Source organism: Vigna umbellata, chromosome 10 (genome assembly GCF_029865625.1).
Source record: "Vigna umbellata cultivar VRB3 chromosome 10, Vumbellata_1.0, whole genome shotgun sequence".
Lineage (NCBI taxonomy): Eukaryota > Viridiplantae > Streptophyta > Magnoliopsida > Fabales > Fabaceae > Vigna > Vigna umbellata.
This window is the reverse complement of record NC_142174.1, coordinates 16,463,151-16,535,239: the sequence shown is the minus strand read 5'-3', so window position 1 is coordinate 16,535,239 and position 72,089 is coordinate 16,463,151. Positions and strand designations below refer to the sequence as shown.

The window sequence follows — 72,089 nt, the reverse complement described above, 5'->3', positions numbered from 1 at the left end:
TATCAACTATAAAACATAATATCTTTTTATTGGGTATAGATTATCATCAAATACTTAATTTAGAACATTATTTAGACATACAGTGGTGGATTGTAAATGTCATTTTATATTTATTTTGCCATGTGTTACACAATGTTTTTTTCTTTAGTTGAATTCTCTCTCATATACAACTTCTTTACAAATAAAATCAATTCATACATTTTGGATAATTTAAACGAAATCAACTTACACACCTAATTTCCTATTGCATGTAAATATAAAATTTGATATTTGTTTGATATTTACATTAGGTGAGATAAAATTTATGAACTCTTTTATTTAAGAGCCTAAAGAAAAGGCATCAATCTAGCCAACAATAGAATCAACATTAATGACCAATTAACAAAGTGTTAATCAAATGATACATTATTACATAGCATTAGACTAGCTAACACTTATTTTGGTTACAATTTTAATAACACACCTAGCATTGATGCTAAAAGTAGCTTAATGGTTTTCCTAGTAGTTCATTTTAGGAGATTGATATATTCTCCAATGTTATTTCATAATTTTTTTTTTCTGAAAGAGTTTTAATTTGTTAATATATTAGAGAAAAAAATCAATATAAAATTATTTTTCAAGAAAAGTAAAAACTTCTAATGTTTGAATTTGATTCTTACTCTTAATTTTTTAATTCATTTAGTATTGCTTTCCTTATTTTAATGTATTTTAACTTAGTTTGCTATTGGAGTCAATACTTTTGTAACTCAACATTATTTACTATTCCGTATATATTGGAATATAAATGTTGGTTGTTTTATAATATACTCCGACAAACTTATATAATGAGATTATAACTTGTGGATTGAATGAGTTGTAAAAAGTTATATCTATAATATATATAACCACTAGAGAGGAAAATAAATGTCCTTTGTGGAAAGGTCCAGTTAGAAATAATTTAAGAAGAGAAATATACATGGACCACTCATTTTTTGAATTACGTATGTGTATCATGTTACTTTACATGAAAATGAAAGAACATGAACGTTTTGTACCTTAGAAGAGGACTATGAACTAGTGATGCAGTGGCTCAAGTGTTATCAACAAGGATTGTAACCAATATCAGATCTGAAAGGTATAGTTCATAGATATTAGTTATATTTGAACTTATAAAGTAAATGAATTATACATGCATGTGTATATAATAAGGATCAGGGCATAGCTAGCTAAACCTAGGATGGTCCTGTAAATACTAGAAACAAATTATTCATATAACTTATAAAATTATTGTACTGATGATGCGTCTTTGGCTATATTTTAATTTCAATGTCGCTCACTACAACCAATCCCTAGTACTAGTTTATTCACTCTGTTTAATTTCTTCCTACATTTGTACCAGGAGGGATATATTTATATAACTCAATCCTTCCTTTTTTTACACTCACAAATTTACAGATTTATATATTTTCCCTTAAAAATTGTTTAATTAGTTATGCCAATTTAATTTTATATAATCACTACTGAAAAATAAACAATTATAGCATGCCTTTGTATGTTGGTTATTAAAAAATTGAAATATGAAATACATTTGCACCTTTGTTTATCTCTGTTGTGTCATTACAAGTCCCAGTATCATTGTTACTCTCTATTGTTGTCACCAAAATTATTCCGTTTATGGCATAACTGTATGATATCTAAATTAATAATATATTAATTTAAATAGATATTATTGAACATCCATATTAGTGATTTTAGTGCAAATTACTTGTTATTTTGTAAATTATTTTTTAAAATTTTCACTACTCAGTTGAATTCTATAAAAAAATATTTATATTTTGATATTAACCAACAAATTGTTTTATGTTATTAAAATTCTTGATATAACATATTTTATTTTATTTTACTCACGTTAGATACTATAAAATCCATTTTTTCAATAATGCAAGTCAACATCAAACAAAACTCTCTATCACGTTCTAACTTTCCTAATTCTCTCTATTTTCTTATTCTTCAACATCTCATATTTTTCTCCTTCCTCTTTGGTTGAGAGCTCTTCCACTCCCTTATCATAGTCCAAGATAAGTAACATTTCCTTCCCTTTCTTTGAGTCATCCTTTCTCACATTAAAACTCTATCTTCCTTTGCATGTGATTTTTTAGAGTTGTCCAAAGTTTCTTTTATGGAACATGAATCCAATGTAGTGTTTAGGTTACTTGTCCAAGTTATGTTTCATGTTTGTAGAGCCTTTTAGGGGTCTTTGATTCTAAGAGCAAGTTGAAAGCAGTAGAAATTTGTCTAGCATTCATAAGGTGAGGAAACTAAATTTTTCACAAATTACATGTTGAATATGAAGGTGGGTATTGTTGTTATGATGCATAATTGGTGTTTTGATCCATGAGCTATTGATTGGTTTTGTTAATGTAATAGTTGGCTTTGTTTTGTTTGTTGGAAATTTTTGTTGAATTGTGAATTTGGAAGTACAATAAAATTAGAGGTTTCTACTTGGACAATTGACTAATTTGGTACAGTTACAAGAATGTTTAAAAGTGGATTTGAAAAGAAAGAGAATCGAGGGTATCAAATTGAGAAAATGCATAGGAATTGAAAATCTGATTCTACAAATCTATTGATAGAGCGTTGAGTCTAAATTTCCTAGTCAGAGAGCATTTCTAGTGACAGTAAATTGAGCAGTAGTTTTCACCACTAAGTTCCACTTTGATAGGGAATCCCTTTGCTTTGTGGCACTGACCGTCATTTCATACTATTGGATGCCAAGCGCTCGAAAGCACCATGTTGAGCAACACTCCTTGTAGTTGAGCGTCAGTCCTGTGTTGTGTTCTAATATGATATGTACTACATATTTTTCTTTTGCTAGTTTAGAGGTTTTTCTGGTTAATGTTATTGATGTTCATGATTATAACGAGAGCTATATAATTGATAGTGAAATGGTTGTAGTAATGATATGAGTTGTTATGATTTAAGATATTCCATGTAGGAAAAATTCTAGTATTGTGTTGTCTTTAGTGTATGCATTGATGTATGAATTCAGGTAAGGAGATAAATTGACACTCTAACAACCATTCACAGTTAGATAGAGTAGAATCAACACTACAAAAATAACAGAATTTACCGATGGAAGGTATCCGTCAATAACTACAAAAATCCATCAGTAATATCAGTTTTCCAACACATTTTCAACGAACAGAACTGTCAATAATGAATTTTTTGAAAAGAAATAAGACTTAATGCCTCTTTTGGTCCCTCTTTAGGGGGGCAATGTTCAAGTCCGTCCTACGTTTTTTAAAAAGTTCAATGTGGTCCCAACTTGTGAAAACAGTGTGCAATTAAATCCTTTTTGGTCACGGCGTTAATTTTTTAACGGTACAGCTGACAGCGTGGACAAAACATAATTACGTGTCTAGTTTATGTCATTACGTGGAAGTGACGTGTAAAATTTAAATTTAAAAAAAAAAATATTTTGACAGAGAATAGAGTTGCTTGCTTGCGTTGAAGATGGGCCAAGCCCAAACCCCGCTTAGGGTTTCCTCCGTGAGAATGAGCAAGAGAAGGGAGGCCTTTAGGAGGTGGCAAGGTGACCTGCCGCGAGTTAAGGTGTTGGTCGTTTAGCCTCCTGAGAAGAACGAGAAGCAGGCCAAAGACACCATGTCTCCGGTGACAGTAAGCTTGATGGTGGTTTGGGATTTGGGGTTTGGGGTTGGGGTTTGGGGTCGCAGTCACGCGACTTACAACAGTGTGCTGGCAACGGTAAGCTTGGTGGTGAGCGACGGCAGTGGGAGCTTCACAGTTGCGGTGGAGACAGGATGTGGATGGGGGTTGGGATGACTAGTTTAGAGTTTGCCAACTAAGTGGAAATTGGGAGATTGGGGATGAATTCTTGGGTTGAATGTACTGAATTTGAGGGATTTTTTTGTGCTTTGATCCGTTTTTTTGTGCAGATGAAAGAAAATCTTGAGATTAGATGAAGATCACGAGTTGGTATCTTGATGTTGGGTATCTATTGGTATTGAAAGTGGTTGAGAATGAACTTGATGCATTGTGTAGGATGGGTAAGATGGGGCGTGAAGTTGAACCTAAATGGGTATGATGAAAGTCACCCGTCGCGAACTCTTCGAACCTACAAGTAAATCCTTCATCGCCAGTCTTCCATCAACATCTGCATCTTCTTCAATACAGAGCAAACAATCCCTACCCCTCAAAATATTTTTTTAGCTGTCTATAAATTTATTTTGTTACAACATTATTTTATGAAATAACTGTTATTGAATAATTTTGTATACTTGTTTGATAACAATTATATCATATCCTATACGCTAGTTTAATACTACTATTTAGGCCATTAGATATCCTTTCTTACCTTAAACTTTTAAGTTGAAGTAGACAATTTAATCATTATATATGTTTTATTGTTCGAATTGGTTAACTAAAAATTAATTTTTGCATAATTAGTTTAAGATTAAAGTCAAAATGAGTAGTTTATTTTAAAAATAAACTGTTTACGTGGGTTAATTCACAAACTAACGCAAAATATACCTTTTTACGTTGATTCTATAATTAACTGGGAAAAAATCATTTTTTTATTCTCTCTTCTTTATTATATAGGCTAAAATATTGATTAACACAAGAAAATTGTCAAATTCTACTTCAATCAACACAAAAATTTATCTTTCTACATTTTGTTTAGACCGAAATAAAATAAGGTTTTCCTACCTCGCGATAATTAATAAATGTGAAATATATAGGTTCTTTATCATGTCACATATCAATTCTTAAAATAATGTCATATGGCTAAGATAATCAAAAGTAGAACTACTAGGTACAAGAGCATTTAAATCTTCAATTTTTCAAATAAAAAGTTATACCATTGCCTAACATTTATATTGTTGACATGACTTTATTTTTAAGGATTTATAAATCGCATCAGTTTTACACAAGTTAAGTTTTATCACAAATTCTGTTAATCCAATACATCATAAATTAATTTCATTTATAACAGTTTAGTGGTCACTGATTCAACAGTTTTTTACACTAAGAATCAAACAAATTTTCCCATCATACGAATTGATTTCAGCGTATAAACGCAAGGATATCTAATCATTAAAAGTTAATTTCAATTAGTTATCATTACTAAATTAATGTATTTATAAAAACTTAACCGACCTTTCAAAAAATTTAGTGTGAGAAAACTGCTGACTTTCTGTTCAAAGCTCTTTAAATATATGTCAATAAATTTTACCATAAAGCTTATCAAAATAATTTCATATTAAATTGAGTTTTTAAGATACAAATTCTAACTTTCAAAAAAATAAAAAAATATAAGTTCTGACCATGTGATAAAAAATAAATTGAATTGTTTGATTAAATGTGCCTTAAAGTGTAATTATATGCGTGTATAGATAACGTTAGACAAATTATTTGCTATATATACTTGTACAAGATACAATAATAAATATAACTCCCTAAAAAGTTTTAAAATATAAAACCCATAAAGCACTAATTAAAGAAAAATTATGCAGAGTTTCTTTTGTCTTTTTGAAACAATAAACGTAAGAGGCAAATGTAATTTACTCTAAAAATTATAAAAGAATTAAAATATAGTAGGTCCATATATATAAAAATTCCTTCCTCCAGTTTGGAAAGAGAATTGAGAACGGAAAATGTGTGTACATATGTAGAGATAATAAAATTATGTTCTATTCCATATATTACATATTTTTGTTATTTTCAATATTTATGTTATTATAGTATTTCTTTTCTATTTTCTTTTTAACCAAATGACTTAAAAGATCATCTTTACCATTTTTTCTTTCACCATAATTAATTAGCCACACGTGTAATTTCACGTTAAGAAAGTTTCAACAAGTGTAAATTGAACCATGTAGTTAATTCAACATCACTTACTTTTGTTTTGCAAATTTGGTGAATTATTCTCAAAACAAAACCAAAAGCACACTAAGTGGAACACTCACCATTTCATATGACGATGTCATAGGTGATTCCATTGGTGTCGTGGTTGATGAAGATTAGCGGAGTAAGGCAGAGATTTTGTTTTCTATCTCATGGTATTGCACAAAGTACGATGTATATATATAGGAGAAGAAGCCAACAAGCTTCTGCAGACTGGTGAAGAACGCCATGCTATAATAAAAAAGAGCAGAAGAAGGATATTTCCAGCAACACCTCCTTCAAGACAGAGTTTCCGAATTTTATCCAAATTAAAGTAATAGGAGAAATAATTTTCCAACATGGGATACTGTTTTGATCAACTTAAGGGTATTGAAATACACATTGAAATTGTAATATGAAGCAAAAAGTTGAATATTTTTGCTGTGATATAGACAAAAACACAGAGTTATTGACATATGTTGGGAGCTTGGTCCGTATGGAAAGCATTAGTAGTCAGTTTTTTATATGGATGAGATATTTTTGGACATAAATGCAGTGAAACCTTATTCCTGTAGCGGAATAGATGGAACGTTTACTGGTTTAGGCAACAGCAACTTACTGTTATGTCGAAAATAGCATTGATCCATCTGACAAGCTCACGTCTTGTACCACTGCTTCCCTGATTGGTGGTACAAAGTTAATTAGTCCAAGGACAAGTGGACAACACAGCTATACTTTGCCACTTATTATTCACAGACTCATCACTTTTATCTCTTTATGCTTATGCACGTACCACCATCGTAATTTCAACTTAATTTCAACTTATAAAAACAAATTTCAATTTTTACGTTATGATGGGAGAATATTGGCATGTATGTAGCAACAGTTTGTACGTAGCAGTACGTATAGTTGGAGTTAGATTAAAATGTTTAAAGTATTATACATGTTCCCTCATCCGTCCATCTCTGAATCTGTGTCAAGTGTCACCTACATATGTCCATCATCAAGGCAACAATTTTTGTACGGAACAGTAGCCGTTGTCTCTTTATGTCCGTTTTATGACGAAATTGACCTTGTTTTTGTTTTTATGATTTCTTCATTGAGTTGAGTTGCGTGTGTTTCAATTTCAACCAGGGTAATATGTCACTGTCACTTTACAAATAATCACAGCTGGCGTGCTACAGAACCCCAACAGTAATTCAACTCTATATGAGGTTCCCATCATCTTCAAATAAAATACCCACAAATTCAACTCTCATTACATTCTTTTTTATACATATCACTCTTTTTAATAAATTTTTACATCCCTGAAAAATAATGGACTCGTTATTATAAACAGTGAGACCATATTGAAAAAAATAAATAAATAAGCACCCAACATTTATATATTTTATTTTTATGATTTTAAACACAGTGTTTCAATCACGTAACCTTATCCCTTTATAAATATTAATTTCAACTTCTACAATAACATCTTTAAAATTTTACAAGAAGATAACCCAAATCCAAATTGTGATCAATTTCATTAAAACAACTCGATCAGATGCATGAGAGGATCTTACTACCCTCAAATTTTAATGTATATTGTAGATCTGTGAGACGTATAGTAAAATTTCAACACGTTTGAACAAACTGATTCAATAAATCAAAACACTATTTATAATCCAAAATTTTAAAATAATAAATGTAAGAATATATTTTTCTTTATGTATTGAACCTCCTACTCGTTTTTATACAATAACATGAGCATTCAAGTTCGACTTGAATTCCTAACACTTTTATGTTAAATATATTCAAAACTTACAAACTTCAATATATACAAATTCTTACTTTTAGTTACTCAACTCACATCAATATTGCATAATTTCATTTCTATATGGATAATTTTCTAACTATCATACCTTCCATGATCATAGCATTAACATATATAGAGTTGATATTATATATATATATATATATATATATATATATATATATATATATATATATATATATATATATATATATATATATATATAAAGGTCAAAGCAAATCCTACTTATTATTACATTTATTAGAAGTCTTATTTATCTTTGTGTATAATCTTCCTAGATAGACATAATTATTTATTTCTGGCTTATTTTGCAAGATTGGAGAAGAATAGAAAGTTGTTTCGAGAAGTTACTAGCCCAACCACAAGCACCACCAACCCAGTTAGACACGGTCTCTCGCCTAGCCAGAAAGTCTTGTGGCCTAGCTAGTAGAGTAGTCTAGCCTAGTGAGAGGATTCTATGGCCTAGCGAAAATCCACTTTATGGAGAAGGTTTTAAAGCGTCGAGAGTGGAAGAAAAATTAGTTTTTGGATGTAAAAACACAACTAAAGCTCAGGGACGTGGATTGGAGGCATGCACTACTACAAGAAAGGTTTTTGACGTCTGTTATTTTTTACATTCAACGTTTGATCCAAATCCAACGTCTTATTGGGAGACATCAATTTTAACGTCAAATCTTCTTTCCGAACGTCAATTTTTGACGTCAGACTCCACATAAACCGATGTCCATTTCTATTTTTTTATAAATAATAATATGAACCTAAAATACAGAAATTGATTCCAACACATCATGAAATTGTATATACTATGAGTTTCAAGCAATGGAGAATGATCACTCAATGTCGCTGTCAGATCTGTCAACTCGTGCACAAAACTGCATCATAAGCCAAAAATTAATCAGTGCAAATGAAATTTAATCAGTGTAAATGAAATTTAATCAATGCATACTAAAGTTAATCAGTGCAAAATAAATTAACTTGAAGAAAATCAATTAAACATACCTTACAACAATCAAGAACACAAACGAAATGAAAATTCAAAAAAAAATACAGAAGAAAATAAGACTTGTGCAGGTTAAAAATCAACCCTCCACCATCAACGTTTAATTACTAAAATTTATCCGTATGTATTTAATACAAAAATCCATATATAATTACATACAAATAAATTTGTATGTAATTACTTACAAATTTTCCGTATCTAACATTATCTATAATATTTTATACATAGATTTTTGTTTATATACAATTTGTACATAACATTGTTTTATTTATAGATTTTTTATTTTACATTCGGATTTTAGCGGTAAGTAATAATAAGTTTTTTTGTAATGGCAACTTTTTTTAGTATTCAAAATTTTTTTAATATCAAAAAATCATTTATAAGAATTATTTGAATAAATCTATTATTTTAGTACAAATAGTTTTTAAAGTATGTATCTAAGTATTTTAAAATTTAAATTTATTATTATATTATTTTGTATGAGAATAACATTAAATTCTTTTTATTAAAAATATTATTTGAAATAAAAAATAGTTAAACTTGCACGTAAATATGTTTTTAAGAAACTTGATCCAGAAGTATCTCTGCATTTAAATTATGTTACAAAAATGTATTTTTGAGTTTTATGTTAGAAAAATGTTATTTGTCGGGTTATCATTACAGTTTGTAAAATATTGATAGCTTTTTCTAAATGAACTCAAATATAAAACAAAATAGAGTTTGTGTTCTTTTTAAAATTAGAAAGAAATCTGTATCACTGTAATCACACTTTTTCATAAAAAATGAAAATACTTTAAAATAAAATTTGTATTTTTTTTAAGTACACATTTCATGCTGTCATTTTATTTGCGGTCAGAATTTTTTTATGGATACTTGACGAAGTTGAGTAATCGTATTTTGGGGCAGTATTGGGAGAATATGAGTAAAAGATAAAAAAAAGTAAAGTAATTCTTACCTTTATCAGCACCCAACATTAATTAATATCTTTAAAAGGAAACAAAAGTAACTTTGAATTTTAGAAATAGTGATTTCAATGCATTTATAATATGTTTTGGAAGTACGTAGAAAAAGAACAACATAAACAAGTACAAAATAAATTAATAATGATAATTTTACAATATTTTTTACAACACTTTAACATCATCTACGTGTCATTTTATGATTGGTCCAAAATTACTCCACAATCAATAATAATAATCATAAACACTAATATAAACCAATTGACAGGTATTAAAATATTATAAAAAATTATTGTCAAAGTATTATTATTCAAAATAATAATTAAATCTTTTGTACAAATAAAAATAAAATTACGATGAGATTGAAGTTTATCCTTTATATTATTTAAAATGGGTAAAAGAGTATAAACACAAAAATAAATATATAGAGAGTATGTATTATCAGGTAAAAATATATTAAAAATGTTGAAAGTAGACTCAGAAACAATATAAAAGAATAAACCACAAAATTGTCTAATAATTTTAAATTCTTAACTGGAGCATCTGAGTTCGTGTCTGTCTTTTGTTATGTCTGATATATTTATGAGGTACTCCTTTCTTTTAGTATATGATAGCATATTGTATGATTCTCCAATATTTGTTGGAATCCTATTTTTTAAAATAGGAAAAAGCTTTAGAAGCATCTAACTTTTATATACTTTTTTTTATGAAGAATAAGTATATATTTATTTACTCTATATAAATTTTTTGTTACTTATCCTAAAAGTTAAAGATATAAAATTAAATTAACCCTAAAAATTAAAATGAGGATAAAATAGAGTGTGAGTTCATTTTAAGTTATTCAAAACCACCAATTTAGATACTCAATATCACTAATCTTCTTACTTTCTAAACCATATTTTAAAAATTTCCAATAATTATATATACATGTATATAATCAAATTCTCATATTATTCAAACAAATAATACATTTTCACTTCTATTTCAATATTCAAATTGAAGTAGTTAGTAACATAATAAAATACGTGACCTAATTAAGAATCTATTAATTTATCTTGTATCAACTTTTACCTTTTCGGATAATATATAATTTCAGATTTTTAAAAAGAGATAAAAACAATACAAATTTAGAAGAATATAAATTATTATAAAATAATAAAAGTAAATATTAATAACTAATTAGGTATGAATTTTTTATTCTTTTATCATTTTAAATTTCATATTCAATAAAATTTTAGGTATTGCTCGTGCAATTAATTACTAAATATGATGGATTTTTATCTAAGAATAATAATTTAATTTTTAAAATATATTTATTATTTGTAAATAATTATAACAAAAATAAATAAATTTCAATAAAATCTAACTTGAAGTTATTAAATTCAATTGTAAATTTTCAATATAAATTTATTAATTTTTGTAATAAATATCTTAAAAATCATGCTAAAAAAAGCTTATAATAAAATAAAATTATAAAATTGTGCAAACTTTTATAAAACTGCGTAAGAATTTAATTACATTTACCTGTTATTACTTCATACTATTGTCTTGTGTTTATAAAAATAATATTTATATGATATAAATCAATAATTTTTTATTACTTATAAATAAGGTAAATAAATAAGTCACTTATAAATTTATATGATTGTATAATAATATTTATTATTAATATTAATAGTTATATATTATCTATATAATATGTATTATATATAATATATTATTATTATTATTATTATTATTATTATTATTATTATTATTATATAAACAGGTCAATTTTATAGACTGGACTGTTTTTTCAAAAGTTTAAAACTTGACCTTTTTAATTGGAAAGATTCTCTTTAAAATTTAAATTTGAAAAACAGGTTACATGAAATATTTGACCTATTCAACTATAGATTCTTTACATATGATTTGAACTTTTTAGTTTTATCTCTGTTCTTTAGTTATATGATGGACAAAAAAAATTCAATATGGTGTGAAATAAGTGTGATGTACATGATCTTTCAGTTCAGAAGGATACTAATGCTAAGAAGCAGTGTCTTCCAACCTACACTGAAAAAGAATGGAGAGATTAACACAAACTGTCTAACGCATGAATGAAAATATTATTTGTTTTTCTTTCATACTTTTGTTTATACATATGTAATTTAGTTTTAATTGTGAAAACTTCCTTAACTCACGACATTATTATGACATTATTATAATATATAGTAACATGTTTTATTGTCTGTTGTTTTTATTGCGTCTACATCCACTAGGAGTAAAACAAACATTTTAAAAAATTTCACGAGTGACTATATTTGCAAAAAGGCAACAGAACAGAGATAGTCAACCACGGGAGCAGACGCTGGGCTCGAGGAAAGACACAACAATTATTGGGACTCTCGCTCTTCTACACAGAATCCTCTCTCCTCGTTCATGTAAATCATCAAATACAAATTTAAAACAATACGTGATAGAAGTGCAAGACTGGAAATCTAAAAAGAGTTAACTCACTTCATCTTCGATGATTTCTTACATCTTCAATTCTAAATGGAAATGAATGATAAATTTACTTCATCTTGTATACTTTCAGGCTCTGTTTACTTGTTTACTTTGAGAAAATAATTTGACAGAGAATGACGGGATGAATTTAAGAAAATTTAAGGTAAATTTTTTGTTGTTTATTTAAGTGGATTTGGAGGTAAGTGAGAATAGATTTAGAGATAAAATTTATGAGAATTAATGTGAGATTTGATTGATGTGAATATAAAAAAAATTGTTTAATGGATAAAAATTGAATATTACCAAAATGTTCCTAGTTATTAGTTATTAAAATAATATAAAATAATAATTGTTAATGTTATATTTAATTGTAAAAATATTTATAAAAAGAAAAAAAAAATTAAAGCAAATTTTAAGCTTACTTACCAAATTTTAAGCAAATGATTTTATATATTGATTAGTTGAAATACTTTATGTTCTAATGATGTTTGAACAGAGGATCAGGATTCCAATACAATATTAACTTTAGTTTCCTGTTTGATCTTCGTAGTTTTTCTACTTTGACTCGGTGGAATCGCTTCCTACAGAACCATTGGATCTTAATGATTTAAAATCAAGTAGCTAATTCGTAATGATTTAAAATCAAGTAGGTGGCCTGTAATGATTTAAAACCAAGTAGTTGGAACCGAATATGATGCTTGGTGGAACCGAATCCAGCATGAAGGAACTGAATATCACTTCTAGTTATATGTCTTCTATACATTGGAATTGAATCTGGTGGCGTTGGAACCGAATACAAGCCATTTGGAACCGAATCCTCCACGCTGTAACCAAATCCACATAGCCTTTTCAACCTCTCTTTTTCATCTTCTTCACCTACTTCACGCTGAACTCCTTCTATGCTTCGTTTTCTTCATCTTCAACATCTTTCATCTTCATCTTCAACCTTCATTCTTCTTCATCTCCAACCTGGAAAACAAAAATAGAACTTACAACAACAACATTGACCTTTGCTTTGTTGCTTCCTGCACTGAACACTTCACCACAAACACTTTCGGCCATTTTTGAAAAAGTTGAGGGTAAGGCGTACAATTCGCATTGAATCAGCTCAAATCTGAACAAAACAACAAAATACGAAAAAGACTACAATCTCACAAATCATCGCAATTTCTTCATCGCTAATCCTTCAAAACGACATGTAATTCATTTCATTTCATCACTCGTAAATACTTTTAAAAAGTATATCCTGTTCAAGTGAACACAAGCTTAAGCTGGTTCAACTTATCATAGATCCAAGATTCATCATATATTTTAAATTAGAAAAGTTGTTAGTTGAATAAGTGTTATTTTTTCATTGAAAAGCTAAATTATACTTTTTAATAGCAAGAATAAAAAAATAAGTATTTTATGTTCATATATCATATTTTAAAATTTTCAAAAATATAAATATGCTGAATTTATTGTTTGTAATTTAAATTATTAAAATTTTAAAATTTGTACTTTAAAATTGATTCATGTTTAATTTTTTAAAATATATTATTTTAGTTTTCATGAAATACAAAACTTAATACTTTAATCACACAGTACAAGTTTCAACAAAAAAATCTAACTGACATATGATAAACAAACCTTGTATTTGCTTGTTTAGTAGCAAGTTCTGTTAAATAAGTCTTAATGGTTACAGTAAGCAAAATGTTATGTATGATCTGTGCTTTAGTATCATTCTTCCAAAAGATATAAACACACTTTATGTTTATTATCATGAAATGAATGTCTACAGAAATATCTTATAAATAAAAAAGTATAGTGAAACAACCTAAGGACTCGAGCTTGAGAAACATATCTCACGCAGGTTAAAAAAAATTATAAAATTTATGAAAAAACCTTAAATTTGTTGCTACAGAATAAAGAAGCTAAAAGAAGGAAAAACAAATGCTAAGATGTTAACTTACAAATATAACTTTATCAATGAACAAAAAATCGTCTTAAAACAAAATTTACTAATGAATTATATAAATACAATTACAATGAACATATTTATTGGATCCGTTAATAAATTTAAAAATTTATTCTTGACAAAAATATTTATTAATATGTTTATCACTCAAATTTATCAATAATTAATTTATTAATAACTGGTAATGTTTATTAATAGAAACATTTGTCAACAAACTTTGTCAATAAAATAATTTGGGTTTATTTAAATATCAACTTAACTCACTTTTAATTTACTTGTCAATTAAATATCAAGTTTTAAATATTCTTGATCAAAATTGAAACCTCAACAACAATTTTTTTGTTATATATTTTTAAGAGTATTTTTTTTCTCTGTTCCAAAATTTGAAAGTATTTGATCTCAAACTTAAAAAATAAATAAATATATACATTATAACTCAACTTGTATTAAATTTATTTGTGTTAAAGAACATTTGATCCCTACATTTGAGTTGTTTATATGATTTAACACTTTCAAACTTAATTGTTGACTTTAAATATTGTTTAACACGTACAAAATGTTAATGTCATTAGAAGAATTATATTCGTTTATTTTTAAAATTTAAAATCAAAATATATCAAAATTTAGAATAAATAGCGAATTTAATTTTTTATCTAAATTTAGGAAATACAAACATATTTAATGCATGTTTTTAAAATAGATTTTATTATTTGATATTTAGAGAATTGAATATTTTATAAATACACATTTAGTTTTCCTAATTGAATATTTTATTAATAAACATTTAATTAAAAGAGTAATTGAGGGAATTATAATTATATTGTTATTATTGTTTAATGATTTTGATCGACTTATTTTGGCTTCAATATATAAAACTTGTCATCCAATCCAAGAAAGATTGAGTGAATTTGGGTACACAATTTTAGATTTTAGAATGATTTTAATCAAAATAAATTTTAAAGACCATTTCTAAAATCTCCATTTAACTTTTTTCATCTAAAATTATATATTTATCTCACAGATACAAACATAAATAAATCAGATTATCATCATAAAATAAAAAAACAACAACTCATACTTATTCATAGATAAAAATAATAATTTGGTGTTTCGTACTAGGTTGTTATATATAAAAGTTATTAGACTATTGTTTCCAAATTCAACAAGAACGACTTTCTTATTTTACCTCTAACTCTTCTTTCTTTATTCTTCTTAATGAAATATCATGAGTATGTATTTTGTTTATAGTTTATCAATTTATTTTACTTTTATTCAACAATGAGTGGTGTAGAATGCAGAGGTTTTATGGGTCCCAAAAGCATCCACCAATCCCAAAGTTAACTAACTCCACAAAAAAATTGCGGCAAGTAACACAAGAATTGTGGTGAGTTTGTTGGTTTCTTTCTACTAAGAAAACTTCTATTTTTGGCAATGTCATCTCATCTCAACATAGACAAAGGTCTGCATGTAAATTTATGCATTCTTTTAGAGTGTTGGAAAAGAATATATTTTCATTTAAGTGTTATTTTTATTATTTATAATATCATCTTTTTAATTTAATGTTTTACTACTTTTTATATAAAAATGAAAATCTCATAAAATTTTATTAGGTAAAACAAAATTTATATTTTTCTTAAAAAAAAGATTTATAGTTTTCTTGTTGAGTGAATAGCTGCAGTAGAAGTGTTTGATGAAAGGTTTGGGTTGAGTTTTTGGTTTGTGATGAGAGCGGAGTCCCCCAGCCACCCCTCACATATTTTTCCAAAAAGGATGAGAGAGAAAGAGTTAAAGGGTCACAGTCAGAACCATAAATGAAGGGGGGCTTTTGATGGGAACAAAACAACCCATCAAGCATGTGATGTGTCAAACCCAATTACTTCCTTCTTCTCTTTCTTCCCTATTCTTACATTCATTCATTCTCATCACTGACACTACCCAAGAATCCTCAAAATCTCCCCCTTCAATTAAATCTATGGGTAAGAAAAAAAAAAATAGAGAATAAAATGTCACGCGCTGGTTGCAATTTGATTCCGTTTCAGATAAAAGAGATATGGAGTGCCAGAAAATCTAGCAAGTCGTGAATAAACTCTACCCGTCAAATAATCCAAACTACTGACCATATCATATGAAACTGATCACATGCACTTACGTTTTTGGTCCCACCCTCTTCTTCTTGTCTCATATATCATAAATATTAATAATCATTTTCTCTCCAAATACGAGAAAAATATAAATAGAGTTTATTTTACAAATTTTGGATGGAAAAGTAAATAAATTTTTCAGGTGATAGATTCTCAAACTATATGCAAAATGTTTGGACAACTTGTCTTGTTTTTTGTATATAATTATGCTATCAACACTATATTTTATTGATGAACAACATTAAAAGTTAGTTATCTCATAAAACGAAGATGAGAAAAACAATTTAAAAAATTTAAACATGTTTTTATTTTTGAATTTTGTGGTAAAATCGAAATTCATTTTTAATTAAGATTTTGATTTATTTTTGTTTTTAAATTTTAAAATTAAATAAATATAATTATTTTAATCTAATTATATTAATTTTTCTTATGTATCAAACACATTTTTAAACTAAAGATTAAATTGAAAAAATGTCAAATAATATAAACAATTTAAATGGTAACATAAAACACATTTGACAGAAAATAAATTTAACATATAAAAGAACTATTTAAGTTTAGAAATAAAAAAAGTTATTACAATTTTAAACAAAAATAAATTCTAATTTTATATCAAACTTTAAATTTGAAAACATATTTAATTTTTAGAAAATAATTTTTTTATCTTTATTCATCGTCTAGTTTTTCCAACTGACAATTTCAATTATCATTGAAGACATCCCAATGAACCAAGAGTATGGATGCAGATTAATATCAAACTTGTACTTTGGACATTTTAATCAATCATACTAAGAAATGATAGAATTAGTGAGAAGATGGTAATGTTTAAGTGGAATGTAACAAGTTAATCACTGTTAGTTTCACTCTACATGATAGCAAAATAAAAACACATAACTCAGTTTGATCTACAATCTAATGCACAATGAGATAGGAACAAGTAGTGAAACAAAATTTCCTGTTGGCTAAGAATTAGTATCAAATGTTAAGAATTCAAACAAGGCTAAGAATTAAGTTGTATTTTCAAATTTGAGATTAAATGGAGAAACAATGTTGTTTTACTTTTATTTCATATGTGCAAATCTCAACCCACAGATGAATTAAAAACCACATAACAAACATAGACTATTACGATGGAAGAAAATTTCATGTTAATAAGTACAAACAAAAAATCATGATATTTTATTCATGCATATTGATTATTTATTAGTAGTAATTTTTATTTAAATATTTTTAAAATAAATAATTTATGGAAGAAATTGATATTTTTACAGAAATCATATCTCTCGAAACCTGTAATTTTTTAATTCATTGCACAAATTATTTTAATTTATTTTTATACAAAAATTATTTATATTATTATTTTATTGTATAATTTTATTGAATTATCTTTCAAGATGGGATATTTGTTTCAATTTATAGGTTAGGAATTGTTTTTATATAATCTTATTTAAAGAATGTTAAGAAAATAATAAATATAAATAGATACCTGAAGATATTTTTTATAGAATATCAACAAGTAGTCAAATGAATTTTCTTGTACCTTTTACATCACTGTCCACAAAATAAGGAATCAATTGCTTCGAATATGAAATTCAAGTTGGAGAAAAAGTTATACTATGTGATTTAATCTATTATTTCGTTGACCGCTGTAATGTAATCAAATTAATTAGTTTTTCAGTAAAAATTATTTATAGAATAAACGAAGATGAAAGTTGGTACATGAATTTTGAAAATTTCAAATATCCTTATCTTTAACTATAGTTGTAAATTATATTAGTTATTATATCTAAATTTCTGGCGTAATTTTCTTTTACTGTTGTTTGGTTTCAAATAGCTAGAAATATCTGTATTTAAATGTTAGTTTAACTAAATAAAATATTGATATCTTAGATTATTGTTAAGACCGTTTAAGAAACATTTGGTTCAAGAATACAAAAAAAAAAGTATAAAAATGGGCATGGCAACATAATCTTTATATATGATTTTTTTAATCAAATCAATTTATTCCTTGAGACCTTTCTTCTCTTTCGAAAAAAAAACAAATTATTTCTTTTAATATAGATAATTATTAGAATTTGTAAGGACTGAAAAATAATATTACGATAGTTTTAAAAATGGTGGCATTAGACTATTTTAATAATAGTACAAATAATTTTATGATTTAAATACTCTCATCGTCTTCATATTTGTTGAAAAATCAAGTGGATCATCGTTTTTTCAATTGTCTCAATTGGGTCCATATACTTGTAAAATTGAACGAATTAAGCCATGTCCGTTAAATTTTCACAGACGACATTAAACTGTGATGATGTGGTGCACACTTAAAATGCTGATGTAGCAGTGTTATTTAACGTGGAATTTTTTTTAGGTGAACTGTTTATGACATGGTTTAAAATTTAATTGAAAATGTTAGAAATTCAGAGTCTTCGTCATCCTACACCGTCTTCATCTTTCCTTTTGAGCATTTCAACAGAAACTCCCTATCCAAACCTGAAAAAAGTAGGAATCAGTCAATCAAATTCATTCTCAATTCCTTTAAATACCAACACTGACCCGAACTTAATCTTCCATAATTTTGTGTCCTCCGTCGAGCGAAATACCAAATCACATTTTTCATCTAATCCCAAGACCATTATTCAACCTCCATTACACAACAGAAATCACAAAAGAAGGAATCAGTCACCAATAAAGGAGTTGAATCCCTAAAGCAATACTCTCATCATTACAGTTCAACTGTCCACACCGACAAACTCTTTCTCTTTTAGGGCTTTCCCCAATCAACAAATTATGCATCACCCAAGTGTCGAACTCATAATCGTTGGTGACGGTGGACTCAAACTCGAAGAAGAGGGAAAGGGTTTCCCTGATTGCGAGTGAATGGGAGGGAGTCAACGTTGGTGACATTGACGCGGTGATCAGTGACGAGCTTGGCGCCGGTGGCGCCTGGCTCGCGGCGCCCGAGCTCGTTCAAGAGGCGATTGATAGATGAACGAGAGAGCTTTTCTCTCACGCGCAAAGAGAAGAAGGAGAAGAGAGGACTCGGTGCCATGGTCGACGATGCCTCCGACGGTGAACAGCGATGCTGGCGACGCCTTGGACCACGACTCGTGACGGTCAGTTGGGTGGAGGCTGAGGCGGACGCGCATGAGCTGAGGAGATGAGCGCTTCTAGGGTTCCTCTGGTTCCCTTTGGATTCAAGTGGAGGATGTAGAGACCAATTGGTCTGGTGGGAGAGGCGAAAAACCTTAATAGGTTTCAGATTGGTAGAATGCAACTGATTGTCAAATCCCTAATTTTCTTTCCCAAATCCTATTTCAGTAAAAATGTCCTAATTTGAACAAATCCCTAAAGTAAACAATTACATTTGGTGCCACATCAAACACTCTTTATTTAAATACCAAATTCCACGTAATATAATACTTTTACATAAGCATATTATGTCTGCACCACGTCAGCATCTTTTATCGTCGTCTGTGAAAACTTAACGGATAGGACTTAATTGACTCAAAATTTCAAATATTTAGATAAAATTGGCTCAATTTTACAAATATATGGACTCAATTGAGACAGTTGAAAAAACGAGGACCCACTTGAAATTCCCCAACAAGTATGAGGATGACCCGAGGGTTTAAACCTAATTTTATTATAAATGAGTTTCATTATTATTTTTAAGTACATCACATATCTATAAATAGTGCCGTCAAAATGGGTTGAAACCCGTGAGCCAACCCGGCTCACCACGGGTTTGAGCCGGGTTGGGTTGGAAAAAATTGTGAAAATTTTGATGCGAGCCAATTTTGACCTGACTAGCTTAGAACCCGACTCACCCGGGTTGAACCCGTAGTGAGCCGGGTTGGCTCACCCGGGTTGAACCCATGGTGAGCCGGGTTGGCTCACCAACCCACCTATTTTTTTATTGAAATCAAATTAATTAAATTAATTATTCAAATCCTATTTCTTTTTTATTGAAATCAAATTAATTAAATTAATTATTCAAAACGCACAACCTTTACTTCGCAGTAGAGCTTTTCGTGTTGTGTTGTGGTGTTATCTATCCAAAAGTTCTCCTCTGCTATATATTTTTGTTAACGGCTATATGTACTTTCTTGGTCAAACTATTGTGTATGTCTATTAAACTAAATTGACAAAATTTTATGCTTGATAGCTTAGAATATATAACAATAAAGTTCTTTTGTTTCATTTTTTTTATATCAATTGATCCAATTATTACTGTTTCAATTTGATCGATCAAAGTAATATGTTATAAGAATCTCAGAAAAAGATGGTGAAAAAAAGTTAAGTAAGCCAATGAGCCAACCCGTGATGGGTCAGGTCGGGTTCAAATTTTTTCAGCTTGCTAATAAATGAGCCGGGTTGGGTTGGCTCACTAAGTTGTCAACTCGTGGTGGGTCGGGTTGGGACGGGCCGGGTTACCCGTTTTGACAACTCTATATATAAATCACTTTTCTAAGTTCTTTGTCTTTTTTTTTCTTATAGCTACGTGTTTATTTGTTTAAAGATTTAAGGTCATATAATTGATTTTTGTGGCGAGCTCTTTCCATCCCTCCAATTAATTTCTTTATTTGAGTAAGTTGTTTTCCTACCTTTTTCTTAGGCTCAAATTTGTTTTCTATTTGCATGTAAGCTTCATCTGCTTGCGTATGTCCTTAGAGTCTTCTATGCGAGTCTTTGTGCAGTGATCATATTGATATGACTTGATCATGTTTGTCATGTTTCTTTGTGTACATAGAACATCTTGTAAGGTTGAAAGTGCTTTAGTGTTTTAGAGCGATTTTGCAATAATGTCATATAAGGGAAGCTAATTTGTGTTCTTACACTTTTGGTTTTCTTGACTTGAAAAAAATTATGCATGTTGGTAATTAAAATATGAGTTGGTATAACTATGTTAGATTTGTGATCAATTAGTATCCTATGCTAAAATCAGGTGTTATTTTGTGCTTAATGGTTATATGTTGTGATTTTATGGTTTGTCGGTGTTAAAGTATGGATATGGATATGTGATTGAATGAGAAAGTTGTGATTTGAGCAAATAACAAATTGATACCAAGAAAAAGGTTGAAAGTATGTGTGCAATTGAACATTCAAAACTCTCTCATTCATGATTTTTATCATGACGCTCGATGGTAGCAGAGTAGTGCGTGTTAGTTCAAAATTTCAAAGTCAGAGAGCAATTTCACTCTAGTTCGCTAGGCGCAAGGTTTCATTGTTGGGCATCAGTTTGATAGTCTGTCTCTAACTTATTTGTCGTTGGGTGAGCCTGTGCTCCATGGAGCGAAATCAAAGTCAGGAAGCTCACAAACTTTGTGCCGTTAAGCAAAAATTCTCCAAATTTAATCCGGATGGCTTATAAGGGTCTTTTTGTTGAGCACCAGAGTGTTTTCGATGGCGCCAGAATGTTTTTGCTAGGCGTCATGCCCTTGTGAAGCCAATGCTTGGTGCGTCTTTGTGCTACTAGGAACCATTCTATGTTTTATTAACTATATTTCATGACTTTTATGATATTAATGGTTATCATAATGATGTTATTGATTCAAAAGGAGAAATAAAGATATTAGTAAGTGAAAATCTATGGATATATGTGGGATAAATGCTATTAGATGTGTGATTATATTGGGTGTGCATTGAGGTAAAGACTGTTCAATCATATGTTAAGTTATCTGGAACCCTAGTAATCATTCATACTCATGTAGAAAAGAATGATTAATTGATGAAAGTGACAAAAATTCCTATCATAAGGATCACTCTATATTTCTTATAATTATGTGAAGAACCAACCTTGTGTGTGGTAGATTGGATGAACAAATATAATAATACACCACAAATACATGACTTCACCAGTTTAACTCAATTGTACTTATTCAAATAAATTGAATATGATAATATGTTTGATTACATGTGTTTATATATATATATATATATATTATCTCGTTTTCAACTAGCTTATCTTTTTTTTTTCTCTTTATTTGATTTTGTTGATTGTCTGTATTGGTTTTACAATTATCACTTTAATTATTATTAACGGAGGAAAAAAATGTGTTATTCATTTCAATAGGAGAAGATGGAGTGGTTTAGTCATAAGTTTAGAACTTCATTTATCCTAATTTCTTTTCTGAAGAACCTTGTGTCTTTTTATAATCATGTTATAGTTTTTATTTTGTTATATATATATATATATATATATATATATATATATATATATATATATATATATATATATATATATTCTAGTATTTTATAAATATTATATATATGATATTTTATTTAGTAATAATTGTTACATGTTAAAAACACATATCAGTCCTAATCTCTTAACACCACTTGCAAGTAGTTGACATTTTTCTAACCTTCAATTGTTTTGTTCCTTTCTACTCACAGCTTACCTAAATTTTAAAAGACAACTTTAGTGACGGGTTTTGAAAATTGTATTTATAGGAAAATACTTGGATAAAGCTAATACTTAATTATTTGAGTGACTGAAATATATATATATATATATATATATATATATATATATATATATATATATATATATTAGAAGTATGTTACGAAATTGTTAATCGACATAGTATGATAATATGAATTTATGTGGTACAAACTCAACTTGTAGAATTCATTTAAAAGCTTTAATTTCAAATAACTTTTATGGAGGATTGTCGTGTTTGGTGATCATTGTTCACAATATATTGCTTAAAAATACTTAATGAAGTTTAAAGACAGGTGTCATTGTTATTGACTTGGAAAAGTTTGATGTAATTAACCAAACTACCAACTATTTTTTGGATGAATTATGGTTTTGTGGACTGCATGATTTACCTCTCACTAGCTTTTATGAAGGCTAACTTATTACAAGATTGATGATGTGGAAAAAAAAGTAAGAAAGTGGATGCAAATGTCATTGCAGGAACCTGTCTTCAACAAAAAGAACAAGAGGAACCGCCCTTCGGTTTCAATGATTCTTTCTACTTTACAACATTGTTAGGCAGATTTACCGAGGGAGTGACGTGTATGTTAGGACAGACACCATAATTAATATAAGAGGAAAAAAAAATATTAACTGCACTTTAATGCATTTAAAAGCATGTGTTAAACCTATTTTTAAGAAAATAAATAAGCATATAGTGTTGAAAGTAGAAAACCCCAAGTATATATTAGTTTGTTTTATTAAGTTATTTAATAAACACGGTTTCTTATTACCATTTGACAAACTCTACATAACTTTACTTAAGAATTTGTTAACGATTTAACTGTAACGAAAATGAAATAGTGGCAAAATTTATTTCATTAAGTGAGGTTTGTCATATTTTCGTGTGTAAAATGTATATTTTAGGTCATCACTTAATGAAAAAACATCTATTATTTTGTTTCAGTGAAACCTTTAGTCTGCAGCAAGAAAAGCCACGCAGAGTTTTCCAAATGAAAATATCTATTAATATATTTGTTAAAATATTAATGTTCATTTCTTATCTTAAATTTGTTGATAGCAATCACGATGTTATTAAATAAATTATATATATTTTTTCTTATATTTTAAGAAGTATAGACTAACTAAAGCATATTCTTGAAATCCAAGATTTAAGTCCCTAATGAGTATTTAGTGTCCACTATATTGAGATTTTGGTTGGAGGCGTACGTACAGAAGCATCACTTAAGCACACCTCTAAATACTGTAATAGTAATACATCCATTCTATGCACGGAACGAAGAATCTTTTTAGATAATCAAATTGATTGTTATGGTTCCAAAAGCGCATAGTATCATTTTCGTTATTAATTTCCATAAACATTATCTCCAACTTGTGTTGGGTCTCTATTATCTACAATCACCAATGTCTTCCCACTTGATCCACCTTGTCCCAAGAAATTTTATCTTTTATGGCCCCTCCAATCATATACTTTCATTATGTTCAAAATGATAACTGAAAAAAAATATGAAATATACAAAGGAAGAATTTTTAGTTGGTTGAGAACATAGCTCATGTGTTAATTTACCTTATCTTTAGGAATTTTCTACAAAATTTTGAAGTTGCCTGGATTGGACAAGCAGGTTATTATTAGTACACCATACACATATACAATTTGGTGTAGGGCAAGGTGAAAGTGACAGCCCAAAATATTAACATTGCAACATCAATCTTTTGCATAGACCCTCCTTTTAATTATTTTATGACATGTGCTAACTCCTCATAACGCTAATTAAAATAAAAGACCTTTTTTATCTCTTTTTAATAATTGCATTCCTCTATTTAAACTCTATTTTAAGAGTACAAAGTTGTATAGAGGAAATAATTACAACACTTTAAGGACAAATCAATGTTAGAATGTAGATTGAATATAAGAGATGCCTGTGTTTCCCACTAATTGCTTATTGGGACAAGGATCGAGTTTGGGATAGAAAAAAAAAAAGAAAAAAAGAAAAGGTGGCTAGCTAGGTTGAGAACCTAGCTAATAATTTAGTTAATGACTGAACATTTTGGTGCAGCTACCTTTTCCAATTATTATTTTCCTTTAACTTCCTCCTTTGTGTCCTTTCAAATTAAATTAAACTTTGACCAACAGTCAAGTAATTTTGAGGTTCAAAGTAAGATGCCATCTATGCACTAGCCTAGTACCTGCTTGCACTAAAAAAAAACATTATTCACAGTAACATTACACCATATATATAGGTCTGGTTTACCACCCTTAGATATTAGGTTAGTAAGTAACACACTTGCTATTATTATTACATCTTCATTAAAAAAAAGTCTTATTCTTTATAAAGCATCTTTCTATAATATTTCGACATTAATATAAACACAAAAGCTTCTTTTCTCAATTTTGTTTCAGTCAAATTGATTAAGCTTTGTCATTAATATCCATTAAGGGAATAACAAGTTGGTGAAGTAAAGAGCAGTTGAAGAAAACAATAACCTAATGGAGATTGTTACCTTTAAACACTTGATTGGTTATGTAGCTTTCGATTCTTAAATCAGTCTTATTTGGGCTGTGGGATCGTATAGAAAGAATCCATTTGAGCCACTTTGGAGAAACTCCAAAAAATTCACATGAAATAATATCATTTGGTGCAGTTGCATTTAAATATGTTAAAATATGACAAAATCATGCAGTATAATAGAATACAATATGGGAAGCTCACTGTAGATAGAATAGAGGTGTCTGATGTTAGAGTGACAACAAGCGAAATACTCTGTGAGTTGAAGCATGAGAGTGAGAAAAATTGTGTTAAGTTAGAGGCGATGGTTTAAATGAATGAAAATAGAAATTGTGGATGTGAAAAAGAAGGAAAAAGAAAAAAAAGGGAGAATCTGCAGAAGGTGAAGAGAGGAGGATGTGGTTGTGACAGAGAGTTGAAAAGAGGAGAATGAAATAAGTTGTGGGAATGGTGGTGGGGCATGAGATAGGAGTGTTTCTTTAAATCAATCATAGGAGGTGACCCTTGAAAGTGAAACCAGCACTGCCCACTCTGCATGTAGCAGAATTCTCCAAAGTTTTCAACTCTCCTCCAAATTAAAAATAGCCAGATAAAGTTAAGGATCAGATGTGAGATTACAACGTGACTTCTCACAAACTTTTTAAGATTACCATGCCATACCCTACATGCAGGGCACAACTTCCAAGGAACATGCTTAATCACAATCTTAGGCTTCTTCTGCTAAATTCTTTCAATCAAATATGTCTACACTTCATTAGTTTACATATTACATATTCATTCAAGTTAATTACACCCTTTTTTTTTTAACTTAATACATCGAAAAAACTTTTATGTGCAACGTGTTTAAACGTCTGTGAAATTAATTTTCTATGTACATTTTTTTATAGTTTTATCTTAAGTTTAATTACGTTTTAAGATTTTGAGAACTTGAATTTCTTTAATTGAGTTTTTATTGAAAAAATATTTTATTGAAAATACTTTAAAAAATTATATTTTTTAAAAAATTATCTTATATCACCTTATTATTTCTTCACTTTTTATATATATCTATAAAAGATTTAATATTTGAATAAAATAACATTTTTATGTTAAATATTTTAAATTATGACTTTAGCATAATACCAGAACGTAATATTAAAAATTGTCAGAATTAATACTAATCACCAAAATAAATATAGATTTATAATGGTAATAAGTCAAGTTTCTAGTTTTATAATATTAAATACGAGAGTTTGCTACACTTGAAAATATACAGTATACATTATCGATTGAACTAATGTTACATTAATTCTTTTCTTTTACCATTTCAATAAAAACAAACAAAAAATAGTTTATCCTCTACTTTTTTTGAAAAGAAATTTTCATTTAAATAACTTGTAGCATATTCTATCCATACTAAAGAAATGCAATGTTGGTTTAGGGACTCAGAAAAATTAAAAAAAAAAAGTAAAAATTTGATTTGATCACTCAAAAATTGCTTAAAGCTATTGTATATAATATTATGTTTTGCTAAATTAAATTGACAATAGTTACAAAATTTTAATTTTCATTTAGTGACTCCGAGTGGTTGAAGTCTCCATAACATAAAACATAAAATTTGTTAAAAAGTCACATTATTGTTTATTCTTCTAACAACAGGACAAAAGTAAATATGTACATTAGTTAGGTGAAAGGAAAAATATAAAAATATTTAAGAAAGTACATGAAAATTACAAAGATTTATATTGAAATCTAAGAAAGACATTTGTGCAAACTTATCTATTGTGATCTTGAATGAAAATGTCTTTTACAAAAAGAAACTTTTAAAATACTCATTTTGGAACTTGGAGCACATGTTGAAGGAAAAGATGTAATATACTGTTTTTCAAATTCACATCATTTAAAAATTGTGATAAAACATCTTAAATAGTTTGGTAAAAATGTTAATAAATTATTATAAATGATAATTGATTTTTTTTATTTTTAAATATATTTGAACATTAATAAAAAATTTAATAAATTATTTGCAAATGTTAACTTTTGAAGAAGATAATTGAACATTTCATGATAATTGATTATATTGTAGCATATAGTGACTGTTTCTTTCAGTGAAAAGGAAGATTATTGATAAAAAATTAAAACTTTTGAAGAAAGATAACCAAAATAAACTTGTTTTTAAAACCTATGAAAATTCTTTAACAATGGTTAATCAGTAACTAATAATATATTTAGTAATTAAAAATATATTTAGAGATCAAGTTCTTAAGTAGAGACTAATTTAAAAACTATTTTTTTCAATAATTAAAATATTAATATTTAATATTAATGATTAATTTAGAGATTAATTCATAATATATACGAACTATTTTAGCTACATTTAAAGACTAGTTATAATTTTTTGAAACTATTTTAGTTATCAATAATTTTTAGTTTATAAATTAGTTTCTAAATTGATAATGACTAATTATTTTTTATTATTTAAACTTATCATTATTCAAAGATTTTCTTCTAATGAAATAAGTAAATTAACCACCAACGCTCAATGTAAATATAATAAAACGTCAACAGAGAAACAAATTTATAGCAGAAGCTTATAATTACATTTGAAATACAATATTAATCACAACTATATCAAGGACTTTGTTTAATGATTATCTTAATTTTTTTTATTCTAATTTCTTTACGATTATCATAGAATGGCAAATACATGGAAGACCTTTGATAAATAATATTAAATTTCTACGTTAGTTGAGACCATAACTAACTTACAAAATGTTGCTTTTAAATATTTTGTTTGCTTATTCATTTTCCTCACTACACACACTTTGTGTCTATAAAGAAACACACTATTCCAAATTACGTATTTTATAGTTATATTTTCCAGATAGTGTTTGTTATGTAAAAGTGACTTTATTATAATTGATATCTTTTATTAAATAGATTTTTACATAGAATTCAGATTAATGAAAAACAAGTGGCTTTGTAAACTTAGCTCTAATTGATCTTCAGTAATGGCCCACAAGTTCGAATTCCATTAACATCTATCATTTTGGGCTCAATTTAGTTAAAATAACCTACTCCTACTTACTGCCTCTTCTTTCTGCACCTCCAATTTTTTCTTCCTGCATCCCTAATTTTGAAAATGTCCATCTTACTCTTAGGTTAACTTGCACCTTCACGGACCTCCGTCTTTACACCTTCTACAATTTATGTCTCTACACTAATATATGCTTATTTATTTTCTTTAAAGCAGGTTTAACACATGCTTTTAAATGCAGTGAAAATGTATTTTTTTTTCTCTTATATTAATTAGGATGATAATATGTTAACTTTTTTTTATAATAGGTCAGGTATCTGTTTTATTGGTTTATTTAAATTTATTTTTAAAAACAGATCAATCACGAGAGGGTGTAAGAAAATTATAAAAAAAAATTATTAAAAAAAATATTTTCCTATTAATTATAGTTCTTGAATGTCCTAACATATACGTCACTCCCTCCGCAGATCTGCCTAACAATGTTGTAAAGTAGAAAGGGCGGTTCCTCTTGTTGTTTTTGTTGAAGACAGATTCCCGCAGTAACATTTGCATCCACTTTCTTAATTTGTTTTCCACATCATCAATCTTGTAATAAGTTAGTCTTCATAAAGGTAGTGAAAGATAAATCATACGGTTCACAAAACCATAATTCATCCAAAAAAATAGTTGGTAATTTAGTTAATTACATCAAACTTTTCAAAGTCAACAACGACACCTGTCTTTAAACTTCATTTACTATTTTTAAGTAGTGTACTGTGAACAATGTTCACCAAACAGGACAATCCTCCATAAGGCTATATTTTCAATGGATAATAGTATTAACGTTGTCGTATGAGGATGGGTTTGTTTAAGTTTTAAGAGTTTGTTTTAGTGAATTTGGGACGATTTGCGAATGAGAAGATTCAAGCCATGAAACATGGGATTTGGAAGCAAATACAATGATTTTAAGATACTTGAATCGATTTTGTTGATATTAAATCGATTCTAAATAAATTAAAATTGATCTTTCGATAATGAAATCGATTATGATTCTTTTATATATATATATATATATATATATATATATATATATATATATATATATATATATATATATATATCATTTTCTTTCCTTACATATATAAATAATTAATTTTTTTAATTATATATTATTAATAATAAAAATAAGGTTTAAATATTATTTTAATTTTAATTTTCATTTATTTTGTTTAATGTTTTCCTTTTTTTTTCGCATTTAATTAGGTATCTATTTTGGTAAATTTTATTTAATTTGGTCATTTTTTATGACATTGTTTTAATTTTTTATGATATTGTCTAAGCTTGGTTGTGAAGCTTAGACAGGAGAAGCTCGACCAATAAAGAAAAAACTCAATAGAAAAGCTTGATGAGCAGAGAAGAAGCTCGGCTGAGAAGTTTCAACATTGAGCATCCTCCCTCCACTTCCATACTCTGCCTCTTCACCATGCTACTGCCAACGATAGCATCTCTAGTGTCATTAACAAAGTTGACCACCACCAAGACTTAGTGAGCTCTGCTTATCATTATCTGCCCCAACCTCCTTCAACTTTTGTTTTTGCCAAAACTTATGAGATTACAACATTATCGTTACAATAATTATTCATCTTTTCATCTTCTCCTTTTTTTCCTATTACAATCACAAATAATAACAAAAATTAAAATTGAACAGGGAAGAAGGAATGGATTGAATGAGATAAAAACGGTAAAATGCGATGAGAGTTATAAAGGCCAAGGAAGGCTAAGGATTTCGCTATTGGACCATGAATTCAAAAGATCGAAACCCTCTAGAAGGAGAAGGAAGAAAGAGAAAACATTAGACAACATTGATGATGGCTCTAACAAAGGCGAAGTGATGACGATACGAGTGAGCGACGGTTCTAACTGGGTAACAAAGTGAGGCGACAAGTCTTGATATCAATGGTGGTGTGCTCGACAAAAGAAGGTGATAAACTATTAACTTATTGACCGAGCTTCTTCTCTACTAACTGAGATTCTTACTCATTTTCTCTCCTTCTGGTCGAGCTTCTCAGTCAAATTTCTCCTTTACTAATAGACCACGTAAACAACAATACACGTCATGCAAATAATATTATCTTGTATGTTTTTTCGTTAATAATTTAAAGAGCATAATAAAAAGGATCTAAATTAAACAAAATAAAAATATAATTTAATGCGCAAAAAAATGTGAACCACACTGAACAAATTAGACAATAATAACCAAAACTAGTATTTAAACCTAAAAATAATAATATTTTACAATAATATTAATATTTTTTGTAATTTATATCTTTTATTTTTTATTTTTTTTTCATTCACTCAATCACTCTTCCTCAAATCTTCAATCTAATTCAAAGTTAATTGAGAACTTTTAAATTAGTTCTACAGTCGTCACATAAATTCATACAATGATACTATGTCGATTAACAGGTTTCTTAAAATACTTCTAATATATATATATATATATATATATATATATATATATATATATATTAGTCGTTAAATTAATGATTACTAGATAGTATTACGTGTTACTAATTACTTTTATTTTTTTCTATAGTAGAATTAAATTAAAAAATTTAGTATTTTAAATTTTAGAAAACTACAAGACTGATTGAATAAATAAATCAAAATTTAAAGAATCTTTCCATTATTGTTTTTTTAATTAATTCGATGCATCATAGATTTCACGCCATAGTAGGATCCTTCAGTCACTCTCGTTCAAATTGTTTTTTTGGTGGACAAACCTTCAGTTTATTTTGCAACTGCGGTTTAATTAGTTTTCTGTCTTTCTAAACTAAAAGTAAAACAAAATAAAAAAGGTCCTAAAACAAAGTAAAGCCGCATGTCGCTTATTTATGTTGTCAAATTCATAAATATGAACCAAACTTTCTTAACAAATTTCCTATTCCTACTCTTTCGGATCATCCTACATTCCAACCATTACAATGATTCATACTCTTCTTTCTTACCATCTTCACTTCAACATCTCCCTCACTTTCAATCTCTCCAACGCCATGCAGATCACCCATTTTCATCATCTTCTTTAATAAATTACAACCCATCCTCATAATCTGCCTTGCAACACACATACACTGTTATGGCACTTTTTAAGACACGGAAGAGATCATCATCACCATCTTACGTATCAACCCTCACAATAGTTGTGTTCATTGCACTATGTGTTTTTGGCGTGTGGATGCTATCCTCCAAGTCAGTAGTGCCACCTCAAACACACAGCGATGAAGACATTGCAACCCGAACGTCCATTGATACCTCTGCAACCAATGATGAACTCTCTGCCTCCCATGGAATGGCTGAAAAAATTGCAGAAACCAGAAAAGACAGTTCCTCTTCTGTCTTTGGGGACAACCCTGGACAGCTTCCCGATGATGCCATAAAATCTGATGAAAAACATTCCAACATGGAGTCACAAAATCAGCACATCATGGCCAGCATGGACGCACAGCTTTCTGAGGAAAGCTCGTTAACTCAAAAGGAGCAAGCTTCCGTGATACACGAAGCCGGTGCAGATAGTGATGTGAAAATAACTGAGCCTGAGAAAGCTCAGCAAACCGTCACCACGGCTTCTAATAACATAAAAAAGGATGAAGAAATCGCCGCCGCGGCGGTGGAACAGGAGGTACAAAGCATTGGAAAGCAGCAAGACGTTCAAGGTTTTGACACTAAACCGGCGGAAGAAGATATAAACAAGGAACAACTTCGAGAGGACAAAGGCGCGGTTGAAGCAAATCCTAAAGCAGACGTGTTGCAACAGGACCCTGAGGCGGCTTTAAAGGGAACAAGTTCTGAGCAGGTGTCGGAGAAGATTGAAAACCAGAAAGTAGATGTGGTTGAGGTAACGCAGAAACCAAAAGCAGAGAAGAAAGGTCGTAAGTCAAAGAAGCAGTGGTCGACACAAGCTGCTCAGTCACAGAAAGAAAACAAAAGACAGCAAGTTGAATCAAACAGTGAAGAGAAACTTGAAGATCACGAATGGTACCTCTGCAATGTCACTGCCAATGAAGATTATATACCGTGTTTGGACAATGAAAAGGCAGTGAAACAGTTGCGTACCACAAGACACTACGAACACAGGGAAAGGCATTGCCCAAAGGATCCTCCTACTTGTCTCGTCCAACTTCCCAAAGGTTACAGAACGCCCATCGAGTGGCCTAACAGCAGAGATAAGGTCACTTTTTTGCATTATACATCAAATACATTCAAATTAATTAATACACCTTAGCTTTTTTTTTTTAAAAAAAGAAATTAAGTATATAAGTTAGTTTAATTTATATGACAAAAATCCAATTTATTTATTCTCGTTTTTAAGTACTTGTGAAGAAGTTTATTAAAGCGTGGCATTAGTAGTGGAGTCTTTCTTTTATATACCTCTGAGGCTAAATTATCAAGTATGTGTGTATATTATATATATTCATCTTACAATCCAATTTAATAATAAAATAATGTACATTAGAATTTGAAGTTAAAAAATTAAGTAATTTTGATCAAAATATTATTATTATTATTTTAAGTTGTTAAATAGATGGTTTTTGTTTGATGTGATGACGCATTTGGAAATAGATATGGTACCACAATGTACCACACAAGTTGCTAGCAGAGGTGAAGGGACACCAGAACTGGGTGAAGGTGACCGGAGAGTTCTTGACCTTCCCTGGAGGTGGCACTCAGTTCATTCACGGAGCTCTCCATTACATCGATTTTCTTCAACAGGTCAGAATGAGAATTTCACACTAATACTGCTAATAAATCATAATTTTTGCTAAGTAGTTTTATAATTTGACTCACGTAGGCTCAACCTTCTATTGGATGGGGAAAGCACACACGGGTGATCTTGGATGTTGGGTGTGGGGTTGGTAGCTTTGGAGGGTTTCTATTCGAACGGGATGTTATTACAATGTCTTTTGCACCTAAAGACGAACATGAAGCACAAGTGCAATTTGCCCTTGAAAGAGGAATTCCTGCCATATCTGCTGTTATGGGTTCTCAAAGGCTGCCATTCCCCAGTCTTGTCTTTGATGCTATACATTGTGCACGTTGTCGAGTACCTTGGCATGTAGATGGTTGGTCGTCGTAACAACTATTGATTGTTCATAATGGATGAGTTTTTGTGCTAACCATGATTGTTGAATAATGTGAAACTCTTTTCTAGGTGGCATGTTGCTGTTGGAACTGAATCGGCTTTTGAGACCAGGTGGTTTATTTATTTGGTGTGCGACTCCTGTGTACCAGAAGCTTGAAGAAGATGTCGAGATATGGAAGGGTGGGATTATTACATATCATATTTTTTATTTTTACTTTTGAAAAGATAATTAACTTAACGATTTAATAATAGTCACTGACATCCTGTAATGTTATTCCAGAAATGACCACACTGACAAAGTCCATTTGTTGGGAGCTTGTGACCATCAACAAGGATGAACTGAATCAGGTTGGTGCTGCTATTTATCGCAAACCCACTTCCAACGAATGCTACAACCAAAGGGCGCAAAGTGAACCTCCATTGTGCAAGGACGATGATGATCCAAATGCTGCCTGGTAAATCTCTCGCTGTATTGTTTGATATTTGACCAGTAAAGTACATAACAACACCTGTGATCTTGATTGGTCGATTTTACTATATTTCAGGTATGTGCCTCTGCAGGCATGCCTACACAGGGTGCCTGTGGACAAGACTGAGAGAGGAGCCAAATGGCCTGAAGCTTGGCCTCGTCGACTAAATAAACCTCCATATTGGTTAAACAACTCGCAGACTGGTATCTATGGAAAACCACCTGCCCAAGATTTTGCAGCAGATACTAATCGTTGGAAAAATGTTGTGGAGGAGTTGAGCAACATTGGTATAACTTGGACTGACGTGAGAAATGTCATGGACATGCGATCCATCTACGGGGGGTATTGATTCAACTCAGGGTACAACTATTCTACATTTTTATACATACGAAATCCTCAATCTCTGTCTCGTTCGTGCAGATTTGCGGCAGCTCTAAAGGATCTTCCCGTCTGGGTGTTCAATGTGGTGACCGTAGATACTCCGGACACACTTTCTGTCATCTATGAGAGAGGTCTTTTTGGGATATATCATGACTGGTGTGAATCCTTCAGCACGTATCCAAGATCTTATGATCTATTGCATGCAGATAGTCTTTTCTCAAAGCTGAAAGATAGGTATGTATGGGTGGAAGTAGTATGATCCTTTAATTTTCGCTTATACTAGAGAAACTGCATCAGGCTCACCCAGTTCTGCTGTTTTGGCTCTTTAGGTGCAAACTAACAGCTGTTATGGCAGAGGTTGATAGAATAATTAGACCGGGAGGCAAGTTGATTGTCCGTGATGAACCTTCCACCCTCAGCGAAGTGCGAACTTTGTTAAATTCTCTACATTGGGAAATATTACATGACAAAATACAAGAGGGTGTACTTTGTGCAAAAAGAGGCATATGGAGGCCTACGGCTATAGCAGTGTCCTGATGAAGTGATAGTGGTTTAATTCAAGGAGTCTTTCAATCGAAGCTATGCAGTGGCGGTAACGTGTATTCGGCTTCTCAACCCCACATGGCACAGCAACTTCCAGAAAACGTCACACTATTATTTTATAGGTTTTCATAGCATGTGTACATCAGTTTTTAGTTTAATTACCCGGAGATTATTATCATATAATGCAAAACTTGTCATAGATGGTGTACCTACCCACTGATTTAGATTTTTACTAGCCAATATAACATGTCTTATTATTCTGTTTTGTACCTGGTTGAGTAATAGTTCATGAGTGTAAACTGAGAAAGACAGGAAAAGTTTGACCTTGGTTCATTCGTATCGTAGGATCATAATTTTCTCGCATATTTCAGACATTTTTATGTCTCCACGCCATCATATGGGATTGATTCACCAAAACATCAATGAAGGGGAAATATTCACAAGTAACCAACAGTTTAACCCAGAGAAAAATATACCAACTAGAGCTCAAACTCAACGTTTCAGAGCTCATCCTTTCAATAGTACTACATGTCTATACAAAAAATTCATGCGGATTCGAAGCAGAATGAAGAAACGACAGGCTATTCCTGTACTAAAGAATACACACTGTCGCCTATATAACCAAAAATAAAAATGAAATATACTATGCTGCTATAAGCTTGAAAACCTCATTATCAATCAAAGATGTCAGTGTCCACATACCAACGAATAGTAGATGCTACTATGCTAGTGCTCGTAAATCTCTAGCACACCATCAACTTGCACTGAGAAGTTTCTGCAACTCACCACTTTGGACTGCAGCACTGAGATCTGGATTTGCGAAAACAACATAAAAGTAAAAAGACTGAGGGAATGAAATACGGTGAATGAAAAAAAAAACAGATCGAGGGGTTAACTGTAGACCATAGGTAATAACTAACAAGAATAACAGATAGAATTTGTTATTGGTATTTCAAAGTTATAAATGAGATCGCATCTGCAAAGAATTGATAATTAATAAAATTAGTTTTGAACTTTATTTTTGGTCAGCCAAAAGATAATTTTACAACAAAAGGGTGCAATGGGTACCCAACTCACATATATATTCAAAAATTCATGTCTGAATGTTTTTATTCTAAAATAATGTTAAAAACCTGGTATAATTTTTACCTATCACAAAATCTACAACTCTACAAGTGACTCTAACTCAATCAATTTTGGTTCCTAAACAATCCCTCACTCTAACTGGACAAGAAAATATTCATCTAAAATCAAGTTAATTGGTAATTCAACTGTGAGTATGAGTAGCAATTTAGAACTAACCATCTGATCCACCAATATGCTTGCCATTCACAAATACTTGTGGCACTGTCCTTCGGCCGATCAAATCCAGAATAACACTCTGAATTTCATACCCGTCATCTACAGGAGGAAATAACACAAGCACCGTGACCCACGTGAAAAGTTTGAACAACGAGAGAAATTTTAACATGACAGACGCAAACTGGCTAGTTATGATTACCTCGTAAATCGAGCTCCACCACAAACGGTTTCTCATTTAGTTCAGCAAGTATGCGTTTGGCGCGCAAGCAATAGCTACGAACAAAAAACAGAGTAGCAAACCCTAATTATTGAGACAATATTGCATCAAACGGAATGAAGGAAAAGGGGAGTGATATCGGATAAAAGGAAAAGGGAGAAATTAGAAGGAACGCACGGGCAATAGGATTTGGAGAAAACGGTGATTCTGTTGGAGTAGATGGCGTTTTGAACGAAGGCGGAAACAGAATTAGAGGCTTGGACGTTCAGTGTTCCAAACCACAACACAAAAATAGTGAACGTCACCGTTACGATCATACTCCACCTTAACCCCATCATCATTCTCCTTCTCTTTACGCAAATACACTGTTCCTTTCCTTCCTCTTCTTCAACGGGTGCAGTGCCGCGGATTTCTCAAAACGCAATGCAAAACCGTAGTTTTGGTGCTGAGACTCAAGGAATTTGGTACTGAGACTCAAGGAAAGCACCTGTTTCTTCTAACATAAGAGTTCTTCAATTAACTTAATTTAATTACTTTTTACAAAATTTAATTTTAATTTTTATCTATTGTAGAAAAAGATTATTAAATATCATGTCATAGAAAATATCAAATTGTCTTTTTTTCATTTATATTTTTTCCTTTTTCCAGTTTGTCTTTTTTTTTCCTTTCTTAATCTCATGTTGTATCTTCTAATCTTTCACGCAATATTATATCTCTATCCTTCTTTGGTTTATTATTATTGATCATGAGGACTTCTTTATTTCGCCACTTTGAAAAAAAAAAAACTTCAATCATCCTTCAATTCAAAGAATGGAATAAATTAGAGCGATACACGTTTTATTTTTTTATCCCTTTGGTATCTGAAAATATATTTTAACTAATCATCTATATAAAGTGCATAAACGATGCACCTGTTTTATGAGTATTTATAGTTTATGCAATGAAAATAATAGTTAGACTCATAAATTACGAAAATTACATCCTCATCCTTCTTTTTCCTTTTCCATCTCATCATTTTTGTTTAAATATTTCAATCCAAATTTAATATTCTTACTTTTATTAGTTTATTTTCTTTATTCACATGGATCCAATATATTATTTACAGAACCTATTATATATAAAATTTAATAGTAAAATCATTTATATTATTTAAAAAGTTGTTTTTTAATTTGAAAAATAATTAAATTAACATTTTCAATTTGAATAAAATTTAAATAATAATGTTAAATTTTTATTAAAATATTAAATAACATTTTCAGCAATTAATATTAATTTTTTATTAAAATATTAAATTATTAGTTTATATTCAAATAAAATTTAATCACTAATATCAATAATGATTAACTTTATTAAATTTATAAATTTATTAAAAATAAAAATGTCTAATAATTATTGAAATAATGTAATTAGTTTAGTTTAGTAATTTATATGAATAATTTATTTTGAAAAAGAATTGAAGTTATTATAAAAGAAATTTCAGTCTATTTTCTATTTTATGAAAGTGAAGAATAAAAATTGTTTATTAAGGAACCAATTTCTGAAAGCAAGAACTGATAAATCTATTCCTTAAATTTTTGTGCTAATATCTTTGTTTGGAAAAGGATTTATTGTATAGAAACAATATGTTAATAATAAGCTGCTGGTAAATTTTTGTGCTAATATCTTTGTTTGGAAAAGGGTTTATTGTGTAGAAACGTTAATAATAAGCTGCTGGAAAACTGAAATGAATAACAATTGTGTGTCTGTCGGTCAAACTCCTGGGAGAAAAAGTCAGAAAGTCACTGTTGATTGAAGGAAGCTTCTCATCACCACACACGAAAAGAAGTGGAACAGAACCCCCCCTTTTGCTGAAGATCAAGTCTTCTCCTCTTGTTGGGAGATCCTAACTGCAGCAGACGATGGCCGAGGTTGCCGTGCAAACCGTTGCTACAAAGCTGACGGAGCTACTGGTGGAGCAAGCAGCGGTGGCGGTTTCACAGCTTGCAGGGGTAAGAGGGCAGGTGGAAAATTTGAAGAACGAATTGGGGTGGATGCAGAGCTTTCTCAGGGATGCAGATGCCAAACAAGAAGGCAGCGACCGAGTTCGCTTGTGGGTGTCGGAAATCAGAGACGTGGCTTTCGAGGCAGAAGAACTAATAGAAACCTACGTGTACAACACAACCATGCAGAGGCAGTTGGACAAGGTGTTCAGACCTTTTCATCTGTACAAGGTCAGAACCAGGATCGACAAGATCCTGTCCAAGATCAAGAGTATATCCGGCAGGCGGGAAACCTACGGCGTCGTAATGACAGGTCATGATGGTAATAATAGTAATGAAAGGTTGAGGCAGTGGAGACAGCCTTCTCCTTCTTCTGAGGAAGAGTATCTTATTGAGCTTGAAGATGACATGGAGTTATTTCTTAGCCAGTTGCTTGCCCTGGAACCAAACCCTTACGTAGTTTCTATAGTTGGCATGGGGGGTTTGGGGAAAACCACTTTGGCTAAGAAGCTCTACAATCACAATAAAATTACCAACCATTTTGATTGTAAAGCGTGGGTGTATGTCTCTAAAGAGTATAGGAGGATAGATGTTCTGCAAGGGATTCTGAGGGATGTGGATGGTGCCCCCAGACATGAAATGGGGAGAATACCTGAGGAAGAGTTTATCAACAAGCTGCGCACTGTGTTGAGCGAGAAAAGGTATTTGGTGGTGCTTGATGACATTTGGGGGATGGAGGTTTGGGATGGGTTAAAATCTGCCTTTCCTAGAGGGAAGATGGGAAGCAAGATATTGCTGACCACAAGGAATTGGGATGTTGCTTTACATGCTGATGCCTGTAGTAATCCTCATCAGTTGCGGCCATTGACAGCAGATGAGAGTTTGAGATTGCTCAGTAACAAAGCTTTTCCTGGAACGAACGGCATCCCCGCAGAGTTAAAGGATCTTGCGACGGAGATTGTGGTCAAATGTGGAGGTTTGCCTCTGGCTGTGGTAGTGGTCGGTGGTTTGCTGTCTAGGAAGCTCAAGTCAAGTGGGGAGTGGAAACGGGTGCTGCAAAATATCAGCTGGTACTTGCTAGAAGAGCAAGAGAAGATAGCAAGAATTTTGGCTTTAAGCTACAATGATTTGCCTTCTCATTTAAAGTCGTGTTTTTTGTATTTGGGTCTTTTCCCGGAAGGTGTGAACATTCAGACAAAAAAATTGATCAGACTATGGGTAGCGGAGGGATTTCTTCCGCAAGAAGGAGAAGAAACTGCTGAAGGTGTTGCCCAGAAATATTTGAATGAGTTGATTGGTAGGTGCATGATTCAAGTGGGAACAGTGAGCTCGTTAGGCAGAGTCAAAACAATTCGCATCCACCATCTCCTCAGGGATCTTTCACTCTCTAAAGGAAAAGAGGAATATTTTCTCAAAATATTTCAAGGTGATGTGACAGGTCCATCCACTAAAGCCCGGCGCCAGTCCATGCATTCTTGCGATGAGAGGTATGACTTCTTAAAACACAATGCGCATCATTCACGTTCCTTGCTGTTCTTCAACAGAGAATATAATGCAGATATAGCCAGGAAACCCTGGCTTCCTTTAAATTTTCAGCAAGAAAAGAAGTTGAATTTCATCTACAGGAAATTTAAGCTACTCAGGGTATTAGAATTAGATGGTGTTCGGGTAGTTAGCCTGCCAAGCACAATAGGGGACTTGATTCAGTTGAGGTATCTAGGATTGAGGAAGACTAATCTAGAAGAAGAACTTCCACTTTCCATTGGAAATTTGCTAAACCTGCAGACACTTGATCTAAGTTATTGTTGCTTTTTGAAGAAAATACCAAACGTAATTTGGAAGTTGGTGAATTTGAGACATCTGCTCCTGTACACTCCTTTTGATTCTCCGGATAGTGGCCATCTACGGTTGGACACATTAACCAATCTACAAACCCTACCTCACATTGAGGCTGGAAACTGGATAGTCGATGGTGGTTTAGCGAATATGGTTAACCTTAGGCAATTGGGGATTTGTGAATTATCAGGACAATTGGTGAATTCTGTACTTTCTACCGCACAAGGATTACGGAACCTTTGTTCACTGTCACTATCACTTCAATCTGAAGAGGATGAATTTCCAATCTTTATGCAGCTGTCTCAGTGCACTCATCTCCAGAAGCTCTCTTTAAATGGAAAGATCAAGAAGCTACCTGATCCACATGAGTTCCCTCCAAACCTCTTAAAACTAACTCTACATAACTCCCACCTACAGAAGGAGTCTATTGCCAAACTGGAGAGATTACCAAACCTTAAGATGCTCGTTTTGGGTAAAAGGGCATACAATTGGCCGGAACTGACTTTCAATTCCGAAGGGTTTTCACAATTGCATATTTTGCGACTTCATTTGAAAGAATTGGAGGATTGGACAGTTGAGCAAAGTTCAATGCCAAGGCTTGAGTACATCGTTATTGATCGTTGTGAGAAATTGAAAACGATTCCGGAAGGACTGAAAGCTATCACTTCTCTGAAGAAATTAAAAATTATAGGAATGCCTGTAGAATTTGAACATAAACTTCGGACTAAAGATATCTCCGAGTTCACAAATACTCCGGTAATTGAATCAACTACAGACATTTTGGCATTTGGTACGCTACTTTATTCACCTATCTGATACAAGATTTGATGCGAAGTACATTGTAAGTAAATGCAAAGAATTTAGAAAACTTACTTTCATTATTGCATATCACACTGCAGATTAATCGCTGGCGCAATGTTGGTGATAATGATAAGAGACCCACTTCATCTATGGAATGGAAGCATTTGCAAGTTCTGACACTCAATAGTTCAGGATCCTGCTTCAATTTTTTTTTTGGCAAAATGCATCTTCTTGACAATGGTTCAAGCACTGATCAGTCTTTTTCACTTCTATTCGCGCAGGATCTTACTCTTTTTCAAAATCTTTGGGATTGGCTTCTGGTAACTATTCATGTAAACAGCACAGGGGTTTGCCACAAGAGAGCATTTCTCTGAGATTGAACAGCTGAGACAAATGGATAGCTCAGTCACACGTAAATGGCCGAGATTTATCTCAATTTTTTAATTTATGGTTTTAATTTTTTTAATGTGGCCAGAAAAGGGTCCTGGATATTCATTGTTCTTTCGTTTTTTGCCGAACGTCACTATCACAAACAATTCTTTTTCATTTACAGCAAAAGCTGAAACGTTAGAAAGAATTTCAGTGCTAATGTAATGCAGCACAGTGCCTCGGGTATAGCAAACCTTGTCGCAGCAGCTATGCAAGAAAAAAGAATTTGTCATTATTACTCTCAATAATCAAGTTGTAAGTTCTGTACATCATTCTGTTAAGACATTTGTATCCATCTCATTGCTACCCCTGTTCTCAAGGATGAATGATTACTTAATTGCAAGTTGTTAAAATTGAAAATAATGTATAATGATTGATGGAAGAAGTACAAAAGGATTATATCTCAAAGCTTAACCATTACACAAAAACCATAAATAAAATGCTCAACCACTTAACGGAAGCAACCAAGACAAATGCTTAACTACAATAAAGGCAAAAAGCAGACAAAAACAATCCCACTGTTTAACCATCTATAGCAGAAGCTTAAGTCATAGTAGCTTAAGTCTTCAAATACAGCTTTTCTGTGGATTAGAAACAGAATTGCATCAATTGAACCAAAACAGTTGTGTGTGCAATTTCTTGATTAACTTACCAACAAGTCTTTGGTCCAACTAATACTCCACATGATCACTTTTATTACCAACTTCACTCCCCAAGGTGCAGATTGAAGGTTACAAAAAATAATAATTTAAAAGCTATTAATTTTTTATTTCATGATAAATGTATTAAAATTATTATTCTGATACATTAATGTTTTACAGAATTTTATTTAGCGTTATTTATTTGAAATGTATTCTATTCCACATGAAAGGTTACACAAATTTCATCGAACTTCATACCTACATATAAATCCCAACTACTTGAACAATTCATTCAAATTTCAACTAATTACACAAACCCAATTTAAACACACAATGACGCTATCAAAAGGATTATTTGAGGGACATCTTGGCACTGCCAAGGATCACAATAATTGACTCTCATGTTTTCAAATGCTGTAAACAATGGAAAGGAAAGTAAAATCCAAGTGCAATTTTCACAAGTGGTACATCACAAAGACGTTACTTCATCACTTGTTAATTTTTCTGCAGTTCTTTCTGATCTCTCCCCTTGATCCTGTTAGAGGAGTGATGTTTCCCATCTTAACCATGGACTGGGCAAATTGTTCAAAGAATAGGTCATTTCTCTCTGCATACTTCCTCACTAAATCCGCGGATTCTTTATTCTTTGTCAAGAGAACTTCGTCAGAACTTAGCAGACCTTTGTTAGCCAACAAGTTTTTGTAGTAGAAGTTGTCAAATTTAAGTGGGGTAACAAAGTCTAAGACAAACAGATTCTGATCCCCACCAGATCTTGGACACCGAGTGCGCAATTCAGCAGCATACTGTTGATCAAGCGTGAAGTCTGCTTTTCCATTGCCAGTTTGGTTGTAGAGTCTCTGCCTGAAGCTGGTACACCGGGAATCTCCAATAGTGTGGCTCCCTACAACATATCAAAACTTGTTCATGATGCAGATGCAGCTAATCAATACTGCTAATCGAGTGAAAACAAACTGATCCTCAAATTAAGATGACTTATACTATGTTTATTTCTGTATGTGAAAGTATCAAACAACAAAATATCCCGTTTGATGGTAATTTTGTCACAATCGAGTTTGCTCAAAGCCCTTTAGTTTGGAAGTGAAAAATAAGTAACTTTTGTGTTGGGTTAAATTTTTCCACGCAATTCTAAGACCAATCTAATTTAAGATCAAATTTTCAAATATAAATATAATTAATTATTTCGTTTAGCTGTAAATTTTGTATTAATTTTGTCGTGATCTTGAAATATACATAATTTTGCTTGAAACTCGATTTGAACCAAAATAAGTTTTGTAAAATCAAACTCATCTTGAAACAAGTTTGTAAATATTCATCTAAACAAACTATGGGCGTAAACCAAACATGTTTTGAAGACAAACTCCGAGAAGCGGGTAAGTATTAGGAGTGTACCAGATAGAGCAACGAGATCAACAATGTCAAGCCCCTTAAGCTTGAACTTAGTTAGAATAGTCTCGAATGTGTTGTTGGGAGCAGGAATGTTGTTATTTGAGCCACTGATGCTTGCACCTAGAGAGTCCCTTCTCCCTAGAGGTACTTCCCAGCTTGGTCCTCCGGTCTGCAATGATTAATCAGGCTTTATCACTAATTTTTGAATTTTAGTAGTCAAAGGTAATGGTACGAGTGCAGAAAAAAAAGGTATTTACAAGAACAGTTGAATCTCTCGCAGCTAGAGCCAAAATGTCAGCGCATGACACTGTATGTGAACATTCTTTCTCTAGTGCGGATTTAATTTCATCAATGACTTCAAATCCTCGAGCTGAATCACGGTTAGGATTTGACCTCTTTTCACTGATAATAGTTCCACTGCTGTCTAGCAACACTGATGCATCACACCCCTGCAACATCAAACTTGAGTCAAACATTTCAACCATATAATTTCTACAATAAATTTGGCAGTGAAGAATAAAGAGTGGAAATATCATCACTCTAAATTTCTGTAATATGAACATCAGCAAGAATAAGAGAGTTGAGGCACTGCTATAGATTTTTTAATTATATTAACCAAGTTATGGGGTTTATTTTCTGTGATATATAGAGACCTTGACAAAACAATCATGGAAATGTAGCCTCAGCAATGAAGCAGCCATGCGGGGTTCCTTTGCCACTGCCTTGGCAACAACAGATTGGACAATCTCTTGAACTCTGGGGCATGAACCGTCATAAAATTGAGGGTAAAGATAACCTTCAATTTTCTTTTCACAGTGACAGAAGGGAGCAAAGGGTAGTAGAGACAGAAGCAGGAGAAAGTTTATGGAGTTGACCATTGTTGTTCCTTTCAAGAACACTTCCCTGAACAACAATTGCACAAGGGTAGTTGAAGTGGTGTTTTCTAGCTGGATTGGTGAACATTATGATGGGATATGGTATTTATAGAGAAGAACTTGACTGAAAATTATTGCATGACAGAGAACGAATGAAAAAAGGCGCAGTGGAAGGATAGGAAAAGCTGGAGTTGGTAACTAACTAGTTTTCAAATCCGCACAAAAAGATGAAGAGTAGTTAGCTACCGATACTTGTCATGTTAAATCACTCAAAGCTATAGTATTAACATACTGGTTTGACGTTCTAAACACAGAGCAACACGCTTTTAGTTATACATAAAGCAAAAATACTTAATGCACAAATAATATTGTCATTTTGGAGTGATTTTTCTCGATAACTTAACAAGAGAGATAAAAAGATAACATCAAGAATTATGAGGTAAGATGAATGACACGATGAATTTAAATTATAAAATGTATGAAAGAGCCAAATAGTGTAATTTATGTAAAAGAGAACTCTATGGACCCGGTTCCTTTGACATTGTTGCGGTATTCTTTCATCGAAAGGTGTGCTGGATTGGTCTTTTTATTTTAAGATCAGCGTCGATTCCTTCCTTTTGTTTTTTTAAGCTTCGTCTTTTCCTTTTCACCGGACAACTGTGATGTAGGCTAATAATTATTACCACCATGGTGAAATAACTCGTGTTAGTAAAATATTCTTAGTTTACCTAATAATATGTTCGTACACTTTTTCTCACTTCTCTGATTCATTTTTATGTCTACAAACTCTCTGTTTTAGTCTATACTTTTATGTTCTAGTATCTAGTTTTTTACTGTGCAAAATCAATACAAAATGGAGATATATATAGGAATTAGAACACACAAAAAATTGCCTATATAAAAACTAAAAGTCATATATCCACGAAATCTAAACAAATACTACTTTGTGTTTACAAGACAAGGAATTCATTGGTGCTTCCTTAGGGCAGAAGACTGGTATTTCATCAATCCACGAAAGCCAAGCACTATTATAATCGAGTATTGAGTTGTTCAAATAAACTACGACATTATCAAAAAGGCCTCGCAGTTGTTTCTTCTTCTCTGGGTCTTATTAGATGGAGTCTTACCAAAAGTGGAGTCTTACTGTCTGCAACGTGAAAACTCATGAGAAGGATGAGAAAGAGTATTTGGTGTCTCTGAAACAACAATTCAATCATATACACTAAATTCACATGTACTTTAAGGTTCAAGAAACAAATTCAGTAACATAAGAGTATAGAGGTATTGAAAGTGTTCAACCACATAGGAACTAAAATATGTTTTTGTTTTAGTGAGGGCATATCTTTACTTTTGTTGATATTTTCTTCTTTATTCTTTCCATTGGACAAGGGTGTATATTAAAAAGGAAAGAAAAAGGTAGACTGACTTTCAGATACCGTGACAGAATGATAGATTATCAGATTATAATATCAATCATATCCACGTTTGTATTCTTGGTTCTTCTTTTCTTGTGTCGGTAAAAAGAAGCTATAAACGCTAGTGTCTGCTATGTTCGAGCTTTCATGAGTTACATCATTAAATGTGAACATCATCTTCTTTTGGACACCTGTAACAACCTTAATTTAGACTTGTGCAGTTGTTTATATGTGTAAGGGTAAAAATTATAAATGTTGATAAGGGCTAAAATAAATAACAAAGACTGTGGCAGGATCTATGATGTAATGTAACGAAGGAACAGGTATAGCTGGATACCTAATCCTCTATACCTTTCTATTAGTTTAAGTCTTAAACAGAACTTGTCTTCTCTTCATTTAACATTATGTTCTTATAGCATTACTTTTTTTTTTGTTGTTTATTTTGCATAGTGTATGTTGTTATTGGGTATATAGCATATAGTATATATGCTTAGCTTTGATTCCAGGAAATCTACGACTTTGCTATACTAAAAAATTAGGGCATAGTAGAGTGAGTGCGATAGGATCATTTCTTTTCTTCTCTTTCTTTAATTTTAACAGTTTCTTTTTTCTTATTTTAACAGATAACGTTAAGTTAGACATGTGGCAATTAAAGCTGTAAAGATCACTAAGGATTATTACATTAATGAAATATTATCGGAAGTAATACCGATAAAGTAAAGTTACATGCTTGTTCTCTTGCTCTCTTAATAATAATGCTTGCATGGTGTACTTGCTTAGCTTTTAAGTCCTCCAATGCACATTACTTTATCAAACACAAAAGTAATTTTCGCACGATGAGTATACAAAATTAAAATAACATTAAATAAAACTTAACGTGAAGTGCTTTTTTATCATTATTAAATTTTAAATGTTCATACTTATCATACCCTAATTGTGCTATTAAAAAATTATTCCACTTAAATACCCATTTTCTTCTTATAACTTGGTTATCGGGGAATTATTAGAGCTTGTGAGTTCAGATAAAGAAGAAGAAGAAATAAAACTTGAATTAATTGATGTAAAAGTTTCGGATAAAAAACAGAAAGTATTTTTTTTCTCTTTAGGTCTTTATGTATTAATGTTAATCTCTCACTACATGGGACTAGGGTTAAAATTGTTCTTATTTTGTTCTTGTCTAAACCTTTTGAAATTGTTACTCTGAATTTGGTTGGAATATGATAAGATATGACTGGAACGCATTGAGATAGTTTATATTTGATACATGGCTGATATAAAGAGAATTACGTTGTTCATAGTTTAGTTTGAAAGAAAACATTATACCAAGCTAAGTTAAACTATAAAAGAAAAGTTTTAATAAACTAAACTAATTAACTTTGATAATGAATTAAACTAAACTATTTAAATTTTTGTTAATTTCTATATTAAAAAACTAAATTGAACTATTATAGTGATTGAATACTATAATTACTAAACTATATTTTTTGAATTAAAACTAAACTAGAAGTTAATACTTCAATAAATATGTAATCTTTACTAAAAAAATTATTATATTGTCCTAAATATGAAATTAATAGTTCAATGTTATATATCTTTTATTAACAAAAATATATTTTGTAATAAAAATAAAAAATAGATGTTGAAATGACTATTTTCATTAATGGCTCTAGAAACTCGAGAATTGCGTTGATTTGGATTAGTTTGCTTTAATGTCGTATTACAACTTATGTCGTATTACAACCTAACTAAACTAAAAAAATACTTTATCCCAACTAAATTAGACTAAAAATAATTGTTTGACCAAGTTTAGTTGTACCTGAACTATTTTTTAGTATAGTTAACTATATTATACATTTTTTTAACTGAACTATTTTTTTCGTAAACTAAAAGTAATTTAATTATCTTAACGCATTAATTCTTATCACATATTAAAAAAACAGATAAGATAATCCATACACAAATTTATTTATTGACAACGTAGGCATCAACCTTTTATAGACAAATTCCAGATGATAATTATTATAAATATCAAAGTCTTAGTGTGAAAACAATTAACGAAAGGTACGAAAAGATAGATAGAGAAAAATATGATATGCTAACAACTAAGAAAAATCAGGTGCTAGATTCTTGCTGTAACCTATTTTTTTGTTCCAAACTTCTTGCTGTGATTTTTGTTTACAGACAAAACATAATACCCATAATTTATATCAGTTGATCTACAACAATTTAACAAAACAAAAGTAACTACAACGATCTAGTTTTGAATATAAGATTCAGCTCTTTAACAAATTATCAATAAATTTGATTCATTTATTTAAAACAAATTATTTAAAATTTTGAGTTTGATTTATTAAAACATGACTAAACTTGATCTTGACTTGTTTATCTCATTTACAAATTAATTAATTTTGTTTTATAAAAAAATTCTTAGTTTTTCTTCAATTATATCAATATAATATCTAAAAGTGATTTTAATAGTAATTTATTAATTAAAATAAACATTAAATTTTTAATGGAAAGTCAATTCAAATGTTAAAAAAAATAGTACTTTACAATATTTTAATAAATTTTAATTAATAAAATTTGAAGTTTAAAACAACTATACAAATTTGCAGGTGTGTGTGTATATATATATATATATTCATGTTTTTCAGTTGGTACATGTTAGCAAAGTGTACCGGGTTTTAGTAGTCAAAATACCCTTATATATCATGAATGAATTCTAAGTTTTAAGGTTAAGGGTATTTTAATAATTTCATTCTCAAAACTAAAAAGAAAAAGAAACTCCCAAACCATTACTCATCTTCCTCATTCCTTTCAATCATTTTTCTTTCATCTTTCTCACTCTAACATTTTCTCTGTCACCCTTGTAGTCAAGTGAAAAAATCAGAAACATTCATCGTTAAACAATTTGTATTTGTAAAGAGTTGAGTCATGAACATATTCGCCTTCAGGAAATGTTCATTCAAGATCTCTTTAATTTCATCATCTTCACTCACCTCTCTAATTTCATCATGTGCAGATGTTGAATCTATCATCTCTAAAAAAAACCTCTAGGCCAATTACCAATTCTTTCATATGTCATTATGCTTGTGAAAATTAGATAAGACAAAAATTATAAAATGAATACTCATTATAAAATCATTTATTTAAGAAATTGTTTAATTGTGAGTGTTTCTCATTTTTTCCAAACCAATTACCAATTTCTTTGGATGTCAGTATGTTTGTGAAAATTAGATAAAATTAGATAAGACAAAAATTATAAAATGAAAACTCATTATAAAATCACATTTTTTAAGAAATTGTTTAACAACGAGTGTTTTTTATTTTTTTAAGCCAATTACCAATTCCTTCATATGTCATTATGTTTGTAAAAATTAGATAAAATTAGATAAGACAAAAATTATAAAATGAAAATTCATTATAAAATTATTTTTTGTAAGAAATTGTTTAACGAGTGTTTCTAATTTTTTGTTCAGTTGGGGCTACGACAGAGAAAATGTTGGAATGAGAGAGATGAAAGAGAAAAGGTTGAGAGGAACGAGAGAGGTGAGTAAGGGTTTGGGTTTTTTTTTTTTTTTTAGTTTTGAATGAAAATTATTAAAATACCCTTAACCTTAAAACTTAGAATCCATGACAAAAATACCCTTATATATCATGGATTCTAAGTTTTAAGGTTAAGGGTATTTTAATAATTTTCATTCTCAAAACTAAAACTCTTACTCACCTCTCTCATTCCTCTCAACCATTTCTCTTTCATCTCTCTCACTCCAACTTTTTCTTTAGCCCAAATTGAAAAAATCAGAAACACTTGTCGTTAAACAATCTTACAAAAAATGATTTTATAATGAGTTTTCATTTTATAATTTTTGTCTTATCTAATTTTATCCAATTTTCACAAGCATAAAGGAATTCGAAAAAATCAGAAATACTCGCGGTTAAACAATTTCTTACAAAAAATGATTTTATATTGAGTTTTCATTTTATAATTTTTTTCTTATATAATTTTATCTAATTTTCACAAACATAATGACATAAAAGGAATTGGTAATTGGCCTGAAAAAATATCAGAAACACTCGTTAAACAATTTCTTACAAAAAATGATTTTATAATGAGTTTTCATTTTATAATTTTTGTCGTATATAATTTTATCTAATTTTCAGAGGCATAATGACATCCGAAGGAATTGATAATTGGCCTGGAGGGTTTTTTTTTAGAGATGATGATTCAACATATCAAGATGATGAAATTAGAGAGGTTAGTGAAGATGGTTGAAATTGAAAGAGAAAAGGTTGGAGTGAGAGAGATGAAAGAGAAAGGGTTGAGAGGAATGAGAGATGTGGGGAAGGGTTTGGGGGTTTCTTTTTTTTTTTTTTAGTTTTGAGAATGAAAATTATTAAAATACCCTTAACCTTAAAACTTAGAATCCATGATATATAAGGGTATTTTTGTCTACTAAAACCCGATACACATTGCTAAAATATACCAACGCGTTAGCAAACCCATATATATATATATATATATATATATATATATATATATATATATATATATATATATATATATATATATATATATATATATAATTTCTTATAAATAAGTTCTTTATCTTTTATAAATAAAAATTCACTTAAATATAATATAACATTACATGCGAGTGAATTGCATATCTTAGATTTGATAGAATGGTTATTCTAATTAATTATGTTTTAATGTCTTTCATTTCACGATAAAAAAACAAAAGTGTATTATGATGGAATTTTTGCAAAAACATGTATTGGTCTTGAAAAAAATAAATTGAAATAGAAGTGAAGATATAAATATGAACTACAAAAATAATAATGATAAAATGATATATATTTATATTGATTTGAGATATATTATAAGATTAAAATAATTATAAAAAAGTAAATTTTTATATTTAAATTAGTATCAAATAAATGTAGAAAATGTGTGTGTGAATTAAAATAAAGCTACAGCGTTGGCAAACTAGCATTTTACATTTTATATTCAATAAATCATCCAGTTTTATGAATTATTTTTCGCAGATTGAAAAAAGTAGTTATCGAAGGTGATGAACATAAGGTAATTGGTGGGGCTAGGTTGCAAAATAACATTCTTTTGTTTTAGTTTTATTTATTATTCATATTGAGGTATTTTTGGTGAACATAACTGGTTGAGTTTAAAGTTGAAGACAGAGCAAAGAATTTGATGGGTCGTAGAAAGTTTTGGTTTGATGTCCGGTTCAGGCCAGCATATGATGCCCTTTTGTTAGTTCTCTTCGTTAGTGCGACAGGAAAAGGGAGCTGTTTTCGTGAGTTAGTTTTTCATACCATATGTCAAACATACTCTCTAATTTTGTACCAGACAATGATTCATTCTGTACGGACATAATAGGGCTGCCTTAGCCGCCCTATATTATACTTATAATACTATACATAGAGAGTAAGTCCTATCCTAATAGAGACAAAATCTGATCAGCATAATTCATATATTCAGCATATGCTTTTCTTCTGTCGTTTAGAAAATTTACTAGTTCTCATGTAGGAACATTTTGTGTTAGAGGGCATTTGGAAAATCTTCCTGAAAGGCACAAAACTAAAACTTAATTCCCCGTTGATCTCTCGACCTCCACTTCGGCCATCCACTGATTTCATTTGCTTATTTAAAAGAAGTACTGCAACAAAAAAACCAAAATCCTTCAGTAAACAAATAATTCTGCAGCAAGTACCAGAACTTAACAAGATGAGGCACATACGAATCTCTTCTTCTTCTTCTTCTTTTTCTCGATGTAAGCAGAAAGCTCTTCTTGCTTAACAAGTGAATCCTCCAGAGCCTGACAATGCAGAACCATTAACACGATTACCCAAATGCGCCTACTAAATCACTCTGCTATGCTTTTAAGTTATACTTTAATGGCATGTAATGAATAATGTTTTACCTTCTTGGTGGCCAAAAGTTGCTGCTCCAAGTCATCGGCCCGAGTCATAGTTGCATTAAGCATTTTCTCCTTCTCGGGTGGCATGGCTGCAGGCTGCTTATTCATGGTCACCATTTTCTCCTCCAACTCAGCCATGCGTTTCATCACAGTCGCAAACTCTGCAGGAGACAAGCACGTTGCAGGCAAATTGGTCAAAAGCGATTGAGCAGAAGAGCCTTTGATAGACACTGGACACCACGGACTTTAGATGTTTTAGGAATCACGAATTTTTCAATAACAAGATAAACAAAAGAACTGATGCTGAATTAATTAACGAATGAATCCACCACGTGGTGATTTCCTACTTAGTATATGCTTGGTTCTAAAGAAATAAATTTAGCATAGAATGATGGAAGAAATAAAATTGTATTCAACGTGTACCTGTTGATGCTGCCGCTGCCGCCGCCGCCGCCGCTGCAGCCGCTGCTGCCGCAGTTGGATCAACTGCGTCATTAGGTTGGCAAGGTTTCTCGACAGCCGCTGGGGCTAACTCCACAGGCTTGGAGGCTTCAATAGTAGCAGTGACCTGAGAGGCTCGAAAGTGAAAATGTCACAATTATACCATTTAATAAAAATATTTAATTTTTAATTCCTTAAACATTACTCAACGTTCAGAACTAAAAAGAGCATTCCTAAAAGCCAGTAAGATGAAATAGAACTCTTGAAATGTTCTTGAAACTAGAAAAAAAGGAAAGGCACACGCATGTTCAGTCGTATGTTTTCTGGTTTCATAATTTGTCATCTGTAAGAACATATAATAGATATTCTTCCATTTAGTAAACATAAAATATGTTCCTATTTTAACTCTTATAACAAGTGTATTATTGTTATATTAAGAATGTAACAATAATATATATTAAGAATGCATATTTAACATACCACTTCAGCAACGGGAGCAACCTGAGGGGCTGCCTCGAACTTGGGAGTCTCGGGTTCCTGGGCGTATATGCTCACTTATTAGTTCAAAATTTCATAAATGAAAGAAAGCGGAGCATTTGAAGAGGCTCAACTAAATGAAAACGAAATGTATCACAAGATAATCAAAGAGCTAATTAGAATGAGCTATCTGACCTCAGCGATTGATTTCTCTTCCTCGTGTGAGTCACCCTTTCTTGAGCATTTGTGAGCACCGCTGTGAACCATCTGCAATTCCATAATACAATAGGTTTATGAATGATACATACCAAAACTACAGCTGAGGTTATAAGTAGAGAAGGAAGGGAAAGAAAGAGGTCAAATAAAATGGAGCACAGGCTTACCTTTAGTATTTCTGGATCCTTCCATGGGCCCTTATCAGAGCGCATACAGCCTCCTTCACAAGTACAAGTACCTCCCAAAAATTCAGGCAACTCACTGCCAAAGCAAAACCAAGAAGCTTTTCAATAACCTTTCGTCAGTTCTATAGAAAGACTTCAAGGTGGACAATGAAGGCAGAGGAATCAATCAAAGAGATAAAAAGTATATGTGAAACAAGGTAAACCAAATGCTGTCACCTATTCATGGACTCACCTTGCATCAATTATTTCTAGCAATTTGGTGTCAAACTTGTTGCCAAGAACCTGGAAATTTATGTTTGAGTGACATTATTATATTTTTCTGACCAAACAAGCAGATTTAGGGTACTGTTTATATGCTCACATTGATTTTTGCTGTGGTCTTAGGATCAAGGAATGATTTTACGGTGTTCCACAGTATTCTGAATCCAGAACCTGCATTGATGATGAACATGCGGTTCAAGGTCTGCAATGGAGAAACCATGTACGTAATATTACTCAGTAATCCATGATATTTATTCACAATAAAATTTTAGCCAAAGTAGAAAAACTAAGAAATACCTCAGGATAGTTATCACCGTCAATCTTCTGAAGACGAGTAACGAGTTCCCTAGCATGTTTGTTGAAGCTTTTAAGCCCCTGTGGCATTGATTCAATATTGCAGTTTTAGCAACTTCTCATATTTTCCAATTTTTTCTCTGCTATTCATGTTAGGATTCATTTTCAATCCGATAAAATACTATCTCTCGGCTTTTAACATTTTCTCATTTAAGCTACGCTATGTTGAAATGCCAATTTTTTTTAATAAATTATGACTTCATTCTTGGCGCATATGATTAACTATTTCTCTTACCACTCCCTGCACATCGAGGATAGTTGTACTTTGATCGATGTGCTTCTTTGCAGCAATCGAACAAGCTGCAAACTTCACATCAAATGTCCTCTCGAACTCCTTTACATGGTATTTGATATAGCGATCCATGGTTGTGACTTGCATCATTTTCCCGGCATCGACTTGGCCTAGTCTCTCGATATATACAGGCCTTCCCTCTTTGTCCACTCCATGGTGTCCTTGGGGATAATATTGCAAAACTTCATCAATTTCTTTGAAATCAAAGTCCTGGTATAAAGGAAACAAAAACGCCCATAATAGGAAGGAAACTGGTTAAATAAAACTCTCAATCGTGGAAAGCAATAACATTAAAAAATAAAATAAATAAATCCCCTCAGGTCTCAAAAAACATTGTCATTTCAAGTACCTCCTGAATAGTGTCAGCACCAAACTCCTTCCTCCATTTGAGCATTTCAGTCCACATTTCCTTTGTTTTCTCAACATCAAACTTTCTGGCCTTGAGGAATCTATTCAACAAAAATACAAGTGTATTTCAACTTCTTATTTTAATCAATGACATGAGATGATATGCAAGTACACATTCATTCTAGGACAAGGAACAAATAACCATGCAGCATGCTAGCCATATGATAAACGGAATCAGTGTGGTCATGTTTGCACTCATGTTATAACCATTAGATGAAGATCAGACAACAGAGACTTTGAATATGTTTTAAGCTGATTGGCCACGATAAAATATGAGTCTTCCGATCTTTGTCCATCGTGGGATATGAGAATGCCTTTAAATGAGAATGCAGAGAGTCTGAATCCATATATAGGGAAAGGCATAGGAAAGGAAAAAAACCTAAGCATCATATGGTAATCATCGTGTTTTGCAGGGAGTAGTTCGTCCAAAATAAGAGCTTGACGGAACTCATCAACTATTTTCAACTCCTCAGCATCGTGGACATCCTCAATTTCAATGGACATGACCTTGCTGCTTCGCCTACCCTTTTTCGTCAAGGAATTCCTCAGTTTCTGCTTGAAAGAACCTGCCACACATTACAGCATTCAAGAGCCGCATCCATGATAATAACAATAATAATAATAATGATAAGTTAACCAGTTTTGGAAGACATAGTACCAGACATGGTGTCGTTTGAGTTGACAGCTTCTCTGGGCTTGCAGGTGTTGAAATGAAAGTCGATTCAAGCGTACATATCACTCAGGGCATTAAAGGAAAGAAACACAATCCCAAATGCCCTGCCTGCAACCGCATCAACCAACAATTCATTAGATACACACACCGCATCTTCTTTTTCTTTTCATTTACCTTTTAAGGATAACCCAAAAACAATAAAAATGAAACGATTGGAGACGGTACCGGTGAAATCGCGCTAGTTGTGAAAAGCAAGAAGGAATATTGATGCCGAGACAGTGCGGGAGGAAGAAAAAAGAAGAAAGAGATGAATGGGAAGAAATTCTTCTTGGAAGAGAAGAAAAGCAGGATGAAGAAAAAGGGGTTATAGAGAAGACGAGGGTTATCTAAATCCCTCATGCTGAAAATAGTTAGTTTTGGAAAAACGGGCGAAAGACAGTGAAGCGCCATTGACAATGCTGACCAAGTGTGAGTAAGAGCGTAAATCTCTCTTTCAGAATTAGAAAATACAAGAAGAAATGAGACATGACAAAAAGAGACAGAAAGATCGGTTTGGGAACATGTTTAGGCGAAATACTAGGATTTTGTCCTATGTATGTCATCATCGTCAGTTTCGTTTCAATCATGTGTCACTTTTTATCACACAATCTATAATTGACCGCCACGTGTTTCCCTCTTCTTTTCTACTACAAACAACTCCAATAATATTTTTTATTAACATTTTAAAATATAATAATTTATTCACTATAATAAAATAATTACATGATTTTCTAATTTATCGCTTTATACCCCCACTTACATAATAAATATATCTTTAAACTATTTAAAGATTTAAAAATTCTTAAGAATATAATTGATAAAAAATAATTAATATTGTTCTTAATTTTACAAATGAAAAATAAGTAGAAGCGCAAATTTTCTAAAGATTCCACATTAAAAAAAGTAAAAATATTTATAATTTAATATTCTTCTTTATTCTATAATAGTATAAATATTTATAATTAAGTTTATGATAAAAAATGTTCATCAAATGAATATATGGAAATTAAAAATATTTATATTTATATAATAACGAGTATTATACTTATATTATATACAATAAATATTATTAATAATTAGTATTCAGTACATAAACTTCTTAAAGATATCGAAAGAAATTTAATTTATTTTACTCTTCTATTTCTTATAACTATTTTACTTACACATTATTGGAAAAAACTTTAACTAATATGAGTAGATTATCAAATTAAATGAACCAAATACAAATTGCTTTGAGGTCAAATAAGTTACAACTGAACAAATAAACTTGTGGCTTAGTAGTTACCATATATTGATTATATAATAGGCAAAATATTTAAATTATCAAAAATATTTAATTTTAAATCAGTTTTACTGTATATTTTTAAAATAAGTTTTTGTTAAACATTGTTATTATATAAAAAATTTATTAAAAAAATATAAAAGCATATAAAATCCATAAAAAAATTATATTACACATATATTAAAAAACATATTTATTATAAAAAAACTCATGACTTCATTCTTAAAAATAAATCATTCCATACTTTAAATTTTATAAAAAAAAAAATCATCGACGTATTAAAATTTTTATCATACTATATGATCATACTCTACCAAATGTAATAACTTAACACATGTATCAGTTTTTTTTAAAAGTCGCTTCAATTAATTATCAATTAGCTTGATTTATGTTAATGTGAAATGCTTTTAATACTTTGAATATTGTTATTATATTAACTTATTTTATTTTATTATGTAAGGTTGTTTATTCAATTATATATGGGAAAACAGATATTTAATAGTAATGTTTTAGAACATTTAGTTAAGAAACAAAATTCAAATGCAATTGCTTAAATTCTTGTGATATTATTTTTCATTAAAAAAAGTTTTACTTCCATAAGATGCGTATTGACGTTAATACAAATTCTTATTTAATAAATTATAAAGATACAGATTTAATTTTAATTAATTAGCAGCAATTAAAACATAAGTAAAAAAATATAAATTTTATTCCTGTTGAATGTTAAACATAACTTGTTAACCCACATTAGTACAACTAAAAATTGGAGTTGGATGGATTACACTGAAAACCAATTTGACCAAAATCATTTAAATTCATAAATCATTGTGTAAATGAATGAACCACTTTGTTTTGATAACTCCATAAAAGAAAAAAAAAAGTCATTTCAACAAAATTATTGTTACAAGATTAAAAAATAAAATAGCAACATATTAAATGTTACAAAAGGAAAAACACTTGAGAACCCTTCAATAAGATCCTCTTTCATCATAATCCCAAATTCTAATTCTTCATTATGAAACAATCTTAGTTGTAACTCTTCACCCTCCTAATTAATAAGTTGGAAAATTGCTATGTGACAAAAACTGTGCTTTATTTTATTCTTCAGTCAATTTATTGTTCCAATTTGTATTCTTGTACTCTTTCTTTAAATAAGAGTAAACGAAAAGTAAAAAAAAAATTGTGACAAGGTGTGGATTATAATATGTGTACTCCTTCACTTGAATATATTGTATATATGGGTTATCTTCTTATTCATGAGTAAATTCACGCTTCCAATTTCATAACTTGCTATAAGATAAATTATGAGATAAAATTTGAGGAAAAAAATAAAATTAAATAACGTTACAATAAAATGACAGAAAAGTCGATTATTAATAACAAAAATATATTGTAATTATAATTTTATCAGTAAAGTGATTGCCGGTAAACTTTATCGACAGATTGAAAAATTTGTTAGTGAACTTTATTAATCGACACAAATTCGTCAATAACGTAAATATTTATCAGTAATTACTTGATAGATTCTGACTCTCAGTAATATCTATAAGTAAAATTCACGATTGAGTCCATTTCTTACTCTTCATCTTCCTCTTCGTTTTCTTTTCTTTATTTACCTTCTTCCTCTTCTCATTCTCCTCTCCTCCTTACAAGGTTGGTGTTATCACCACCTCCATGTCATCCCCCTCTTTTTCTTCCTTTTCACCCTCTTATTTCTTTTCATTTTCCTCTTTCTTTTCCTCCACCTCCTCCTCCTTTACTTCTTCACTAACATCACCAACCACTAGCACACCTCCGAGCCACTACCACATCATCATCAAGCCACCATCGCACCACCTCCTTATCCTCTTCTTTTTGCGAGAATATATGATACCTCAACCAAATGTATGATTAATCATTAATAGAAGCAATGTTGTACTCTTAACACTATAATCTCTAGAAGTTGTTTGGGAAGGAGATGGTCTCACATTTGTGTATTGCATTTGTCTTGTCCCATCTAATTTCAACAAAATGTTAAAAAATGTAAAGTTAAAGAGACAACTAATAAAAATGTGTACCTATATTAACTATTTTTCAATTTGGAAATATTATAAACATTATTAAATGTTTAGCTGATTCTAATGATTATATTGCCACAAGTTATGAGATAAAACAACCCACATTTCAAGCAAAGTTATTTCCTATGAGAGCCGAATTTCTACAAGTAGCTTCTTGAATAGACCAACTATCGTTGAAAAAGTAAATCCGAAATTATGATGGGACAAGAGGTAATAGCACAAGACAACAAAGTTAGTCAAATGTATGAACTTTATTTTGAAGGGAGCAAGATCATTGTCAATTTTCTCTTCTTAAGACAATTTTCAAAATAATCAAAACATGGTTTGTGGAACGATGGACAAAGAATAGATCCATGTTACGAGCCAGCCACAAATATCTGAAATATATTTATGGTTTATTAAGAAAAAATGAACAATGATTAGCCATGTGTCGTGTTCAGAGATATAATTGATAGAATTTTGTGTTTGATGTTCAAGAGATTTTCACTCCCCAACTTGAATGTCGTTATTCAATTCATTTATTGTTAAGTTAAATGATTGGTAGTGTGATTGTGGGAAGTTTCAAGCTCTTTGCCCACCTTCATCATGTAATGGTTGTTTGCTCTTACTTCCATTTACAACTAACGACATTTGTAGACCCTATCTACAACCTTCAAAATATTTTCAGGGCTTATAAGGTGTAATTTTATCTTATTCAAAATGAAGATTATTGACCTATTTATATGGCTTCAAGTTTAATTCCTGACATCTGCATGCGACACAAAGAATCAAGAAGACCACACTAGTACAAAAATCGCGTACAACGTCGAATATTTTGGGCTTTTAACGGCGAATTCGCGAACGACGTCATATCAGGAGAAGTTAAATTGACGTCGAATTTTAAAAATTTCGACGTTAAATTAATGTCGAATTTTGTCAATATTCGATGTTAATTGTTTTTTATTTTTTTAATTAATTGTGATCCTTTTTAACAACTCTACGAGATCTGAAAAGCAGAAAAACAACAAATTTTAAGTTTTTGATATTTTATAAAGTATGAACTTTGATCAACAACAAACAACAATAACCAACAACAAACAAGTTCAATCAAACAACAACAAACAAGTTCAAACAAACAAGTTCAACCAAACAACAATGACAAACAAGTTCAACCAAACAACAACCATAAACAAGTTCAAAAAAACAATAACAAACAAGTTCAACAAATAAGTTCTTCAAAACGAAAACGAAAACTAACCTTCAAAAGGTGGGTTCACCGGAATAAAGTGTCGTCACCAGTGAGAGAGAAAGCAGAATGCATCTATGAAGGACAAGAACACGAAAATAATCAGTTAAAACAAACGAAAATCATACATAAAGTAGTTAATTAACATGCATTTGTATCAAATGAAAGAAAGATTACCTGTGATGGTCATCAAACTTCGTTCGAGAAAAGTTTGAGAAGAGAAGAGGGTCTGGAGCGCTAAGATAAAGTGAATTAATTTTCAATCTCCCGCTCAAATTTTTATTGAATTCACTAATCTTTTAATGTCTAACGCTAGGACATTCGACGTTTTATATCATTTTACGTCGAATTACAATTATAAACGACGTTTAATAATTGCATTTATTTACAAAAATGTCACCGGTCATTTTTAACGTTGGCTATTTAGTTGTTTGACGTTAAACCCATGACGTTATACGTTGTTTTTGCACTAGTACCAACTACAAGTTGTATTTAGAGTAAAATGGACCAGTCAATTTTAAACAAACCAAAAACATATTCTTTTTGCAAAGTATATGTCATAGTATAAACAATCACCCCAAATAGAGATTGGAATTTCATTTTGTGTAGTTGTCATCACTCTATTACATCAACTTTGTTTACTTTAGTTTTAGTATATGTTATTTTCTCTTTACCAAAATTGTTATTAGATGTACTTCTTATTAGGTAAAACTACTTTTTGTCCTTACATCCTTTATTTAGTTTCTTATCTGTTAATAAATTTTTATTCAAAAATTATTTGACTTTTATTTAATGTATTTAACATAAAAAATATATTTATACAAAGAAGTCGTACAAGCTTACAACGATTTTAACACATACCACATTATACAGAAGTCGTGCAAACCTTCAACGACTTCCGCTACAATTAAAGTTGTGCCTATATTATATTAGGATAATGATATTTTGACAATATTTTTTTATAACATTTTACATCATGTACTTGTCATTCTGTGATTGATCAATGTTAGTGTTTATAATAATTATTATTATTGATTGTGGAGTAATTTTGGACCAATCACAGAATAACACTTAAATGATATTAAAATGTTGTAAAAAAAAATGTCAAATTATCGTTATCCTTTATATTATAACACCATTGTTCACAAATAACTTCCATTTAAAATTTATTTTTCCAAAAAATATTATATTATAATAAAATATTAATTTATTTGAGTGTATCAATTAGGCGTATTGGTGTCAATGCTCCTACTGAAAACAACCCTCTCAACTGAATCACAATTACTATCATTGACCTTTTGTGTCAGAAATTGAACAAGTTCTTCCAAACAAAGGTGAGGATCCTCATATCTCAATAGTTGCTCCCCTACCACTGCAGGTGTGATTTCTACTTTCTCTAATAGATCGTCAATTTGCTGAAAGAGTGGATGATGTCCTTGAATGCCCAAATAATTGGAAGCCAACATTCGAAAGGCCTTGCCTTTGAGGAAGGACATGTGAATGTGCATGTCCATTCGACCAGGGCGCAACAACGCTGGGTCAATTTTCTCTTTGTGGTTAGTAGTGAATATTATAATCCGCTCCTCTCCACCACTTGAGCTCAAACCGTCCATGTAGTTAAGTAAACCAGACAAAGTAAAGCTCTTTGACTTCATCTGTTAATTAATTTTAAGAAAAACACTCATATGTTGCTTACAAAGATAAATGAATGATTAACGCAAAAACAAACCTTTGCACCCTCACTGTCAGACTCTGAATCTTGATCCTCTGAAGTACCATTTGGATTTGATCTTGCATGCACCTCCTTGTTGCAATCTATGTCTTCAATCACAATTATGCAACGGTTAGATGCTTCCTTCAGGCATCTCATAAGGTCTGAGTTTGAGAAGATCGAAGAAAGCTCCAAATCAAACACATCGAATTTCAAATAGTTTGCCATGGCTGCAATAAGGCTAGATTTTCCAGTTCCGGGGGGTCCATGCAACAAGTAGCCACGCTTCCAAGCCTTCCCCACTTTCTTGTAAAGGTCCTTCCTCCTCAAGAACCGATCCAAATCATCAATTATATCTTTCTTCAACTCAGGACTCAAGGCTAGTGAGTAAAATGTGGCGGGATGTGATAAGTCACTTTCGTTCCAAAAGTCATTTAACCAAGAATACAATTTTAAAATCCTTCTCTCATTTTTCATGGCCTCATATGTTTTAACCATATGTGGGATATACCGATCCAGTACCATTTGTCTCTGTTTCTCATTGAAGGTTAATACAAAGTTATTCTTCATGTTCCTAGGATCCTCCTTGGACCCCTCATTCAGTTTCCAAGTTAACGTCATGCCTTCAAATTTGTCCACCACATCATCACCTCCGTCCACTGCAAACTCAAGGTGTTTATGGTTTTGTCGTCTGCCAACTTTGAGCGATTTGTAGGTGTGAGTAATCTTGGTGGGGAGGTACGTCAAGGCAGCTTCAAAAAGTTCATTACGCTCTCCACACATTTCATCCCAAAATTGGTTAATTTTGATAGAGACTTTGTTATTTGATCGGTATTTGCAGAAGAATCCCTCTAGCTTTAAGATGATGTAGGATCGAAACTGATGGGGCATGAGATCATTGATTGCAGTTCTGAGGAGAATCGTGAGTGTGGAGAAGGCAGCATATATCTCGAACCATGATGATGCTGATTTAAAAGAAGAAAGACTCTTCTTGGAATACAATCTCATAATGTTTTACCTTGATATGGACTCAAATCATAGGAGAAACAAGGCCAAGATGAGTGAATAAACCAATCTCTCTGAAACTCGCTATTAACTAATTCACCATTAAATTAAGAAATTAAAAAAAGAAGACGAAGAAGAAGAAAAGAGAGAGATGAATGAGAGGGAATTACCTGTTGGAAGCGAAGAAAAACGAAATGAAGAAATATAGGTTACAGAGAACAGGAGAGTTATCTAAATCCCTAATGCTGAAAATAGTTAGTTTTGGAAAAAAGGATGAGAGACATTGAGACGCCATTGACAATGCTGACCAAGTGTGAGCAAAAGCGTCAATCTTTCTTTCAGAATTAGCAAATACAAGAATGAGCGACACATATAATAAAGAGACAAAAACAGGGGTTCAGGAAATATGTTCAGCTGAAATACCATGTTCTTGTTTCTATATAAATCATGTGTGACTTATATTACACAGTTGACCGCCACATTTTTTACTCTTTGACTACCCACAACTCCCATCAAATTATGACTAGATTCCTTATTTTGTCGTCAATTTTGTTTTAATTATTTAATTATTTATTTTTTCAATTAAATTTTATTTTTTGTTAAAATAATTTAATTAAGTCTTTTTTGTTAGATAATGTTTTAAATTAGACTCCTTATAGTATCTTTTATTTAATTCAGTTCTTATTTTTAAAATTTTAATTTAATTAAGTTTTTAATTTCTTTTTAAAAATAAAATAATGTTATTTTTTTCAAAATAAAATTAATTAATAATTAAGTCCAATTAAATATTGTAATTTTTAAAATACTTTTTTAAAAATTATATATAAATGATTTTACTTAAATATTTAATTAATTTTTACAATCTATTTACTAGTTCATTTGAATATCTTGTATATGGGGATCTTCTCCGCATCCATCACTCACTTCACGTTTCTAAATTCATAACATACTATAAGATGGATGATGAGGAAAAAAAATTAATGGTGTTGCTTGCTTCATGTTTTCCATCATCAACAAACACGGTGTTTCCAAGTTTCTTGCATCCAAATAATGAACTTTTGAAATTGAACAAAGACATGATACTGTATTCTTAATAAATGCAAAGTTTAAAAAAAAATCATTAAATACTTGTCTTATGATTGAAAAATAATTAGATAAGTGCACTATATTGAAAAAAATCATGTTAGAAATACGATTTCAGTCCCTTATATGTGAATTAAAAGAAAGGAAAAAAAGAAAAGAAAAACTATTTGGAAGTAACACTTATAGTGCACCATTGACTAGCTTAACAAGATAGATACACAATAACAAAATTAATAATTACTTCATAACACTATTAATTGATAATAAGAAAAATATGTGTTACTGCAAATATATCAATAAATATCAACTAATAATTATTAACAAATTTAAGTTTGTCAATAAAAGTTAGTTTGAGTTTTTTTTTCTTTATTTTCTTTTTTCTTTTTTCTTTCGTCTTTTTCTTTTTATTTTGCTTCCACCATTGTCATCGTATGCCACTATTGTTCCTCCCTATTAACACCATTGCACTGCCTCTCTCCATTCTTATTTTCTTCTGTTTTCTTCTTCTCGTTCCTCTCTCTTTAATATATAAAAAACAATTCATCAGTTTTGTTAAAAAAAAATTGTTGTTCATTTTACCTATGAAATTTTCTAAATTATAAATTACCAATTGAATTTATCGACAAAATTGACTTATGTATACACTATCAATAAAAATATTTATTAATGATACAAATTCTAATTTATCAATAAATTTTACCAATAAACAAATTATTGATAAAAATATTTCACAATAATTTAAATTCTAAAATTCATCAACAAAATTTATCTATATATTAAATTTATCAACAAATTTATTTTCATCAATAAAAATTTATCGATAATTACAAAAATTTACAATAATACTAATTTCTTATTTAACTATTTTTTAATTTAATTATTTTTTAAATTAAATAAATAAAAATTATTTATAAAATAAGTAAAAATTATTTACAGTTAAATTAAAAAAGCATTTATATTTAATTTTATATTTTCATTATTCTTTATTATTATAGAAAAAATAAATACTACTAAAAACTATATGTAAAGTAGTTATTTAATATTTAAAAATACTTTTTGTTTTGTGGAATAAGGTCGAACTCAACTTTTACCAGTAATGTAATCGTTCAAAGTGTTAAAACATCGTCCTTCACTTCAAAACTATCTTAGTCATTTGTCCAATATTATTAGGAGGACAAAAAGATGTTCTAATGTGAAAGTTGGTTTAAGTTTGACCGTTTAGATATTAAACATGTTTTAAATGTAATCATATGCTTTTTTATCTTAAATTTATATTTATATTTATAGATTTTTTAGTGACTTTTGATTAGAAGTTATCTTGAGTTATTAAGTATTATAGTTAATCTTCCTATAAATTAACGAAACAGTCTAATGATTATGATCACATGGTCATCAAGAGAGTTTGAGGAGGTCACAAAAATAGTACGTCAAAATATTTGGATATGTGAATGATTAGACGGTTTACTGTACACTTGAATAAAAATTAAGAGTTTATAATTAATTATTATTAATATTTATTTGTGTGTTAAAAGTTTATAATTAATGATTATAACTATTTATTTGTGTTTTAAAAGTTTATAATTAATGCACTTCTCTTTTGATGTAAGAAGTAATTATTTTTCCTTAAAATTTAGAATTTAATTTATGTTTGTGGAATCTCTCTGTCTCTAACATTTTCAGCCTCCACGTTTTAGTGTGAGGAATATTTTTCTTAAACAAGTAAAAACGCGTAAGCTTAGAAAACACGCATTCCATCCATTGATTTCATTGGTTAGTTTATGAGGAATATTTTTCTTAAACAAAGTAAAAAAAACATGATCCCATATATTTAGCGAGAGTTTTTTCTGGTATAGCTGACAAGATAGCAAGAGATAACTCATTTTTCATTTCTTTCTATTTTTGAATATATATTTCAGACCGTACTTAAATATATTAATAATTGTTCTTTTTAAATATTAAATTATTCTATTATAATAAATCATTAAAACTTAATTTATAAATTTTTATAATTTAAATTATAATAATATTACATATTTATATTTTAAAAGAAATGTAATATAAAACTGTACTATTTTAAATTTTAGTTTTTTTTACTTTAATTTTAGTAAATTAAAAATGGTTTAAGGTAGGTAATAATAGGCTAATAATGTCAATTTTCGAGCTAAATCGATGATGAATGATTAAAAAAAAGTCAAAGTATTTATAAATTAGACATCTAAAGTAATATAATCGTTTATATTGTTAAATTAAAAGAAATAAAAATATATTTATGATTATAATCAATTAAACAACATTCATAATTAATTATTGATGTATTTTTTTTTTATTTTTTTTCTATTTATTACTATAATAATAATCACAATTAATTAATAAATAAGGAAAATGCATTTTCGCCTCTCAACTTTTTCATATTTTGGCGTTTACTCTTTAAACTTTAATATAACTAATCTTACTATTAACTTCTTCCCACACAAACGTAACAATTGAAGTAGTATAATAATAAATCTATGTACTATACAAATATTTGAATTTGAGTTGTTTCTAATAAAAAATTTATGATCAATCTTGTTTATTTAGAAAGTCAATTGTGATAGATCTTTAAACGATCATAACTTTTGTTTTGGTTAACAAATTTATCATTATTATATGTTCATTTGGGATAGAAAAGAATTTTCAAGGTTGTGACAGCCTGCATAGCTTACGGTTTTTTCTAGATTTTTCTAAAAAGGTCGTTTTCTATTTTTCGTGAATTTATTTTGTGTTTTTTTTTTCAAATTTTGCAAAAATATTTCATATATTTAAACTTTGGATTTTGATCCAAACATTTTTGTGGGGACTTTTCATGATTTTTTTGGTGCTTTGAACAAACTTTGAGTCGTTTGGAGTTCTTTTTAATATATTCTCAGTTTTACCCTATGTTTGGATGTATATGGCGTATGACTAGGAGAATTAAACAAAATATAACCAGTCACATATACAACAAATAAATTCAACAATACTAATATCAAAAAACGAAAGTTCATAAAAAATCCAAAACCAACCTTGCAGGTGGGTTCGTTGTCGAAATAAAGCCCTACCGCTAGTGAGGGAGAAAGGAGCACATGCTTATGGTGGTTGCTATGGTGGAACTTCAATGAAGCACGAAAACACGAAATGAATCCCTCAAAACAAAATGACAATCAAGAGGAAAAACATATTTAAGGTAAATGACACATGACTGACATTTGTTCTTCCTTGCACTCATGAACGAAGTAGTTTGTTTCCCTGAAAGTGGTGGAGTTTGAAATCGCGTTCAGGATGTTAATGCTAAACTAAAAAGCTATACCAATTGATAAAAACTAAAGAAATGTCCAAACAAAGGCAACGAAACACTTTTGTTAAGGGAAATTACACAAAACTTACATTTGTTCTCCCTTGCACTCGTGAAAGAAGTTCTTGATTCAAGCAGAAAAGAAAGCGCAAATAAATAATGTAGTGGCGTTGCTTTTAGAAAATAATTACAATGTATATGATGTTAAAAAACTTCAAACTTTGACGTCTTATACCTTTCTAACATTTGAAACTAGAGCATTCAACGTAACATTTTCACTTTCGCACGGACCATTTTTTCATGACATTTATCCAATATGACATCGAAAATTGAGAGTTTCAACCTTTATTGAGCATAAGACATCAAAAAAGTATAAATTCTGACTTTTTGAAATTAACATTTATTTACAAAATTACTATCAATATTTTTTACATTAATTTTTTTCGTATTTCAACATTAAACACAATACAACACGTCAAAGACTTATTTTGTAATTGTACTTAAAACAAAAGAAAAAAAAATATAGATTTATATAATCCCATTGTAAATTAAAATATTTTCATTACAAATTTCAAACTTAATTATTATAACTTTGAAATAGGTATTTAAATTATTATAACTTGAAATAGGTATTTAAATTATTATTATTAATAGTCAATATTATGTTTATACAAACCAAACCAACCTCGTATTGATTTTTTTTTTTATGTATACAAGCCTTATATCTCATATGTTGCTAAGAAACTTTGAAACCAACAAGATAAATTAATTTTGTTTCACATATATCAGTATAGACAAAATCAAATTTAAATGGTATCCAAATTGAATTTTTCGAAATATTAATGGAATTTTATGAATAGAGTATAGAGCTGTCAAAACGGACCATCCGACCTGGTCCAGTCCACCACGGGTTGGTCATTTAATGAGTCAATCCAACCTGGTTCATTTATTAGTGAGCCAGAAAAATTCAAACCCAGTCCGACCGACCATGGGTTGATGGATAAACGGGTTGGCTCACTGACTAAATTAATTACAATTTTTTTTAAATTAAAAAAATTTACAAATTTTCTATAATTCAAATCTAAACAAATTTCACTCTCAACATGGGTGTTTAATTAATTTTGAAAATAAGGAATTTAAATAAATTTTTCAAGCAAAAAAAATAATAAATATCTTTTTATAAAATTAAAATTAAATTTTAATAAAATAAAATTAGATAGGTAGTTTGATGGGCCGGTCCACCACGGGTTCAACCCGCATGAGCCATGTTTAAATGAGTTGGGTTAAAATCTGACCTGCATAAAAAAAAATATAATTTTTTTAAACTCAACCCAACTTGAATCTATAGGCCATGTTGGCCCCGTGAGTTATAACCCATTTTGACAGCTCATGACATTATTATAATTAATCATAAACAATTAACAGTAAAGGCAATTTATATTCCTAGATTGTTTGCATGAAAAGATCATCTCCATTTCATTTTCTAAAATAAAGAAACGTAATTAATATCACTCGTTTTAGCTTTAAAATGATATATGTTTTTCAAAATTAAAACATAAGTAAAAACAATGTTTTTATTATATCCATAAATAAATAACAAAAATTAATTTTTTAATCATGTTAGTAACGTGAAGTACCAACGGACTTGATAATTAATCTCCATATAATAAAACTCGAGATGGAACTTATTTGTAAAATAAGTTTGTAAACTTACTTTATATTCTCATAATTTATTTTAAACGAGACGCTTCATTCATAGAATTAGGTTACAAAAATTGAAAAAATAACTATAAGAAAAGAGAAAAATATTAATGGAGCAATGAAACCTTGACGATATATATATACTTTAAATACAAAGAAAGAGCATATTTCTAAAAATAATATTAATAATACTTTAACATTAATTACAAAGAAAATTAAGAGAAACGGCTACGCGGAGTAATAATGTAGTAAAAGACAAAATCAAAACTTGAGGTGCAAGAATTGAAATTAGTATGAATACCTACTGAGTTTTACACAAATTTCATCAATCCTTGGTTCCTCTCTTTCTTGTATTCCCTAAAGTTTACCAAACCATGGTATCCAACATGCGCAAACATCTTCCTTCGTTTGCATCAGCTTCGTCGTGGTTCGAGGTGTACGCTACGTTCTCCACATTCACCATGCTCCTCAGAACTGCATTCAATGATCTCATACCCCACCAAATTCGATCCTTTCTTGTCTCAAAGCTAGAAGCCTTTTTCCATAGCCAACCAAATAATCAAATATCTCTCCGAATCAACGAATTCTGGCACGATCGGTATAATGGAAATGAAGTTTTCCTTGCAGCGCAGGAGTATCTCCCCACCAGGATTACCAGCACCTACAAATCACTCAAAGTTGGTAAACGAGAAAACGAAAAGCACCTGAATCTCGCAGTGGATCCAAGCCAAGAGGTGGTGGACGAGTTTGAAGGCACCAAGTTCACTTGGAAGTTGGATGAGAATTCAGACGAAAACTCGCGCGATTCCTGGAAGCAAGCCTTTGTACTGACCTTCGACGAGAGGAACAGAGAGAGAGTGTTGGATCGGTATATCCCACACGTCCTTAAAACATACGAGGCCATGAAAAGTGAGAAGAGGATTCTGGAAATACATTCCAGGAGGAGTTACGGATGGACCGACTGGGAGTTATCTCATCCTGCCACATTCGACACGCTGGCCTTGGATCCCGAGTTGAAGCAAGCTGTAGTTGATGATGTAGATCGGTTCCTGAAGAGGAAGGAATTCTACAAGAAGGTGGGAAAGCCTTGGAAACGTGGGTACTTGCTGTATGGACCTCCGGGAACAGGAAAATCTAGCCTCATTGCAGCCATTGCCAATCACTTGAAATTCGACGTGTATGATTTGGATTTATCTTGTATTGCTTCTGATTCAGACCTGATGGAAGCCATGAGGGATATATCTGGCAGTTCCATCTTGGTGATTGAAGACATAGATTGCAACAAAGAGGTGCATGATCGATCAAAACCAAAACAAGATTCAGATATTGAGAAGGAGCGGGGTGAGGGTAGTGGGAAGTTTAGTCTGTCGAATTTGCTGAATTTCATCGATGGTTTAAGGTCAGGCGGTGGAGAGGGGTGGGTTATAATATTCACTACTAACCACAAAGAGAAAATAGACCCGGCGTTGCTGCGCCCTGGTCGCATGGACATGCACATTCACTTGTCCTTTCTCAGAGGTAGGGCGTTTCCGATCATGGCTTCTAATTATTTGGGTATTGAAGGACATCATCCTCTGGTTGAAGAGATCAAAGGAATGTTGGAGAAAACACAAGTCACCCCTGCAGTTGTAGGAGAGCATCTCATCAGAAATGAGGACCCTGACCTTGCTTTGGAAGCACTTGTTGAATTTCTCAAACAACAGATGAAGGAGACCCAATGAACTCTATCTATTTTCTATCTGTGTTTTTCTTTTTAACTCTGTTCAACTTAAAAGAGAGGCAAGAAAATAATAGAAAATTATGTATGAATTATCAATTATAATTTATACTACAAATGCTTATTTGCTTTCTTATACTAGAAAAATGTTTTTTTAAACACACGTTTTTTACATTCATTTTACATTACATTTTTTTATTTTTTATTCTTTTCTTTTCTAAAAAAGTACAAAAATTTATTCTTTTATAACCTTTTTATTAATGTAAAAGTAGGTTTAATACCTCTTTTGGTCTCTAGAAAGGGGGTCAATGTTCAATGTGGTCCCACCTTTTTTTAGAAGTTCAATGTGATCCCAACTTTTGTAAAAAGTGTGCAATCAAGTCCTTTTTGCAAACGGCGTGAAGTTTTTAACGGAGCAGCTGACAGGGTGGATTGAATATCATTACGTGGCTTTGTGTGGGTAATACGTGGCAGAGAGAGGGTGATACGTGGCAGAGAGAGGGTATGAAATCAGAAGTTAGGGTTGGAGTTTTCCCGAATTTTTCTGGCGAGGAGTTTGATAACTTTACTGCCTTAGCAGAGAAGTTGCATGCTGATTATGACTTTGGTCACACCCTGAATGCTAAACACCTTCCAAGAGGTGAATCATCAGTCGTTGGCCCTGTAATTAGGTTATTCAAGCCGTTCGATGAACTTTTTGTTGACTCCAAGGTAGTGCTGATTTATGTGGATTAATTTTGCAATTTTATTTGATGTTTTAATCTAAATACTGGCTGTCAAAATTAACTCGTGTTTGCAGGATTTCCAAGTGGATACTCTAGAGAAATTTGTTGAGGAGTCCAGTATCCCTGTCGTTACTATCTTTAACAATGATCCTAACAATCATCCTTTCGTTGTCAAGTTCTTCAACAGCCCCAATGCAAAGGTAAATTTGCTGTTTAAGTCAATTTTGTTCTTTCAATATTGAACTTGAGATTTCCGTATTATTAACGCTATTGCAGCTGAATTTTTATGTGTTAAATACCTCCATGTTTCATTAATTGCTATAGCTGGGTAGCATAGCATGGATTTAAATTGAGGTTTTCAGTTGCGGCCATTGCGCTACTAGCAGCTTTTTGCCTTCTGTAATCTGAACAAAATAGCATTTTCCTAAACTACTTTTCTTTCCCCTACCCTTCCTGTTCCATAATATCTATTATTTTCTTTGTTTTGGTTGTATGCCCATTTTATCTCGTGTTAAAGAAACTTAAATTGTTGATATTGGCAGGCAATGTTGTTCATCATTTTCACTGCTGAAAGTGCTGAATCTTTCAAATCAAAATACCACACACCACAACCATGGAAACACCGAGAAGATCCTTTGCCCCAACTTCTCGAACACGATGAACACCCTTCAGAAGAAGCCATTCGTATCCCAAATTAGCAATTTCTCTAAAACTCCTGAAACCCTAACTTCTGATTTCCTAACCTCACTAATATTACCAAATTTATCCTCTCTCTGCCACGTATCACCCTCTCTCTGCCACGTATTACCCACACAAAGCCACGTAATGATATTCAGTCCATCCTGTCAGCTGCTCCGTTAAAAACTTCACGCCGTTTGCAAAAAGGACTTGATTGCACACTTTTTACAAAAGATGGGATCACATTGAACTTCGAAAAAAAGATGGGACCACATTGAACATTGGCCCCCTTTCTAGGGACCAAAAGAGGTATTAAACCTGTAAAAGTATGTCATACCAATTTTCTTTATATTATATTATATTTATGTGTTCCGTGACTTCAGTGCTTCTTTCGTTAAGTATTTTTTCTTCTCCCTTTTTGATGTAATAGATCGTGATGTTTGCGATATTTCCGGATATTAAAAGATAAGAATGGCATTTCGTGTTCATAAAATTTTATAAAAAATAAATGATAAAAAAGGAAAATTATTGGAGTTCTTGTTACCATTAATCTTACACTTTCCTTAGCTAGCTATATGTTTCACTTAATCACACCACTTAAATTCAAAATTGTTGATCCCATAAAATATATATACGTATAAATTGGTATATGTTTTAAATATTCTTTTAATTTAAATATATTTTGTATACAAA

At 30.6% G+C, this 72,089-nt stretch overlaps 6 protein-coding genes and 2 pseudogenes across 11 annotated transcripts; 4 read left to right on the top strand and 4 right to left on the bottom strand.

Moving 5' to 3' along the window:
* The first annotated feature begins 31,015 nt into the window (after positions 1–31,015).
* Positions 31,016–35,050, top strand: LOC124833818 (S-adenosyl-L-methionine-dependent methyltransferases superfamily protein). The gene is made up of 8 exons (XM_047308375.2): positions 31,016–32,409; positions 32,802–32,951; positions 33,031–33,301; positions 33,391–33,501; positions 33,602–33,776; positions 33,867–34,133; positions 34,212–34,406; positions 34,502–35,050. The coding sequence occupies exons 1-8, from the start codon at positions 31,318–31,320 to the stop codon at positions 34,707–34,709; spliced, it is 2,469 nt and encodes an 822-aa protein (XP_047164331.2). The 5' UTR covers positions 31,016–31,317; the 3' UTR covers positions 34,710–35,050.
* Positions 35,051–35,186: 136 nt separating this feature from the next.
* On the bottom strand, positions 35,187–36,730 carry LOC124833819 (Glutaredoxin family protein). The gene is made up of 4 exons (XM_047308376.2): positions 36,412–36,730; positions 36,217–36,290; positions 36,018–36,116; positions 35,187–35,525 (listed from the first exon to the last, which is right to left on the bottom strand). The coding sequence occupies exons 1-4, from the start codon at positions 36,573–36,575 to the stop codon at positions 35,470–35,472; spliced, it is 393 nt and encodes a 130-aa protein (XP_047164332.2). The 5' UTR covers positions 36,576–36,730; the 3' UTR covers positions 35,187–35,469.
* A 1,209-nt stretch (positions 36,731–37,939) lies between these two features.
* ZAR1 (HOPZ-ACTIVATED RESISTANCE 1) lies at positions 37,940–41,585 on the top strand. 5 transcript variants are annotated; one of them, XM_088100258.1, is made up of 4 exons: positions 37,940–40,805; positions 40,949–41,036; positions 41,132–41,262; positions 41,404–41,585. In XM_088100258.1, exons 1-3 carry the CDS (start codon positions 38,133–38,135, stop codon positions 41,236–41,238), a joined length of 2,868 nt encoding a protein of 955 aa, XP_087956384.1. In that variant the 5' UTR covers positions 37,940–38,132; the 3' UTR covers positions 41,239–41,262; positions 41,404–41,585. The 5 variants fall into 5 exon arrangements, 4 of the variants coding, with proteins under 4 accessions (XP_087956384.1, XP_087956382.1, XP_087956383.1 ...); XM_088100256.1 differs by having other exon boundaries at positions 37,941–40,805; positions 40,949–41,262; XM_088100257.1 differs by having other exon boundaries at positions 37,942–40,805; positions 41,132–41,585.
* Positions 41,586–42,121: 536 nt separating this feature from the next.
* On the bottom strand, positions 42,122–44,456 carry LOC124833817 (peroxidase 72-like). The gene is made up of 4 exons (XM_088100259.1): positions 43,981–44,456; positions 43,585–43,776; positions 43,331–43,496; positions 42,122–42,821 (listed from the first exon to the last, which is right to left on the bottom strand). The coding sequence occupies exons 1-4, from the start codon at positions 44,203–44,205 to the stop codon at positions 42,409–42,411; spliced, it is 996 nt and encodes a 331-aa protein (XP_087956385.1). The 5' UTR covers positions 44,206–44,456; the 3' UTR covers positions 42,122–42,408.
* A 6,473-nt stretch (positions 44,457–50,929) lies between these two features.
* LOC124833822 (phosphatidylinositol/phosphatidylcholine transfer protein SFH12-like) lies at positions 50,930–55,370 on the bottom strand. Its single transcript, XM_088100416.1, has 15 exons — positions 55,089–55,370; positions 54,849–54,971; positions 54,570–54,756; positions 54,132–54,231; positions 53,726–53,992; positions 53,434–53,511; positions 53,237–53,338; positions 53,108–53,157; positions 52,858–52,951; positions 52,670–52,741; positions 52,478–52,534; positions 51,980–52,124; positions 51,560–51,717; positions 51,377–51,454; positions 50,930–51,295 (listed from the first exon to the last, which is right to left on the bottom strand). The coding sequence occupies exons 2-15, from the start codon at positions 54,853–54,855 to the stop codon at positions 51,284–51,286; spliced, it is 1,407 nt and encodes a 468-aa protein (XP_087956542.1). The 5' UTR covers positions 54,856–54,971; positions 55,089–55,370; the 3' UTR covers positions 50,930–51,283.
* Positions 55,371–60,460: 5,090 nt separating this feature from the next.
* On the bottom strand, positions 60,461–62,487 carry LOC124833820 (AAA-ATPase At3g50940-like). Its single transcript, XM_047308378.2, has 2 exons — positions 61,196–62,487; positions 60,461–61,121 (listed from the first exon to the last, which is right to left on the bottom strand). Exons 1-2 carry the CDS (start codon positions 62,183–62,185, stop codon positions 60,687–60,689), a joined length of 1,425 nt encoding a protein of 474 aa, XP_047164334.2. The 5' UTR covers positions 62,186–62,487; the 3' UTR covers positions 60,461–60,686.
* A 6,000-nt stretch (positions 62,488–68,487) lies between these two features.
* On the top strand, positions 68,488–70,131 carry LOC124831372 (AAA-ATPase At2g18193 pseudogene; annotated as a pseudogene).
* A 366-nt stretch (positions 70,132–70,497) lies between these two features.
* LOC124836623 (protein disulfide-isomerase pseudogene) lies at positions 70,498–71,452 on the top strand (annotated as a pseudogene). The gene is made up of 3 exons (XR_015782505.1): positions 70,498–70,704; positions 70,793–70,918; positions 71,261–71,452. The product of XR_015782505.1 is annotated as a protein disulfide-isomerase pseudogene (transcript).
* The last annotated feature ends 637 nt before the right edge of the window (positions 71,453–72,089 follow it).

Coding starts and splice junctions, on each gene's coding strand:
- LOC124833818 (XM_047308375.2), top strand. CDS start 31,318: ATGGCACTTTTTAAGACACGGAAGAGATCATCATCACCATCTTACGTA. Junction 33,302..33,390: donor AGTACCTTGGCATGTAGATG/GTTGGTCGTCGT, acceptor ACTCTTTTCTAG/GTGGCATGTTGCTGTTGGAA. Junction 33,777..33,866: donor GATGATCCAAATGCTGCCTG/GTAAATCTCTCG, acceptor ACTATATTTCAG/GTATGTGCCTCTGCAGGCAT.
- LOC124833819 (XM_047308376.2), bottom strand. CDS start 36,575: ATGATGATGGGGTTAAGGTGGAGTATGATCGTAACGGTGACGTTCACT. Junction 36,291..36,411: donor TTCTCCAAATCCTATTGCCC/GTGCGTTCCTTC, acceptor TTTTGTTCGTAG/CTATTGCTTGCGCGCCAAAC. Junction 35,526..36,017: donor GCATATTGGTGGATCAGATG/GTTAGTTCTAAA, acceptor TCGCAAATCCAG/ATCTCAGTGCTGCAGTCCAA.
- ZAR1 (XM_088100256.1), top strand. CDS start 38,133: ATGGCCGAGGTTGCCGTGCAAACCGTTGCTACAAAGCTGACGGAGCTA. Junction 40,806..40,948: donor CCGAGTTCACAAATACTCCG/GTAATTGAATCA, acceptor ATCACACTGCAG/ATTAATCGCTGGCGCAATGT.
- LOC124833817 (XM_088100259.1), bottom strand. CDS start 44,205: ATGGTCAACTCCATAAACTTTCTCCTGCTTCTGTCTCTACTACCCTTT. Junction 43,497..43,584: donor CGAGAGATTCAACTGTTCTT/GTAAATACCTTT, acceptor TAATCATTGCAG/ACCGGAGGACCAAGCTGGGA. Junction 42,822..43,330: donor TGATCTCGTTGCTCTATCTG/GTACACTCCTAA, acceptor GATATGTTGTAG/GGAGCCACACTATTGGAGAT.
- LOC124833822 (XM_088100416.1), bottom strand. Junction 52,535..52,669: donor AAGAGAAATCAATCGCTGAG/GTCAGATAGCTC, acceptor ATATACGCCCAG/GAACCCGAGACTCCCAAGTT. Junction 52,125..52,477: donor TTGCTCCCGTTGCTGAAGTG/GTATGTTAAATA, acceptor CGAGCCTCTCAG/GTCACTGCTACTATTGAAGC.
- LOC124833820 (XM_047308378.2), bottom strand. CDS start 62,185: ATGAGATTGTATTCCAAGAAGAGTCTTTCTTCTTTTAAATCAGCATCA. Junction 61,122..61,195: donor CTGACAGTGAGGGTGCAAAG/GTTTGTTTTTGC, acceptor ATTAATTAACAG/ATGAAGTCAAAGAGCTTTAC.